General features: G+C 43.1%; 1 protein-coding gene across 1 annotated transcript; it reads right to left on the bottom strand.

The window, feature by feature from the left end:
* Positions 1-16,542: 16,542 nt before the first annotated feature.
* Positions 16,543-65,945, bottom strand: LONRF2 (LON peptidase N-terminal domain and ring finger 2). The gene is made up of 12 exons (XM_084632411.1): positions 65,064-65,945; positions 37,799-37,917; positions 36,634-36,756; positions 32,401-32,544; positions 31,393-31,615; positions 27,293-27,392; positions 26,793-26,907; positions 25,019-25,140; positions 23,933-24,091; positions 21,005-21,167; positions 19,296-19,445; positions 16,543-18,930 (listed from the first exon to the last, which is right to left on the bottom strand). The coding sequence occupies exons 1-12, from the start codon at positions 65,731-65,733 to the stop codon at positions 18,772-18,774; spliced, it is 2,247 nt and encodes a 748-aa protein (XP_084488537.1). The 5' UTR covers positions 65,734-65,945; the 3' UTR covers positions 16,543-18,771.
* Positions 65,946-72,089: the final 6,144 nt, after the last annotated feature.

Here is a 72,089-nt window from a genome sequence, read left to right as displayed (position 1 = left end):
TATTTTGTTTCTTTTGACTAATGTACAGCCAAGCTGCCACATGTGAACAGGTCCATTCAGAACAAAACTATTGTACATTTTCTTTTACTACTAAGAATTTAAGTTAATTATTTTCTGTATCAGAAGTAGACATATCACAGTCCATGATTGTTCTCCATCTATAGCTGATAAAAAATACCCACCTGTTTCTTATTAGTACAGGCAACCAAATTATTAATTTCAAATCAATTTGAGGAAATCTAGCTTCTTTTCTGTTTGTGACCTGTTCTGGTTTCTGCAAGTATATTAGTCATAATTATATTTACTGAATAGTACAGCCACATAATTAAACCCTCAGGTTGTTTGCAAACTCTACTTTAAATAGGTGGTGTTTGTGGTATGCAGTTGGTCACCAAAGTCATGGAATAATGTTAGTGGTCCCTGATTTAAAAACAACAAAAAACCTAAAAAAAGCCCCCCAAAACAAAACCAGAACACCCCCTCACACACCTTTTTCATATACAAATATGAGTAGCCATAAGAAAAACAGATAGTTGTGTGAACAGCAACCTGCTTATGACTAAGGCTACAATTTAGTCATGGGTATTTTTAATAAAAGGTCATGGGCAATAAACAAAAATTCATGGCCTGTGACCTACCCATGACTTGTACTATAAATACCCCTGACTAAATCTTAGAGTGGGGGCCCTGCTCTGGGGCACGCTGGGGGGGAGGAGGGGCAGAGGGCCGCTGCTTGGGAGGGGTGGGGGCCACTGTTGGGGGCGGGGCAGGGCTAGCAGCACCAGCTTCTGGGAGCCGCCAATCAGCGACTGCTCCTGCCAACCCCAGGACCGCTGCTTGGGTGCTCCCTGGGATCAGTCGCATCGGCCGCTGCTTGGGCAGACGCTGGGGCCAGCTGCTTGGGGCCGCCCGAGTGGCAGCCGGTGCGGCTTGCACTGGGGCAGCTCCAGCAGCAACCAGTGCAACTGTCTGTGCGGCCACCTGAGCAGCTGGCTTCAGAATGGCTCCAGCAGTAGCCGGTTTGGCTAGTCCCAGGGCCACCTGAGCAGCTGCCCTGGAGCCAGCTGCTTGGGCAGCCCTGGAGTCAGCCACACTGGCTGCTGCAGAAGTCACGGAGGTTGTGAAAAGTCATGGAATCTGTGACTTCCGCAACCTCCATGACAGACCCAGAGCCATACTTATGGCTATTCCTGAATGGCAAATAAAAAGGAGCGTACCCTGGGCTGAACTAAACAGTCATTTGGAATTTGAATCTGTGTTCATGAGCACTCTTTTGGCAGTATTCCACCAACTCTAGTTAGTAGCTGGAGGTGAACAATGTGAGATCTGTACCACAATTCAACAACCTGTAGGGCTTGGACTAGTGCATATTAGACACAAGGAGCTGGAACTTGTGGCACTGTACTCTTCTTTTTGATATTCAGTTCTGTGCTTTTCCATTAAGACTAATAACTTTACAAAATGAAGCAGAGTGATGCCACCCTCATTTAAAAAAACAAAGAGAAACAACTAATGCAATATATTAACCCAGTGATGTTGACTATTTGCTGTGGCTTACTCCAATACTTCATGGAATTGAATTGACTGGTAATAGATTTTTCACTGCTGAGTAACTTTGCAGTGAGAACAGCACGTATATATAAATGCATATTCAGTAACAGCAGATAAACTGTTTCTGATCAAGAGAAACAGCATAATTAACCAACAGCTTGCTTGTACTTGTTTTTGTGAGCACTGTACTGCAGATTGTAGAATTGGAGCATTATACTACATGTAAGAGAGCATATTACATTACTGTTTCACGTGGCTAAACACTGTTCATTTTGCTTGGTTTTCCATCACAGTGATTACCTTTTTACATTCAACACTTAATATAATTTCAAAACCTTCAGGGGTTTCAAATCTCCCAGGTATCAAAGTACAGCATTATGGCATCAAGTGTCCTGGTAAAGCCTCTTTTGCAGCTGCGGGTTTCAGGCATTGTCAAAGGTAGCATCTCTAGCTTCGCAGCCTCCGATTGTGTCTTCTTGGCACTCCTGAAATACAAAATTATTAATAATAGTAAGGCCATTACTAATTTCCCTGAGCCATTCAAGCCCCTGGCCTTCAGATATTTAAATACTTTTTTTTAAAGAAAAGGTGATTGTGACATTGGCAAAGCAAGTACCAGGTCTTGTCAAGGCTTTAGACCTCAACCCAGGACTGACAAAGGAAACCAGTCCAGCTCACCTGTGTGGTAGTAGGGTTAAGATGGGTATTGGGCTTATCGCACTGTGTTTAGACTTTATGAAATGCTTGTAAGACACTACATGTGTTAATCCTACTTATAAGATATGTATCCCATGTTATAAGGTACTAAGTTTTTGCTTTAAAATGGTGAAAAAATGTTCACCCTGTAACTGTCAACCTGTCAAAAGGGCTTGAATTCTGGAAGAAGGAAAAAGATAGTGAACAAGAAAATTTCTCATCTCTTTTGCTGTTTGGACTCTCAGAGGGCAGGAGCAATGAAACAGAAGAAGAGATTCCCCAGGGTCATAGAATGGAATCATAGGACTGGTAGGGACCTCGAGAGGTCATCTAGTCCAGTCTCCTGCAATCATGGCAAGACTATGTATTTTTGAGATCATCCCTGACAGGTGTTTGTCTAATCTGCTTCTAAAAATCTCCAATGATGGAGATTCCACAACCTTCCTAGGCAATTTATTCCAGTGCTTAACCACCCTGACAGTTAGGAAGTTTTTCCTAATGTCCAACCTAAACCATCCTTGCTGCAATTTAAGCCCATTGCTTCTTGTCCTATCCTCAGAAGTTAAGGAGAACAATTTTTCTCCCTCCGCCTTGTAACAATCTTTTATGTCCCCTCTCAGTCTTCTCTTTTCCAGACTAAACAAACCCATTTTTTTCAATCTTCCCTCACAGGTCATGTTTTCTAGACCTTTAATAATTTCTGTTACTCTTCTCTGGACTTTCTCCAATTTGTCCACATCTTCCCTGAAATGTGGCACCCAGAACTGGACACAATACTCCAGTTGAGGCCTAATCAGCGCAGAGTAGAGAGGAAGAATTACTTCTCGTGTCTTGCTTAAAACACTCCTGCTAATATCCAGAGTAACGTTTGCCTTTTTTTGCAACAGAGTTACATGGTTCACTCTTATTTAGCTTGTGATCCACTACGGCCCCAGATTCCTTTTTGCCATACCTCTTCCTAGGAAGTCATTTCAGATTTTGTATGTGTGAAACTGATTGTTCCTTCCAAAGTGAAGTACTTCACATTTGTCCTTATTGAATTTCATCTTATTTACTTTAGACCATTTCTCCAGTTTGTCCAAATCATTTTGAATTTTAATCCTATCCTCCAAAGCTACTTGCAACCTCTCCCAGCTTGGTATTGTCCACAAACTTTATAAGTGTACTCTCTATGCCATTATCTAAACGATTGATGAAGATATTGAATAGAACCAAACCAAGGACTGATTCCTTCAGGACCCCACTCATTATGCCCTTGCAGCATGACTGTGAACCACTGATAACTACTCTGTAGGAATGGTTTTCCAACCATTTATGCACCCACCTTATAGTAGCTCCAGCTAGGTTGTATTTCCCTAGTTTGTTTAGGAGAAAGTCATGCGAGGCAGTATCAAAAGCCTTACTCAAGTCAAGATATACCACACCTACCACTTCCTCTCTATCCACAAGGCTTGTTACCCAGTCAAAGAAAGCAATTAGGTTGGTTTGACATGATTTGTTCTTGACAAATCCATGCTGCCTTTTACTTATTACCTTATTATCTTCTAGGTGTTTGCAAATTGATTGTTTAATTATTTGCTCCACTATCTTTCCAGGTACTGAAGTTAAGCTGACGGGTCTGCAATTCGCCAGGTTGCCCTTACTTCCTTTTTTATAGATTGGCACTATATTTGCCCTTTTCCAGTCCTCTGGAATCTCTCCCATCTTCCGTGACTTCTCTAAGATAATCATTAATGGCTCAGATAGCTCCTCAGTCAGCTCCTTGAGTATTCTAGGATGTATTTTATCAGGCCCTGGTAACTTGAATACACCTAAAATTTGTCTAAGTAATTTTTAACTTATTCTTTCCCTTTTTTAGCCTCTGATCCTACCTCATTTTCACTAGCATTCATGAAGTTAGACACCAAATCACTACTAACCTTTTTGGTAAAAACCGAAACAAAAAAATCATTTAGCACTTCTGCTGTTTCCACATTTTCTGTTATTGTTTTTCCCCTCCTCATTGAATACTGGGCCTACCCTTACCTTGGTCTTCCTCTTGCTTCTAATGTATTTGTAGAATGTTTCCTTGTTACCCTTTATGTTTCTAGTTAATTTAATCTCATTTTGTGCCTTGGCCTTCCTAATTTTGTCCCTACATACTTGTGGTATTTGTTTATATTCATCCTTTGTAATTTTACCTACTTTCCACTTTTTGTATGACTATTTTTTGAGTTTCAGATCATTGAAGATCTCCTGGTTAGGACAGGGTGGTCTCTTACCATACTTCCTATCTTTCCTATCCAATGGGATAGTGTGATGTTATCTGATTAAAATATGACCATGTAAATCCTTGTTGCAACCACTGTTATATATTTGAAACAAATCTTGCATAAAATGTGGCATGTCAGATGTCTAGGAAAAGGTTATAATGCACTCATTGGTGGCGGTATCATAGGAAAGGGGGAAGCTGCACCTCCCTAAACAGCCTACTGTGGATCTGCCCCCAGGCCAGCGTGCCTCCTGCAGGCCTCGGGGCTGCTGAGGCAGTTGGTCCTCAGTGAGATGTCCTTCCCTTGTGTGACTCACACAAGCTTATTTAGAAAAAAAATGAAGAGCACAGTGCAGCCAAACTTACACCAGTTAACCCTTTGAAAAGTCTCCCCTCATAGTTAACGCATGCCGAAGCACCAGCAGTGCTGACGCTGGGAGTGCTAGCAGAGACCAGCATCCAGAGAATCATTTTACACACGGTGTAGATTAGAGCTGCTCTGAGCAGGGTTAGATGACCTGGTGCTAAGACCCCTGGTGGACAATCTAGCCCTGGTCTTTATCTTCACTGCTAAAAAAAAAATGGTGTGTTTAACATGCATTAGCGAAGCTGCTATAAAAGCCAAATGGAGACAAGATACTGTAGTTTTACTGCAAGGAAAACTAGGTGAGGTCAGCCATGTTGACCTCACGTAGGCACCTCAAGGTAAAAATTATAGTGCCCCATCTGTATTATGATTTTGCACTCAGATAACTATAAATTTATTATCTTGCTATACCCCCCTCCCTCCGAACCTTTGGCAGCAAAGACAGAGCAGTACAGCTCACTCTTGCCAGCACTGCTCAGCTAACCAGTAGTCACAATGGTTAGAATCCGATAGACGTTGAGAGGAATACATTGTTTCACAGGCTGATGACTCAAACCTATTATATTTTCTCCGCAGGCAAGGTATCTTATCCACCCAAAAAATAAGGCACAGGAATAAGTTTAACTGAGTGTGGCTAGCTAGAAGTACTCAGAGACCACACTCTTCTATTTACTGCAAAGTGTTTGGATATGGGTTGAGGCACACTGCAGTTTTCAGTCAAATTCTAAAGAATTCACTTTAGGCGACACAGAACTAAAATCCCTGAGGATCAGAGAAGAATGTGTACAAAAAACAAAACAAAAGCCCCTCTAAATTGATGTAGGTGTTATTTACAGACAGTAAAGAGAATCCTCTAAATAAACCAGCGTAGGATAGACACTGGCTTCCTTTCTGCCTACAGGCTTTTGCTCACAAAGTTATTTGGGTCTTTTAAACACTATTTAAAATGCTTGGTTTGTATTAAATATACTTTTTTGTCTACAAAGCAATTGTGTGGTTCATTTTGATAACGATTGGGAGCCTTTTAAATCTAAATCCAGAGTTAGGCCTGGGTTTGGCTTGGTGTAGTGCTTTCTCAGATGATTGAAACCTGGCCAGCACTTTAGTTAAAAGCTGAGGTGAAGGAAGGGGAGTATTAGCAGCTGTACACAGATTGTCCTGATCTTCTGGTTAGACAGGCACATTGATGTGTTAAATAACATTCAGCAAGAGGTGATAGGTGACCCACAGTAACCCAAACAAAGGCTTAGTAGAGTGAATAAATGTTAGTACTCCTGTTTATATACAAATGAATGACTGATGTACAGAATTTTGACATTACCTACAAGATAGCAAAACCGGAGTTTTGGCTCTGGAGCTAATTACTAAGGTGGTTTTGTACATAACCCTTCTGCCCGGTGGAATCAGCAGAAACAAGGGCAGAGTTCAATATCTAGGGGTTCTTCTTAACACCACAAAACAGAACCAGCTCAATACCCAACCAGTACTTTGGGAAAATTAACCACCACCCCGGACATCTCTAAGAGGCAATACTTCCTCTTTTCCAAGCACTGAGTCTGTGTATAGCAAAGGAAAGATTTAACAAAAAGGGTGAAGGACCCCAGAATTAATTGGGGAAAACACCACAGCCAAAAATCAAAAGCATATGACCGTGAGCAAAACACCCACCCCATAGTATGCTAGGCAGCCACCTTTGCCTCACTCTTTCAGTCTGTGGTGTGTAAAGCAACAAATGTTCCTCTAACACGCCACTCCCCCTCTCCCTCCACTGCACCCCACTCCCAGTTGCTGTTCTTGGTCAGTGAAGACCCAGAGTTCAGAGGTGTGTTCATGTGAATTCACCTCCTACGCGGGGGTGGAGGGGGACGAAGGGAGCGTTGATCAACACCTCAACTACTGCACCATCGCAACTGGCTCACACATGCTGTGTTCACTCTGCTACCACCGGCGCCATTGGCTGCGGCTGCTGCCACCATCCCCCACTGTCTCTCTGCTGCGACCTCAGGTTCTGAGGTTCCACCACTTAACCAGCTCTCAGCAATTTCAGCAAGTAGTGGGGAACCTCGCTGTTAATACAGGTTGTGCAGCATCTTTCACTGCAACACTGTCCCACACCATGTCTAAGGCTCAGCACTTGGTTATCAGTGATTTCAGCTTCAACAAAACAAGAACTCTCACTTGAGTCTAATCAGCTCTGTCTTTAAACAGTGGAGGGAGGGTCAAATGGTGTTTAGGATTTCTTAGGCAGAGTCCGCACCATCCGGGAGGAACATCTCTCCCCAGTCTCTCTCTCCTTCACTGGGATTTGGTATCCCCACTCCTGCTTAGTGAGTGCAGTTCAGTTTAGGGTGACCCCTTCAATAAGGGCAAACTAAAGGGCAGCAGAACTATGCTTACTCATATAATAAGGAGAACATTTCATTAGCTTTAATAAAATTGAATGCAGGGGTAATGTTAAAAGATTATATAATACACAGGTTAAGAAGAGAGTTGTCTGTACATCTGGGTATAGTATTTAGATGATTTACAAATACAAAGTTTGTTTTAAAAGTCATAAGATACATATGCATAATCAGCAATAATTTAGATAAATTTAACGATACAGTTTAGATATTAGAATCTGGATACTTAGGTACATCACTCATGCAAAGTTACACAGAGTTGGTAGCAGAAAGCAAATATAGGAATGAGTGTAGATTTCCCCTCAGTATTTGAGAAATTAGGGTAGGTTGCCCATTAGAAAATACAATCCATCAGGGAACAGAGTAGCAGCTGTGTTACTCTGTATTCACAAAAAGAAAAGGAGTACTTGTGGCACCTTAGAGACTAACAAATTTATTTGAGCATAAGCTTTCATGAGCTACAGCTCACTTCATTCCACTGAATGCATCCGATGAAGTGAGCTGTAGCTCACGAAAGCTTACGCTCAAATAAATTTGTTAGTCTCTAGGGTGCCACAAGTACTCCTTTTCTTTTTGCGAATCCATCAGGGAAGTATTTCAGTTACTTTCCTGACTGCGCTTCACATCGACACTCCAGCTCATTTCTCCTGGTATTGCCGATGTCCTCTAGATAGTGATTTGTAACCCAATACCAGCCAAAAGTGATCATTTCGGAAAAACAACTCCACTATACTATCCACCTAGGCAGAGTAGCACGTCTATGCAAACATGGTCTATTCCTGAGGTCTTCTCCTGCAGCTCATCACTAGATGTCAGGGGAGAGCTCATTCAGACACTGCTTACATGTATAAGGTGGTTAAGTTTGAATAAAATTAGATGCATGTCATTGAGACAATACAGAAGCTTCACTGATTCCCCTCAAAACACTTCACACCACTGTGAATCCAAAGATTTTAATTCTTTCATCTCTGCCCCTTCCTTCTCTTGAAAGGAGTGAAAGTGACCCCATTCCAGCAGAACAGCTGTTAATTTGGTTTTGAGCTGGTAGGAAAAATGTTTTTGCTAAAACATTTGGGGAAAAAATTGTTTCCCTCCCCCGTCTCTCCTTTTCCATCTTTTACCTACAGAAGAGAAGAGGGGGTGGGGAGGAGGAGGTGGGAGAGAAGGATAAAGGAGAACCCCAAAAACCCACCCACAATATTTTCATGAAAAATTCTGTGGAAATTCTCATTTCCATAAAACACTATTCTTCTCTGAAAAATGTTATCAAACAGAATAGTGTGATCAGCTGTAGTTATGACAAGCTTTCTATCTAGGTTTTTCTAGTGCACTCATGACTGTGGTATCAGAATGGACTCCAAAAAAGTCAGATAAATACTAAGTGTCTCTGTTAGTTCTCTCTCCCATGTCCACAAACATCTTTCTCACTGGCACACACCAACAGTACAGTATCTGTAGGACCAGTTGGGAATTTGACTCCAAGAAGGAGGTAATTGGCAAGAATCTGGAGCTGGCAGCAGTAAAGATTTTGAAGCCATGGGGAAAGAGAGTGAAGGAGTGGGTAAGTGGGAATGGGCATGGAGCCAAGCTTGAACTAGGGAGGTTGTGATGAAGGGGGATTGGGTGTGTTTGAGACACCTTTCCAAAGTTTCTTTGGACAAAATGGCACATAATACTTATGCATCACTGTAGTGACTGAGGGAAAGGCTACTATTGATCACTACAGTAAATAGTTCTCTACTTGTGTAAATGCATTTCCTACCTCCAGAGGTTGAGAGCTGATAATTCTCAGCTACCACCTTTCTATTATGATCTAAAAGAGTAAAGGAACTAAGAACAGCTATAATGAGTCAGACCAAATGTCCATCTAGCCCAGTATCCTGTCTTCCAACAGTGGCCAATGCCAGCTGCCTCAGAGGGAATGACCAGAACAGGTAATGATCAAGTGACCCATCCCCCCTCGCCCATTCCCATCTTCTGGCAAACAGAGGCTAGGGACACCATCTCTGCCCATCCTGGCTATTAGCCATTGATGGAGCTATCCTCCATGAATTTATCTAGTTCTTTTTTGAACCCTATTACAGAGTTGGCCTTCACAACATCCTTTGGCAAGGAGTTCCACAGGTTGACTGTGCGTTGTGTGAAAAAATACTTCCTTTTGTTTTAAACCTGCTGCCTATTAAAAAACCTGCTGCCTATTAACTCAGGTTTGGTCTGAGCAGTGTCTGTACTGCAGCCACCTCCCTAGCAGGGACTAGAAATAGATCATTTCCCACCACTTATTCTGCTCTATTCCCCATATGGTTCTGTTTTTAAAGACACCTCACAGTTCACACGGGGAGATCAAACTAGGACGAATGTAAAACCTTGCACATTGACTTGTATAGGGACTGCCTGCTCCTCCTCCTCTCTCCTTTTCTATATTGCTTGTCAATATAGTACCTAAGCATACCTGACCTTTAACACTCATAGGTACAATGTACCTAGAACTTCACCTCCACCCTTCAAAAAAGTGCAAGGGAACAAGCTGTCCTGAGATAATCCTGAATGAGTAAGCCTGTGTCCCTGTTTCTTTTTTGCAAGCAAAGGGCCCCTATGTGTTTTTATTTGCAGTAGCTGTTTCTTCATTTCTCCCTGAGCTGTGCATGTCAGACGTGAGCAGGGAGCTCCTATTCCAGGAACCACTCCAATCTAATACGTGAGGGCAAGCAGACTGACTCCCAAAGCAGGGACAAATGATTCATGCTAGAATTAAGAAATATTTAACTCCTTGGCACCAGTAGTCAGGCTTTCCAACACTAAGCAGAATGTCAGAGACAGGATAGTAGACTAGACAGACCTCTATGGCAATTCATACGGATATTGTTCAGAATCACGCCTCATCACAGACGACTCATGTCTCCCGACACTGCGGATGGGGAGGAGGAGGAAACGTGACCCCCCCACATCTCTTCTGCCCAGTGAACCCCACGCCCATCCCAGGGCCACCACACTCTCTCCACCCCATCAGAATTACATGTGAGGGGGAGGGGCTCTGTCCTTCTCCTGCTGCGTCCCCCACACAGTGGGCCTCTGTCCCTGGCAGGCGGCCATGGGCAGGACCAGGAGAGAGCTGCTTCTCACACCAGCTGAAGCTGCCTGCTCCAGGTCACTGCTCTGTGCAGTGCAAGAGCTGCCCAAGAGACAGAGCCCGGCCAGGGAGATAGTGGCAGCAGGCCATCCCCCTGCTTGGGCCCGGCTGCCAGGGACAGGGGCCCAGTGAACCAGAAATGTGGAGAGTGGACTCCGGCTCGCTCGGCCCCTGTCCCCAGCAACCGGGCCCAGGCCGGGAGCGGCCTCCCAGCGTCACCTCCCCAGTTGGGTTCTCTTTCAAGCAGACGCCACGCTGCACAGAACAGCAAGCTGGAGGGGCCTGTGAGAGAAGTGGCTGGTCCCTCCCCGTCCGCTCTCTGCCCAGGCCTGGCTGCCAGGGGGCAGGTGTAGCAGCACGATGGAGACCCTCCCCTCCCCCCAGCAGGCCAAGCAGAAATCTGGAGGGCATGTGACCTCACATATACCCCATGCGTCATCTATACACCTCACTGCCTGGTCTTGTATATGCTTAATGTGAACTTTAATATTAAGCTTTTAAAAAAAATGTTTAGGTGTCCTTAATGGTAGTGTAACTAAAAAACAAACAAAAAAGCTCTGGCAGCCAGTTGGCAATTTTTTTTTTTTGTAAATTGCACTCCCCAATATGCCTGTTCCTTGAACTATTCCACCTCACGGATTGCATGAAGAGACACTCCTACAGTTCACTGACATGGTATAAACCAATGGCTTGCCTGCTTGTGGCAGTTCTTAAAGCACCATTAATCTGCAAATGTGGATTAATGCTAAATACTAAAAAGCCGGAGTAGAATTTAGATGAAAAGCTGGGTACTTTGTGTGCGTGCTAGCCACTTTTAGCTAATTTAGACTTTTCAGAAACCTCAGATGCATCAGGTAAATAGTAAACGGCATTTCTTCCCCTGGAAATAGGCTGCATAGTCCCATGGAAAACTCCTAGAGAGAAGGTGGTCTGAGATTCTCTTGCCTTTATTGGTTTCCGGCAACTCATTCTACGGTGGTGATACGTTGCTCCTCTCTGGAATGAAGACACAGTTTGCCTCCAAAACCCAAAGCTCTCTCAGGACACATCTCCACTGCATTGGAACTTGGGCCCCAGCCTCTCAGCCAACGTAGCTCTAATAGGAAGATGTTGCTATGCATCTGAACAAATGAAGAATGAGTCACATTTAAATGTGAAGTTATTTCCCTTCTACAATGTATTCAAGTTTTATCAAGCTCATTCAGAGAGCAAAATGCCAGACCATGCTGTCAGAGAGTGAATTTTGATTTAGAGGTAACACAATCCACAGCACACAGAATAGGTCTAATAAAAAAGCCACACCCAAGCTGTTAATACTGTACAAAAAAATTGTTCCATGAATATAAAAGTGCTGCCATTGAGAGAAGTTATTCACAACTAATCTACTCAAATCGCTTTTTACTGTGCATAGATTGTAATCTTCTCTCATTTGTTATTCTAGTTTACTCACTTGTTTTTTACTCGATGGGTTCATAGTGAGCAGCAGTGAGTATTCAGCACTTCTGTTCAAAAGTGTAAGCTGTGCTGGACAGACGCAATTGCCCACTGGTAAGACATCATCATTGCTGTTCCTGACTGAGTGACGGCAACAAGCCACCACTGCAGTTTTCAGTCCAAGGGAGGTATCATGGAAGATTGACAGAATTGGAGAAGACTCCTAGCTTTTCCTTTCTAGGCCACACAACAGCCTTAGCAGAGAAAAGACTGCAAGAAAAACCTCTTGCTACGGTGCGAGATTTACTGGTTGTATACAGCTTTTTCCCCACTGCCATTAAACTCACACTAAGTAATTTTGTGTATGGTCTTAGCTGTGAAAGGTGCAGTCACAGATCCTTGTCTGGCTCAATTATTTGCCTCTGTGCCGGGACAGTAGAGAGATTTTGGAAATCTTCTTTAGTGTGTTAAAGTAGCATTGTTTTAATATACTTACATATAGATGGAATTACTTGAATAAGTGATCTTTACTTTCACTCTACATGAGTACTACCACAACTGAAGCTCAATTGCTCAAGTACTCACAGAAAACCTATATAAAGGGAGCACAAACCAGGCTGAAATCAGCCCATTTTATTAAAAAAAAAATATTATTTTCAGAATACATATTTCCATTATTAGGTCAACTATCATGCCAGACATTACCCTCCATGGCAAGAGCTACAGATATATTCTACAATCAATATCCTCCTCTAAGCCTCAAAATTGCATTTATATAATTTAACATAGCTCCTAGTCAGAAAAACAAAAGCCAGTCTGAGCAGAGAATACATTTTTGTAAGGTATATCTACTGATTATTTCAAACTAAAGAATAGGTGTGGGTAGCTATGAATGTTAAGAGCCAATAAACCAGTTCAATATTTGAGGGGGGAAAACTAGTTCGGAAATGTATTTAATTATAAACCAGTCAGGTTAGGTTTAAAAATCAGTAATCCAAGCTCCCAGTGCTGGAACTTCTGAAAAAGAGACGGTAACTATGTAGTCTCCTTCCTTATACCTACTCCATTGCTTCCCACTTTTTATTTTATGTATCCATCTCTAACTCCCCATTTCCTTCTGGTCTCATGTTCTTTACTATCCTCCCACCTCATCAGCGCAGCCTCTTCCCATTCACAAATCTCTCACTGCTAATTCCTTCTCCATAGTTGGCTACATATCTGAACCTCATCCTCTCCCAGATGCCACAACTCTTGCCCTCTCCCTGAGGCTCTGTATCAGTTATCTTTTGGCTCAATCCCATTGTAGTAAACAGCAAAACCCATTGACTTCATGGCACAGGATCTTGCCTTCTGTTCCCATTCACTACCTGCTCTCTGCAGTGAGCTCCCCCTTGCTCTCTGCAGTGAGCTCCCTACACACTGGCAACACAGTTAATGGTGGGTGGGCTGGCAGCAGAAGGCCCGAGTTTATTCTTGGCTCTGCCACGAACCTGCTGAGACCCCTTGCCACTGGACTCCTCGTTTTTGTGGATGCAGACTAATGCGGCTACCCCTCTGATACTTAGTAGATAGTCCTGCATCTTAGAAAGCTTCTGGGTTAGCCTCTCTTTAGTAAAGAGACAGCTTCACAGTGGGCATAGTTAAGGATGCGAGTCTGTCACGGAGGTCACGGATTCCGTGACTTTCCGGGACCTCCGTGATTTCTGCAGCAGCTGGTGCGGCTGGCCTGAGCTGCTCGGGCAGCCCCTGGGCCAGCTACTACTGGGGCAGTCTTGGGCCACCATGCCCCCCAAGCAGCAGCAGGAGTGAGTGTGGGAGGGGGCTCCGGGCTGAGAAAGGGGGTTGGAGTGAAGGAGGGGCTGAGGGCTCCAGGCAGTGCTTGCCTTGGGGGGGAGGGGAGCTCCCTGGAAGCGGCAACATGTTCCTTAGCTCCTAGGTGGATGCGTGGTCAGGTAGCTCTGCACACTACTTCTGCCTGCAAGTGCCGCCCCCGCAGCTCCTATTGGCCACGGTTCCTGGCCACTGGGAACTGAGGAGCCAGCGCTTGGGGTGTGGGAAGCACGCGGAGCAGCCTGGCCATGCCTCCGCCTAGGAGCAGAGGGACATGTTGCTTCTTCCAGGTAGCCATGCAGGGAGCCTGCCAGCCACCCTCCCCAACAGAAGCAGGAGTCCCCCACCTCTCCTTCCCGACAATCCGTGGGACCCCTGAGCCGGCCCCTTCCCCAGACCACCCAACTTTTAGTTAGGGCTATATAGTACAAGTCATGCACAGGTCACGGGTCATGAGTTTTTGTTTACTGCCTGTGACTTTTACTAAAAATACCCATGACTAAAACGTAGCCTTAGTCATAGCTACTGAAGAGTGTGATAGACTCCTACAGCTGTAAAGCAGATCTCATGAGGGATCAACTGGGAAAAGAGGTGCTTAAGTGCCAGAAAAGACTGCAAAGAGGAAGAGAAAAAGGAAACCTGAGTGTACCTTTTGATACAGGAACTGTAATACATTCTCCCACCATCCTCTTTCACTTGTGATCTGTAATCACCAGGACCTCTTATAAAGAGCTTTAGCCTTTAACAGTAGAGTTTGTTGACCCCAATTAATAAAAATTCCAACCCCTACTCCACATCATGTTAAAGCAGCATTCTTGGGAAAACACACGCATGTTGTCTGAGTGGTCTGCCCCAAAACAGATTTACAGAAATTAAGGCATTTAAAATTACAAGACGTGCTAACAGAAACGAATTACAAGGGCCTACAGCCCTAAATCCAAACCAACAGCAATAGATATACACATGCACACTTAAATTTAAGTTCTAATTAAGAAAACGTCCAAGTAACCTTAACATTTCACATATGATGGGTTTTTGTTAAGAGACAGACACTGCTAAATGTGATCTGTTTATTCAAAATGTCACATAAATTAAGTACATTTCCCATGAATATTGCAAATATACATGAAATGAACATTGCTATTTTTAAAAAAGTTTGGCTTTGCTTATGCAACAAGTACCAAATGTGGCTAGAACATGGACTTGTCCTGAATTTACTAAATACAAAATGGCGCAGTTTAATTTATATTTATACATATGTACATACAGTTTCATAACTAGCTTTAAAACAGTAAAAAATTGTTTCAAGTTTATCTACATTACACATACTTGTTTTAATCTGGTCACAAGCCCCAGATGAGATTTTGTTATTGATACAATCATTTCACAACTGTAAATGTAAGGCGCTACCAAATACCAATTCCACCAGTGTGAAAGGTAATATGAACCAAGTGTTTTTGAACAGTAGCTTTATATTTCAGTTTCAAAATGGACTGGAGCATGAGAAAGGGAGCAGTAAGAAACTGATCATCAGCATGTTAGAAGTCCAAAGCAATCGATGAAATGAAACACAGACTGGACATGTTAAAATACAGTCGATAACAAAGGCCTTGATGGCAAACAATTTACAGGCTTCTTGAAAGGTGACGTTAAATATTTTTTTTTAAGTCTTACAGGTGACCCATAAGGGAAAAAAAAATTCGATCTGGACATTTTTGTTTCTTTACGACGTATAAAGGATCTCACCAAAGTGGAGACTTTCCTATCACATTGCCCAGGCTAGGAAGTAAGTACGAAAAATGTAATGTGTTAAAGGGCAGCAAAACACCTGTCTTTTCCAGCTGCTTAGCTCATGGTTTCAATACCGTACCATGGGGACAAGAACGAAGTAAAGATGTAAGATAGCTGCAATATGGACATTTGCCTCTAATCCAGAGGAGAGGCAACTAGTTTCTCCATCTATTTACTATTTGCTGCTGTACAAACCAGGACAGGAGAACTTGGTAGGAATAAAGTCTCTACCCCTAGAGACTCTGTACGTGCCTATGAATAGCATTTCTCTTTAGCTTTGCTGTATGATCCAGTATTTCATGTTTTGGAAGAAACAGTGAGTTTGGGTTGTTAGTTTAACATTTGCATACAGATACTGATTATTTCATATTATGTATCCAAAATGTCAGTCACTTAAGTGTTTAAAAACAAATATTAATTATTTGTATTAATGTAACACCCAGGAGCCCCAGTCATGGACCACGACCCCATTGTACTAGAAACAGTTTAAAAACTTACCAAAAATTCTGTCACTCAGCTTTCACCCAAGCGAGGACATTTCATTAGTTATCCTGGCATCCTTAGACAGTAATGTAATTTAATGCAAAAAAGCTAATTAAAAAAAAAAAAGACACTCTTACATCTTCATTATTGCTTTCCTATGATGTATTAAAGGGAACACTTTGTTTTGTAGTGTCACTTTTAAAAGTACTTAAAGGACAGACATCTTAAATCACTGGCTTTTGCAAAGAGGAGAAATTCACATTGTCGTCAGTAATTAGAATCAAGGAAACAGCAACTAACATTTCAATTCTAAAAGGATATATATCTGTGTAAGGTTAAGCACATATGTAACATTCTGCAGGTGCAAGGCCTAGGACTGTATGATTCTGTCAATGTCCCTTTGCCGCCAAAACATTAAAACTCAATGCATGGACATGGAAAGAGTCATGGAAGAGGGGAAGGGTAAAACAAAGAGAGCAAGGACAATGATGGCAAGAGTGGCATACAGAACAAAAAACAAACAATGTGAAAGTTCACAAAGAGAATTCACAAAAAGAAAAGGAGTACTTGTGGCACCTTAGAGACTAACCAATTTATTTTAGTCTAAGGTGCCACAAGTACTCCTTTTCTTTTTGCGAATACAGACTAACACGGCTGCTACTCTGAAAAGAGAATTTATTTTCCCAACTGAAAATGAGTTGGGTTGCCAAACTGAAGCTGAACTACCTAAAGTGCTGGTAGTCTAAAATGGATTAACTGGAAAAAACACTGGGATGAAGTATGAGAGTTACTAATGCATGGATGGAGGGGGAAGTGCTCCAAAAGACTTCAAGCGGTTTTGTTTGCAGCTTTGGGGCTCTGATGCCTTCTCCACCCTCTCAGAATCTCATATAGCTTTTACTTTTAGTACTCTTATGACAGTAGCAGAACTTCCAGCAAGGCTACTGTGGAGATTACGAAATCATTCGTTGTAAGTTATGCACTTCACAATTCAAAGGATAAATTACAAATCACTATTTAACTAGAAAAGGCGTGTTCAAGGTAGAGGCAATTACAGTACATTCAGAGCAGGTTACAGAAACCACTTCTGGTAACGATTTGCTGAAAGAAAAGTTAACTAGATCACGGGTTTTCAACCTGTGGTACGTGGACCCCTGCAGGTCCACAGACTATGTCTAAGATTTCCAAAGGGGTACGCACCTCCATTTGAAGTTTTATAAATGAAAAAAGAAAAAGTTTGAAAACCACTGCACTAGATACTTTAGCTTCCCAGACCACAAAGGTTGTAATTACAGTATCCAAGAAAGCAGTCAATATGTGTTAATTCATTTGTTTATGCAGTTTTCTTCCAGGACTCATGTGCAAATTTTTAATATATATCTTCATGGACACACAAAAAAATAATAATTCAAAGCAAACTAAAAACTAGGCACTTTAAACATTTAGATAAGACACCATTTTCATCATGCCAGAGTGTTGCACATGAACAAGTGTCTCTAAAAGCATCTTGCTATACTTTGAGAGCACAGATTGTGGCTAACTTTTCAAGTTGGTAAAATTACTTCTTTTAGGAAGCTACACAATTAAATTAATTTTCTAAATAGCCACTAAAATAGTTTGACTAACCAGCAACATATTCAATAGCTATCAAAGTAAGATATTAACAAAACCAATATATTAAAAACCAAGACAAACAAATGAAGAGGACGCTTGACTTAAGCTTGCATTGAGACTTGCCTTGTTAGTGTTCAGTTTAGACCTCCTTTCATGATGTCATCACAGACCAAGGTTCCAACCACGTGCAGCACTTATGATATAAAACATAACACTAACTTTTAAACCCAAAGTTCTAACAAATATTGTTCCAATGTAACATCAGCTTGGCACATCATTTGAAGGTGAGAAGGGAAATGGAATCTTCCCCAATGCTTATCCTAGCCAAGTTTACTTTAAGAACACTCATCGGCCGAGTACCACAGCATGCTTTCCCGGAATTTGGAGTGAAATAGCTATTTCACAACAGCCTTTCATGTTTTAGGGAATATGTTTGATTTGTGTGTAGTGACATCTGACCAACTGGGATTACTTTGATTTTCTAAAAATAAATGCACACCTTTGACATTTGATATATTCATTCCATTACAACATGCAAATCACAACACAAGGGGTTACTTACGGCTACCAAATTGCTGTTCAGTAGCTACTACTCTTCCCGACACACAGCTTTGACCATGTAAATACTACGCTCCTGGACAACCTCCAAAACCTTAATCTTGAAAATTGTTTTATAGACCAATATTTCTTGAACAAGTAGATGAAAGTGCAGAGAGACTCTACCAACTCATTAAGAGAATATCCTGTCAGCTATGTACTTTGTGCATTCTTTATCTGCAGGATAGTTTGGTTTCCCTTCTGCTGACCATCTCAGGAAAATTCTAATAAATCTATCTGCAGTCTGTGATCCATTGCAGAGAACTCTTTTCCTTTCTAAGTGTAAATCCAAACTGCACATAGGCCATTTGTGGTGTTCTAATACTTTAAACTCAGTCTCTCACAGGCTAGAAACATCAACTCTTGATTATGAATAGTACTTCAAAGTAGTTATCCACAACTACCAACGACATTGTAATTGTAGCACAACTTCATAAGGGCTCAGATTTCACCAGGACAACAGGCACAGAGTGCTTATTAATTACAGAGTAGAGTGCAAAGTTTGGTGAACATCCAGAATAGCAAACGTCAGACAACCAGAAAGAACTGTTCATCTCTGCATGATGCTTTTAAAAAAACATATCTACTAACATACAGTCAGTGCCTGTTCACGAGTAAGTCCATGTCATCTGGGTCTCTTGCGTGTTACAAATATTAATACACGTCTGATGGCAATAAGACGATCTTTAAAAGAAGTCATAGCAAGTATAGCCAGCTGAGCCCTGTTTTCTAATGGTAACACTGCCAATAGCCACCAGTACCAGGCTGGACCACTGGGGTTACTCTGCAAGAGAAATAAAAGGATACATGCTTACAGATTACAGGTTAGTGTTAGCAATCTTCCCTCCCACTTTCCCTCTATTTTAGGAGTACATACAACTAATGCCCATCTATATAGTGGGGGTTTCTTGAGCGCTACACCAACTTCAAATGTTTCCTCTTTGTGCAATTAAGTAGCAATGACATCTTCAGGAGTCAAAACCACAGGGAGTAGTTGGCAATGTTTTTCCAACCTTGATTCTAGTGAACCAGAACTGGGTAATCATTAATAAGCTTGATATGTATGAGACACGAGAGACCTTTCTATCAGAGATTTGTCTAGGAGATCCATAGATCTAGGATGGTAGTGCAGGTTTAGGAAATATTTACCTGTGGCTCCGATTCCTTTCCTGGCATTGATCCAAAATGATTGAGAATTTGTGCTTTCATGTTGTCTTTAAGGGAAGTAAACCAGGCAACAGCTTGATCATAAACTGAATCATGAAGACGGACAAGTTCTTCATACTCTGCTCCCTCCACCTTATCAAGAAAAAGGAGGATACAAAAATCAGATTTATTCCATATTCTATACTATTTAAATGCCTCACAGAGAGCCAATTTCAACCCAATTATGCTTAACAGCAATGACTACTCCTTACTAAGGGATGGTTATGCCACTTAATGTGGATGTCTCCAGCTAACGAAGTGGTGCATAAGTCTGATACATCCCAAACTCGTGCCAGTTCCATTTTTTGGTCTCTCCTACAGAAGTTTTAGGTCCTTTCAGCAACCAAGTCAGAAGTATTGCTATTGGAGTCTTCAGTTGATTAGGATTTCCTCTTAATAAGGACGAGGAGCCCTCCTGCCAGGGCTTCTGCATTAAGGGAATTCTACAAAGTAGTGCTGTTTTCAAATACAGTAGAAGTGGTACTCAGGTCAAGGGAGCAGTGGAAAGATGACAGGGAGAAACAGAACAAGTAGATAAGTGAGACTGACTTCCCAGTACCAGGGATGGTATTAAAAAGGTTTCTGCCAATATACACAAATGTTTGATCTGACGATATACTTCACCTACACACAGTGAGGACCTTGAGCAATAACATGGGATATTAGACCACTTTAACCTTGAAGAGGCATTTTATCCCCATTGTCTCTTTTTCTGTGTGTTTGTTGGCAATTGACCTGCACAGCACAAATGGGGAGAACCCTCCTAGTTAACTGCAGTTAACTGTGAAAGTCTGTTTGAGAACCATGTGACCTGTCTGGACTTTTCTAATGCTATCCACTGGCCTGAACTCTGCAGTGAGTGCACTGTGAAGTGGTATCAGAGTTTTACTAAAAAGAAAAGGAGGACTTGTGGCACCTTAGAGACTAACCAATTTATTTGAGCATAAGCTTTCGTGAGCTACGGCTCACTCTGGCACTCATTTGAGATATCCAGCATAACACTAGACCATTATGCAGGCCATTCTTGTTTTGGCCAGTAAATTCCACCACAAATTCACTAAATGAGGTGTTCGCCAGATTTTAGAAAAGAAAGTTATTTTAATTGGTAGATTTCCTTAGATGCCATGCATACACAAGCATTTGAGTATTAGTACCAAGTTCTCTTCTTTAAAATGAGTTATACCTTTTTAAAAACAAAAACAAAACAGCTTTTCTATTCAGTGTGTGGTGAGGTCAGAGATCACCTCTGGGAGCTACGAACAGATACTGTGTATCAATGCAAAGCATGGAATCCTAAGCACTTGAATAAAACTTAGACGTGTGTCTTTAGAAGGGTCTTGAACCAGTGTCATTTTCACCTGCTACTTTAGCCCCGATCTAAACATGACATGGTAGGTTATATCTTTTCAAGTATCAAAGGTTTGAAAGCTACCCTGAGATTTGATGACAACAGAAGTACCACTGGTAGAGAGAGGATTAAACTGCAGAGAGCGCTAGTGAGGTAGTCAGAAGGGCAAAATCATTTATTCCATGGTTTCCGAAGTAAAGAAAATGTGCACTATGACCATGTAAATAAATAACTTCAACTTGAGATGCGACAAGGACGGAACATTTAAGCGAACCCAAAGAAACATGAATGCCCAAGAGATCACCTTTTTATCTTCAAGATATTCAATGTTCGCGGTGTTATACCCATCTCGTTGACCATGGTTCAAGACCTTAAATCGACGAACACCAACCGTATCAACAACTGAACGCCCATCAGGAAAAAACTTTACATCCCTGATCTCTAGCATGCAGCCATAATCGGCAAACCTGAAATAATAAAAGGGCACAGAAAACTAGGAAGTCACTAACAGGTATTTATAGAAGTTCAGACATTTATAAACTTACTGGACCTGATTCACCACTGCGTTACATTGGTGAAAAACGAAAGTAACTGCATAATTTTCCAACACAACGATGTTTCTGGTAACAGTCACACACACACACTTCATGATTAAAGCAACAGCTTTTTAAAATTAGAATTGTGTGTGGGGAAGGAGGGAGGGGCAGGTTTTTAAATAAACTGAGCAGATTTCATGCTCCTGGTCATCAACACCAGTTCCTGAGTGCTGGTGGCAACTTATGCAGGGTTTTGCAACTATTTATAAAGAGATAGCTCTGTTACACTGCTGAGGAAGGCAGAGAAGTACCTAGAGCAGTGGTTCCCAAACTTGTTCCGCCGCTTGTGTAGGGAAAGCCCCTGGCGGGCTGGGACGGTTTGTTTACCTGCTGCTTCCGTAGGTTCGGCCGATCGCGGCTCCCAGTGGCTGCGGTTTGCTGCTCCAGGCCAATGGGAGCTGCTGAAAGTGGCATGGGCCAAGGGACGTACTGGCCGCTGCTTCCAGCGGCTCCCATTGGCCAGGAGCAGTGAACCGCAGCCACTGGGAGCCGCGATTGGCTGAACCTGCGGATGCAACCTGCGGCGTGCCAGGGGCTTTCCCTGCACAAGTGGCGGAACAAGTTTGGGAACCACTGGCCTAGAGAATATGCTGAAGCTGTGCAAGTGAAGTGAATGTCTTTTACTGCTTTTACTCCATTTAGGCCTCTGATAAATTTTCCCATTGCTGCTACCACTGGTTCAGCTCCAATAGTGGAGACAATGGTGGGACATTTCAGCAAAAACAACCTTGGCACAAGACGTTGAAGTTAATTAACACACCACTGTAAGCAAGTTCTAATGCACTCTAAAATGATTAGTAGTAAGTTATCAACCACCATGTAGATAGTAAGTGATGCACTCTGAGGGGATTACTACTCCTCTCCCTCTCTCCTTATTTCTGATTGGGTGTGGAGGAGGAGGAGGAGGAGAGGGGAAAGAAGTTGCCTTACAGGGAACTTACAGGGGAAAGCAGAGAGAGAACAGGGGAGAGGAATCCTTAGCTGCTGATATTACTACAGCTGGTCTCTGCTGCGAGAGAGACACCAACCAGAGACTCCCCACCCACCAACTGCCAGGGCCACCTGCAACTGGAAGAGCAACCAGGAAGAGGTATTTTGTCAGGAAAGTCCTCTCCTGTTCTAAAGAAACTCCATGTAACTGGGTTACACACTGCACCCTTTTAGAAGAAGGCAACTGGAGCTAAAATCCTGCATTAAAATTCAGGGTAATTACTGCTGAGTCATGACGGAAGGTGCGTCCAGTAGCTCCAGTGTGAATACATTATTTGTAGTACGAGGGACACTGACCAAGATCAAGACCACGTTGTGCCAGGCACTGCACAAGTCAGGAGGTAAGTGCTTCAGTAAGCTTCCTAATATCAAGGTGATGGGAGTGTCTGTGCCAGAAAAAATTAAGCCAGAGGTGGTCTTACAGAGAAACCTTAAGAACAGCTACACTTGAGAAGCAGCTTAAGTTGAGGTTTACACTGTTATTTCCGAATTACTAATAAAGCCAAGCCCCCAAAAGGTGGAGGGTTTTGGAAACTAACTCTGTTCTGCATGCTCTAAGGGCAGAGCAGAGAATCCAGTTATTCTCCACTTCCTCCCTCTTTCAAAGGGATCAGCACTTCACTGTAAGATTCCACTGTACATGTTTGCAGCTACACCATGCCATCAAGGGAATTAGGACATCCATGACCTCTTTAGGATTCTTCAGTTCCTACAAATGAAAGCTCAGATCCAGCATCCTCATCCACCAAGCATGTAATTCTCATTCAAAAAGCCTAATTTTCCACTTCAAACACCTACTGTATGGTCCAGCTTTATTAACCCAGGGTATTCATAACAGTCTGATCTGAACCCAAAGCTTAGGAGACAGGAAGATGTTTCAGGGTAAATCTACACAGGGATAAAAGACCGATGGCACGGCTGTGGCTGGTCTAGGTCAGCTGACTCAGGCTCATGGGCTAAAAATTGCTGTGTAGACTTCAGGCTGGGGCTGGAGCCTGAGCTCTGGGACCCCACTCTCTGATGGTCCCAGTCCTGAACATCTACAGAGCGATTTTTCAGCCCCAGAGCCCACTCCCCACAGCCTGAGTCAGCTGACCCAGGCCAGCCATGGGTTTATCATCCCTGTGTAGACATACCCTTACAGAGCAGACAGACAGAAGAGCAACCCTCACCTTGACTTAGTCAACAGCCTATACTGGGAACCAAACCGTGGATCAGAAACTGTCATAATAGGCTCTCTGTGGTACGACTGACCCCAAACCGTTCATACATAACGTAATAGGAAATAGATGTCATATGCACTCCAGTCTTTTGACATGTTACTATTTTCTAGTTAAATGTAACATAACTATTCCAAAGCATATCCACAATGAAACACTTTCCAGGAATACGTAAAGGAGGTTGGATGGATAACTAGAGCATAAGTCAACTTTCTGGGTCTAACATTGAGATATCAGAAACTTCAGTAAAAACGGGATGTTTACAGATTATATAAAAACCTGGCAACAAAACACTTAGTAACATTTGTATCTGCTAGCATGAAACCTAAAAAGGATCCAACTGGTTGTGCAAGACCAAGAGTACTATGGTTTTCCACTGGCTTCCAAAAGTCTTACGACAGGGATTTTCTCAGCAAGATTCCATACCCTTTTAGTTCATCAGCTAAGCACATGCCGAATTGTTTGGTACCAGTTTCCATGCATCTTCTTATCATTAGCCGATACCGAGGTTCAAAGACATGAAGTGGGCAAGGGATGGTAGGGAAGGCCATGGTACACACGAAGATGGGAACATCTTCATTCAAACTGCAAAAATGCAAATATGAGAACAGTCAGTCTCCTCACGCATACTGTATTTATTCAGCACAAAACCTCATAGTTGTGGTTTGACTAGAACGGTTTCTCAGACTTGTTTCTCGTAAAATAAGGTCTTGGTCAACAAAAATTTGTTGCTTTCACAGGCACCAGAGCACCAAGGGCTCTCCCTGCTATTAATGCACTCTAGGTACTAATACCTCCATTCTTCGGTTTTAATAGAAAAAGTTTGGAAAATGCAATCGCATTCTCACGCATGTGCATGGAAAAAAGCATCTAATTTGCACATCACTGAGTCTTTTACAGCTTTTATCTGTAATTTTAAAAAAAGATATATTACTGCATACTACATATACTTTAAACATAGCTGGAAAGCAATCCTTATATTCCAAAGTGACGTGGAGTGTTTGTAGGAATTCAGTGGAAATGGGGACTCAAGGACAGAGTTAACTTTCAGCCTCTAGTTTTGTAACACACTTTCATTTTTCTGTTGTGATTTTTTAAATTCAGCTATATGGCAAGTACAAGTAATCATGGATAAAGCAGCCAATACATCTACTTATAAGGATGTGTAGAAGCATACCTGCTTACATTTTACGCTTCTTTTACTCCCAATCCCCCACTTCCTACTGTTGGGGAAGATGTTTTAATTAGTTTTAAATTATGGGTTTTTTATTCACAGAAATAAATCCACTAAAATTTATTGCCAAATAAAATTAATATTTTCCTCTGATGTTGTGCACCTCTCACATCCAAGCCTACTTTTCCTTGATTACTATCGACTACAAACATGCCAACACTGGAATAGATTAAGTGAGCCTTTGAAACCTACTTTCATAAATAAATTAAAGGTTTCTTCAGTAATCTACATCAAAATAAAAGTTTACAACATTTAGATACAACAGAAAAACAACTTACTTTGATAATTCCTTCATTTCTTCTTCATAAATTTTCTTTCTTTCTGATAACTCTTCTGGCAAGTAACGAACTATTAGTTCTTCTGTAAGGACTGTCTTTTTATAAGTTCTGCTTGCCAAAAACTATAGAGAAGAGAGTTAAAGCTTAAGTACCAATATTTAATCAGTTATGTCCAGCCTCCATTCCAAGAGCAAGATAGCTCAAGATGGTTCGCAAATAGTGACAAAACAATTAATGCAGCAGCTTCCTGATGTAAAGTTGTTCTAACCCCCCTTCTTTTCTCACTCTTTCAAAAAATTGAGATTATCTCTGATACAAGAGTGGACACACTATTCACTTCAGTGCCCATAAACTTCCAGAAGGACAAATTTATCATAGGATCTACAACATAACAATAAAAAAAAGGGTACTCTTCAGAGCTGTGAGAATAACTGACTTGCAATTCGCTGGTAGTTCCAAAGTGTTGAAAACAATTCAGTTTGACTCGAAAATTCCAGAATATTTCAGGTTTGGTTCAGCATATCAAAAGAGTTGGGAAAAACTTGTATCAGGTCATCTAAAGAAAAAACATTTTGGATAGTGATAGTCCCTTATTACCTAGCTGTTAAAGAAAGCACTGACCCAGGATGTGGAAAACCCAGGTTCAAATCCCCACTCTAGAACAGGGACTTGAAGCCGGGGTCTCCACCACTCCCAGGTGAGTGTCCCAACCACCAGGGTTAGAGAGTATTCTCAGTCTCTCCTGTTGAAGCTATTCCACTCTGTGTAAAGTGTTTAAGTATTCAGCGGACCAGAGAGAGAGTGAGCGAATGAGAATGACTATTGCCTGGTGGTTAAGGCCTCACCTGGGAGGGCAGGCAACATTCAGGTTCCAGTCCCTGCTCCAATGAATATTTAATCATGTATCCAAAGTGTTACAGCTTCAGCAGGAGAGAAGGGGGAGGGGTGTGTGCTTTAACTGGGCTAAAGGGTGTAAGTGGTTCACCACCACTTCCAGTTTTGTGAATCTAACAAACAAAAACAAAATGTTTAGCTTTCAGAAGTGGTGAAACAAAGCTGATTTGACATGTCTGAATTTCTTTTGACCCTTAACCCTCCTGCCCTCCCCAATTTTGACTGAAACAACTAACTGAAACACACAGGAGTTTGTGAAATGTTTTGATCAATGCAAATCAGCATTTTTCTGCAAACTATTTTCTGTTCCCGTTCCCACCCCCTCCCCGCCCGCATCAAAAAAACAAACACAAAACATTTTTGCCCACCTCTAGTCCTCTTTACTTAGTGTAAAGGAGATAATACCTTTTGACTCAAGCTACCAAGTTATTGCCACCTGAGGAGTCTAAATATTTGGGAATCAGATTTCCCGCAGCTGAGCATACATTCTCTACACCAGAATGGCCAGAAGCGTGCTTTGTTCACCAACCCAGTATCAGTAGAGATACTGACTGCAATGACAGTACGGCCTCTTCAGCATTTTCACAGTCTTTGTTAGAGACTGTTCACGCAAAAACTAAAACGCCTCATTTCAATGTGAGAAAGTAATACTGTACGAACAATTTTGGTCAGTACTTCCCTTCCCTCCGGCCTGCTCCAGATTATTAATACAGCTTAATAAATACTAGTGTTAGTATTCAGACTATGTCTGTGCAGAGCACAACAAGACTACTATGTTGGCCCTATAGTGTTCAGCTGTATGTATGCAAAGAGATTTTGCACAATATGCTAAGATCTTAATAAAAGCTTCTAAAAAACCCCCTCACAAATACAAACTTACTTCAGAGAGCTTTTCTTTGCAGAGCGGGCAATATGGGTTATGGTCAAGGCAACGCTCAAGGCATTTGAGACAAAATGTATGTCCACAGGGAGTGGTAACAGGCTCATAGAATAACCTAAACCAGACAGTTGGGACAAAATAAAATTGGTTCTTTAGAATTTCCATCCCACACACAAACAATACAGATAGCAATGTGTCACTAAGCTTATCATTTGAAAAGCTATTTCCTGCCCTGCATGTCAATCTTGTGAGACATTTTTATTATTTAGTCTCTATCCTAGGACGTAAAAGGGATTTCATTTTTAAAGTAAATCCATTACATTGACATGTTGCAAAAATAATTTCAGCATCTCCACTGATGTTAACATTTATTACATTTTTGCAAAGATGAAACAAAACCTTTAGTTCATGTTAGAATAGCTTCCAGTACAACCCTTTCCTCAAAACCAAATATATTTGGTCTAAAGTTTAGGAAGACTCTCAGCTCTACGCAGTCATACCTCATGCAGAGGGAACACTCGAAGTCAGATGCATCCACAAGGACTGCTGATATCTCACGTAATGCAGGGGTGTCTGAGTTTTCAAGTACAGTATCTCCATCTAAGCGAGAAGGACAGCTCTATGTCAAACATTCAGGTAAAGCAGGCACTATGTATGTACACATATTATGGAATCAGAGTAGTGACCCCATGCTAGTTTCCTATGATGAACCCAGTTTTTATATCTGTTCTCTATGAACACAAACTCCCCCCCCAAAAAACTCCTCTCCACCTAAAATATTACACATGGACCTCCTGCCAGAGCGTAACTTTTCTGAGAGGGTAAAAGCTTTTTCTGTTGGAGAGCCAAAGTTTGAGACAAGACAAAAAACCCTTCAGACTTTGAAATAGATTTTAATTTTTCAAGAGTTTTTCATGTTTCAAACAAACAAAAAACCCACCACAAAAAAGCCACAAAAACCCAACCCAAACCACCCCACCCCCAAAACAAGCTAAATTTAAGAACTCCAGGTTTGTTTTTTTAACACCCCCTTCTCCCTCTGAAATCAGGACTATTGCATTTAAAGTTTTTTTTTGGGAAGGCTGGAGATTAATTTGCTAACACATTTGAATCGGAGAACTTTGCTGTTGCAGTAATGTTTAGCGTTCTCAAGGGCAGGCACTGTTTATAAAAGAGTGAAGAGCGTTAACGAACTTCTAGCATAGCCTGCTTTGTTGGCAAGTTCTGTATAGCCGAATTCCTGATTTTCAAGAATTTTAAACTTAAAGCACAGCCCAGAGCATTAAGCTCTGACTAAACCAAGCAGGCTGAGCCTTTAAGTGCTGAAGCCAGAACAGCTGGACTAAGAGACCTTACTAAATTCACAGGTTCAGCCTAAGTCCCCCAAATCTGCAGACTCCTAAATTCTTGGGTCTTGAGAAACTTACAAATAACTCAAAACCGCGTGGACAAGTCTTGTCTCCCTGTAGACAAGATTTCTACCAGTTTGGACCTAGAAGCTCTGTAGCAGTATAAGTTCCATAATGGTTACTGGCACTTACAAGGTCTGACCCTGCAATAAGATCTCTGCAGGCAGATTCCTTCATCTGTGCACAACTCACTGCAGGATCAGCATCTTTGTCTGAGGATTTTAACACTGTAGTTCAAAAAGCCTAAGCAGCAGAAAGTCTAGAAATACTAAGCAAAAGTTCTCATACCATTGGCATCTCTGCCTCCTAACCCTCTGGTGGAGGAGTCTAACTAGATGTCACATGAAAAATTAAGTTTGTCCCCTTGCATGCAAATTACAACACTACAATTTGTTATAGGACAACCTGTACACAACCTTCTGGCATGTATCAAGTACAGGGGAAGGGTGGAGGGCGTTGAGGTCTTGTGGATGATACATTAGTGGTTTTCATAGAAAATGTTTAATCTTTAACCTATATCTTGAGTGTGGGGTCCCTGACCAATAGCAGGACCCTAAACGGGCTATTCAGCAGACAATAACATGGCATCACATCTTGTGTAAACCTTAAACTGACAGTTAAAAGTGTGAAATGGCTCTAAATCCCTTACTGTGAAGATAGGGGAAGGTTAGATTTCCCACCCCAGTGATTGGGTGGGTTTGCAGTTCACAGGCCACTCTGTAGGAGTTTTCCTATCACAGCAGGGAGGTGGACCATTTCTATTACCTGGAAGAAATGGGTTTTGAGCAGAGAGGTGGAAAACAGACAGTGGTACGTTGTGTGTAAATTTCAAGGCAGAAGTCAGATTTCTAACCCTCAAAATTTGGTGAAACAATGAATGGTAATACAGTGGAGATTTAAAAAAAACATTAATTAATTATTTCATTATACAGTACATTACTGCCTTCTAGCATTCCTTCACACTGCTAAACCCGAGATCTTTGTTAAAAAAGTTTGAAATATCTATGTAAGCAGATGTATTAAATGGCAGAATGGATAGGGGTACTTCTCTTTTAAATGGATTCTTTGTTTTCTGGGAAAAATAGATATTAACATATGACTGATTTTGATGCAAATTAGCTTCCTCCATTGGGCTTACTGTGCCTCTATTTCATGTAAAGAGACGCTGAAGTTTAGCTATACCTCAGAGGCCTAACTACTACAGCACTCCTTTCACCAGCAGTACAATAGATAAGCTATTAATGGATGAAGCATCAGAAAGGCAGCATTTGGAGAAGAGAAGTATGTATTCCTTAGACGAATCAGAGTAACAGCCGTGTTAGTCTGTATTCACAAAAAGAAAAGGAGTACTTGTGGCACCTTAGAGACTAACCAATTTATTTGAGCATAAGCTTTCGTGAGCTACAGCTCACTTCATCGGATGCATACTGTGGAAAATACAGAAGATGTTTTTATACACACAAACCATGAAAAAATGGGTGTTTATCACTACAGAAGGTTTTCTCTCCCCCCACCCCACTGTCCTGCTGGTAATAGCTTATGTAAAGTGATCACTCTCCTTACAATGTGTATGATAACCTGGATTTGTGCTGGAAATGGCACACCTTGATTATCATACACATTGTAAGGAGAGTGATCACTTTACATAAGCTATTACCAGCAGGACAGTGGGGTGGGGGGAGAGAAAACCTTCTGTAGTGATAAACACCCATTTTTTCATGGTTTGTGTGTATAAAAACATCTTCTGTATTTTCCACAGTATGCATCCGATGAAGTGAGCTGTAGCTCACGAAAGCTTATGCTCAAATAAATTGGTTAGTCTCTAAGGTGCCACAAGTACTCCTTTTCTTTTCAGATGAATCAAGACTTCTCTGGAACAATATTATTGATGTTTAGACAAGGCTTTCAACTCTGCTCATAGCAACAAACAAGAATGACGAGTTGTCTGAAGTCGTGTTGTAGCCATGTAGCCCTCTGACCACACACGCCTACTTGTCACTTACCACCCCACACTAGAACCCACATGGGGTATCAAACAATTGCAACCCATAGCCAATGAGAACCACATCCTGAAAGAAATCTTTCCTGAACTCCCCCACCTCACCACGCTCATCACCAGAAGCAAGCTCTCCACTATGATCTTGAGTGAACTCTCACAAAAAAAAAAAAAAAAAAAAAGACAAAAGGAAAAAAACAACTCAAAAATCCCCACCATATCACCTCTGGGTGAACACTTTTCACAAAGCAATCACTCTATATCTGACCTATCAGCACTCATCCTCAAAAGAAACCTGCACAACACCCTCCAAAGATGAACCTGGGAGCTTAAATTCATAACTTTGCTAGGCACTAAAAATTATGGTCTTAATAAAGAGACAGGATTTCTAGTTTATTACAACGATTTGTAACCCACTATCTCCCCATTTTTGTCCTATGACTGCAGGGGTGTTAATGGGCCACTTCAAATTGAATGGTCTCTTAGAATGTGTGTTAGCTACTTGTACTAAGGTCTGGTCTAGACTACAGACCTATAATCGGTAAAACTACGTTGCTCAGGGGTGTGAAAAATCCATCGCCCTGAATGACCAAGTTATACTGACTTAACGCCCTGTGTAGACAACGCTGTATCAGCGGGAGCGCTTCTCCTGCCGACATAGCTATGGCCTCTCGAGAAGGTGGATTAACTACACAGATGAGAGAGCTGTGCCGATGCAGCGTTTTAAGTGAAGACTTGCCCTAAACCATCTATTCTAGCTTGTATTTAGCTGTGACACTGAGGGTATGTCTACACTTAAAATGCAACAGCAACACAGCTGCACCGCTTCAGTGTAGACCCTACCTACATTGACAGGAGGGATTCTTCTGTCCGCATAGGTAATCCACCTGCCTGAGAGGCGGTGGCTAGGTTGAATTCTTCCATCAACCTAGCACAGTCTACGCTGGGGGCTAGGTCATTATTGCTATGTCTCTCAGGGTGTGGATTTTTCACACCCCAAGAGACATAACTATACTGAAGTAAATTCCTAGTGTAGACCAGGTCTGAGTACCCCCCTCCCCCCTCTGAGTTTTACCTACAAACAGTAACAAAGAACTGTTATTTTCTCATCTATTTTAAAATATAGTGCCATAACCCAACACCCTCCCGGCACCTCCCCAAACAAACAAACAAAAAACCCCACAACAGGACAGACCTTTTTTAGGAATCTTATTTAGGACATCCAAGCTTTGTAAATCCCTCAAGTCACTGGATAGCTTTCTTTTTAAACGTGCAACAGGTAAGCTGGAGAGGATTGTTCCCAATGACTTATGGTCTTCAAAATGCAAATCCAGTACATTGTGAGAGAGAGAAGAACTAGTGCTTCGAAGAACATCGGACTCTTGGGACAGGGCTTTTGTTAATTTGAATACAGTATCCTGAAAAGAGAAAAACTGCATGAAAGTCAGGCAGATTCTGTTTCCTCATTTTCTGCACTAATTCTATCCATAGAAATGATAAGATAGTAATGTTATGGGGGCAACCTGGTAACTGATCTGAGCCAATACTAATAAGAGATACTTGCTCCAATTGCTTCAGAAATAGAGGGCTATTTCTCTCATTACAATTCTCATTCTTTTCTAACCACCTCTCCTGACATATTGTAATTGTGCATTCTCAAAGCGCACACAGACTAACAAAAATAAAATGTTATTTAAAACATCACACCATACAAAAACCGCTATTTGGCTCTCTTAGAAAGTGGTACCCCAATCTAATTATATTAGGTAGTCTCAGAGTATGTCTACATAGACAAGAAAAACTCACGGCTGGCCTGTGCCATTCGACTCAGGCTCGGACTGTAGGACTATTTCCAGGTTTGGACCCGAGCTCGGAAGTCTACACAGCAATGAAACAGCCCCACAGCCCATGTCCCGCAAGCCTGAGTCAGCTGGCCTGGGCCAGCCACGGATTTTTCTTTATTATGTACACATACCCTCAGAAATGAGAGATCTAAATACAATTCACACTTCCTTCCACCTTTTTATAATATTGCACTAAAGCCAGATTCCCTCCCTAAAATCTGAGAGGGGAAAAGATGCATTAGTAATAACTAAGCTTGTATAGAAACATATGCAACAATTCAAGTCAGGTAGATCAGATATTACAAGATGCTTCAAAATTACTTTTGGTGTTAATACATTTTGAATATTTTATTCTTTACCTCAGAGCACCCAGCAGCAGAACCATCTTCAACAGCATTTAAGTTGCTTAAAAATGCAGGTTTCAACCTTGTCCGACTAGAGAAAGGTGCAGTGAGGCTGTCATGCACGTTTTCGAAGGCTGGGAAAAACATCTCACACATTATCTAGTAAATGAGAAAAAAAAATTTTTTTGAGCTGGTGTTACAGAAACAAACATATGTATAGTCTAAATGAAGGTTACTTACATGTAACCAGCGTTCTTCAAGATGTACTCTGCATAGTCACAGATGTAGCCTGCACGGTTAGAACGCTAGCTAGCAGTAGCTCTTGGAGCACTCACATGCCTTCCCCAAACCACCCCTCAGTGAACACTGAATGTTCCAGGGAGAGGGTGAAAAAGGGACATGGCAATCCAGCTGCCTCAGTTCCTTCCCCATGTGCCAAGCCCTTTGTAAGGCGGACTCCGAGGCAGTGGGGAAAAACAGGCAGGGAGTGTGACTATGCTGGTTACAGGTAAATAACTTTCATTTCTTCTTCAGGTGCCCTCAGCATATTCCCACACACAAGACGGTAGTACTCTGATGAAGGATGGTGGGGACCATGGAATCCTAATTGAATAAGGACTACAGAACAGCCATACCAAATTTGCATCAAATCTAGATTCTACTTATGCATTTGAGTAGTTGACCTGCTCAGGTGATCTACATGGGTATTTTGTTCCCCCCGATACATGAATTGTTATTGGGTGATCATCTTATTCTAGACCAATCCCAGACACCTTGCCTGTATGCACAATTGTAGGGAATGAGCCTCCCTTCATTTCTTCAGATAATACAAACACTGTCCTATTGTCTGTCATGATCTGGCATACCCTGTGTTTGACCTGAGACAGAAATGACTTGAGAGCCAACCTGACTGCTCTCAGTTTTAAGATACTGATATGTAGATTCTTTTCCATTGGTGACCAGTGAACTCTGAACAGTAGATTTTTGTTTAAATGGGCACCACCCAATCCACCATAGATGCATCAGAGGTAGGTATTACTGACGGCAAGACAGACTGAAAGGTATAACCTTCATTACATTTAGAACACATCCACCACATTAGTAATTCTACCATAGAAGTTAACGCTGATGTACAATAAACATTGTGTAAGACAAGTTTGTAATTTTTCCTAGCCAGTGCTGCAGGTCTCATCTGAAGACGAGAGTATGGGTAACTGACATGATTGATGCTAAGAGACCCAGTAACTGGGGGAAGAGAATAGCATTGACCATTGTGGGGACTGCAGAAGATGTATAGACAACATTATTTTAATAAACCTTTCTTCTGGAAGAAAGACTTTGTTACACTTGAGTCTAATATGGCCCCTATGAAAGGCATCTTTTGGGTTGTTGGATTTAGGAATAGCTTTTCCCAATTTATGCATAATCCTAGATTTACTTTTTGCCGAACATTTGATCCACATGTAACAGGATTTCTTCCCTCAATGGACACTAACTATCCAGCTGTCTAGGTAAGGATATACATAAATCCCATTTTCTCAGTTATGCTGCCATTACCGATAGGCATTTCATAAACAGCCTTGGACCTCTAGATGAGCCAAAGATGATGACTATGTACTGAAACATAGTAGGTCCTCTCCTACCATGAAATGAAGAAATTTCCAGTGATATGGTCTTACTGAAATATGAAAATGTGTCTTAAATACAGAGCTTTAAATCAATCCTGAAGGGAAAGAGGAGGAATTATAGAAATTAGAGATAACATACAGAAACTAAAACTTTTTGATGTCTCACATGCAATCCACCAATTCACAGAGCACCACCTCGCCCTCTGATGGTGATGATGCTAAAGTGTCTGACATTCTCCTCTGGAGAAGGTATCCTTTCAGAGTCTGGATCCTATTCTTGTATCTTCACTAATTCTTCCTCTTCTGGTAACAAATCTCTTACCTCTGTAGGACACCTATCAGGACTTAGACCCACCCTCGGATCTGTTCTTTTCGGATCTGATAATAGAATGTTTCCTTGGTACCAAACTGGCAAAGGTCTATTTTTATACATAGAAACATCTTGATAAGGTTAAGAAGATGGCCAGTAAGAGCACAGAACCCCAGGAGGAATTTGCCAGTCAGGCCAAAGGCCCACATTCGGTTCTGGTGGGAAAAACTTGTCTCTAGATCGGCCATCCAATTCATATCTTCTCTTAGCCAAGCCCTTTCTCATTTCAGATGCAACTGAAGACAGCACTCTCCTTGGCTGAATAAAGGAGAGCATGAGAGGATGGGGGAGTGCACGCGCACACACACAAACCAACCAACCCCTTCTTAGAGGCCTAGAAGAGGGTCTTAAACGGTGGGAGCAGAGGAGAGATCTGGTCTTCAACTCTTCCCCAGACAAGTATTTAATTGCATCTGTTACAACAAAGTGTCTGATAACTCAATTAAGCAGGTAATGGAACCAGAGCAGGATTTCATAGATGAATCTGTGCCATAACTACTAGTTGTTGAGGTGCCATGTCAGTACAGGTTATTGCATCATCCTAGTCTACCCCCCTCATTGGTTCCCGAGCTCTTGTACCCAGGATCGGTTCCTGGAAGACCCTCTGGCCAAATGGTCTCTCTCTCGAGGATTGGCTCTTTGCATAGAGACTGACAACAGTGAGAACCCAGAGCTCATGCTCACCATGACACAGCTGTGTTCTTTTGTCATGGATTGGCTCTAGAAACAGAGGCCAACACCACAGTAGTTTTAACTCGTTGGCTCCTTTAGTACCAGGTACTGAGGTGGAGGTTTTGTCCTTTCCCCCAGACTTGCTTAGAGTGGACACTAGTCTAGGAGACTTGTTCAAATCTTGTACTCTCTTGGTTCTGGACGGTTAGGCTTCCTTATCCATAAATTATCTTAAGTCTGTTCTGTCTCTCCTTTTCAGCTCATTTGTAAAATTCAAGCAAGTCGAGCATTCTGAAGGTGAATGTGCCTCACCTAAGCATGCCAGGCATGTGCACTGAATGCTAGATACACTGCCGGGCATGACATCTTTTAAAACTGGGCTTTTTATTTTTTTGTTTGGCAAAGAATCCTGAAACCAAAAGATTTACAACATAAACTAATGCTAAAATTAACTAATTCTAACTATAAAATTATTAACTAGCTAGCAAGGTGCAAATCCAGGAGCACTTCCTGATCCATTCAGCAGGCCACAGTTGGAAAGAACTGAGATGGCTGGAGTGCCACACCCCTTTTATATCTGCACTCCAATTCCATGTTCACAGAGGTTTGAGGGACAGCAGGAGAGGCAAATGAGTGCTCCAATCCGCTAGTTAGAGTTCTGCCATTCAGGAGACACCAGTTGGGGCATTCCCACGAGTGGGAAATGCAGAGGACACTTGAAGAGCTGGGATGGTGGGTGGGAGGGGGATCACACAATCTGCAGATGAACTCACTGAACACACCAGGGCCGTTGCATCCACTCATTCTCCCTGGCTCTGCCACCCACACAATGCCCTCTCTTTTAGGAACTCCCTGAAACACCCCCACCTCTCCTTCATGGCAGAGGCTGTGTCCCTCTGTCCCACACAGGTCCCTCCATATGACTATCCCCATTTCCCCATGCCAGGGTCTGTGCCCCTCCTCCTCACTCAACTCAACTCCCTCCCCCTCAGGTTCCTGCTACCCCCTATAATATACTGTATAAAACTCTCTTATAAGAGTCCAGGCTACAGACTCTCTCCCCACACAGCAAGTTATGCTGCCGCTTCTGATTTCTCTGCCTGCGGCATGGGTGACTCTGGGAGCCCTGATTTTCCTGTGTATCCTGCTTTTCCGGTGTTCTGATTTGCACCAACAAAAATTAGGCCTGTGCCCACTGATAACCTAGACTGTTTCCTGAAATTCTGGAAGTAATTATTCTATTAGACGGACACCATTAAGTTGAGGTTAGACCTCACTTCACTCAGCCTATGAGGTTAGACCTCACTTCACTCAGCCTCACTTCTGCAGCTTGCTTCCACAGGACAGTGGTAAGGCACACAGTTTAGTAAAACTCACCTACAAGCAGGACAAGAAGGTGATCAAGAAGGCAGAAGTCTCTCCCATGGCAGATGCACTAAGGTTTTATTTGATATTGTGCCAAAATGTGTGGGGTTTTTTATTAACATGGAATGTATCTGAATCCAAAGATTTTCCTTGGCTGTAGGGCACAACAGACCTGCATACAAAAAAAAGAGTGCCATGATGTAGTTACTGTACCTTTTGGGCTTCTTTCTTCATTAAGCTCCATTCAGGATTTAAGGCAACACAATAAAGAAACTCCTTCAGTGCTTCCTCAGTCCTTCCCAATCCAGAAAGAACTTGTGCTTTCACATAATGACCCTGCATGCAAACAAAAGGTATGTGAAACTGACATTTCCAAAGTGACTGACTGTAACACAAGACCAATGAACACTGCTTTTATTTTCTCAAGACATACTGCATTCTTTCAAATGGAGCAGAAGTTAGAAATAGGATGGGGAGTGGGTTGCAATGCTCTGATCTAAAAGAACAAAATGGATGCTTCCATTCCTGTTGTGGCCTTTCCATGGGTTGTAGAGACCAGGAATGGAACACAGCTGTTCCTGAAATTCTTGCACAGCTCCACAGACCCTCTGGATAATGTCAAGTGATTGCATTTGAGCAAACCAATAATCCTTTTAATTGTAATCCTTTTACTTCTGGACAGAGAGTCTGGCACCAGTCAGGGGGTTCAACTCCAGAAAGGGATAGTTGGGAGACCTGCAGATAGATCTGAGCCAAGAGTGGGTGGCTTCTGATGCTGCACTTGTTCTACCTATCACTTGCAAAGAGGCATTAGTTTTTCCCCTGATGTACTTCATGGACTGCTTCAAATTTACCATATAACTTGTATTTCTTTCCACAGTGTGTAACCGCCTTCTCCCTCCTCCCAAAAAAGTGCAGCCCTGGGTCACGTCTGAAAATTAGATACATTGTTGAACCAAATTTTAGTTTTAAAAAATTTGAAATAAACCCAGCATTTTCCTCAGAAAAGCACTGCAGCGTGGAGGGCTGATTGAGCCACTGGAGGGAATTTCAGGAGGCGGAGCATTCCCCTACTGCCAGTGACTGACAGGTCTGGTTCTGTCCCCAAGCATGCCAACGTACCCATTTTAACAGATCAGTGGACCTTAGCATGAAGGACCAATGGACGTACATGCCAAAGCAATTCCATGCACTAGCACAGATTTAAGTTTCCACCACAGACCTCGTTGTTTTATGTAGAATTTAAGCTTTCATTCAAGTTTCTAGCCCTATTGGTTGCCAAAATAGCCTTCCAAAAGCGACCTGAAAAAGTTCTGTCCTCACCACACAGAGAGACCCTGATACATATTTCTGTCTTTGAAACTTGAGTGTACCGTACCTTGGGCCAGAGGGGTTTGTTTTGGCAGAGTGCCTCTGCATCATGGAGAGCCTGTTGATAGTTTTTCATGGTTATCCACAGTTCTGCTCGTTGTGCTATTAACGAACATTTGCAGGGAGCTGGAAAACAAAAAAAGAGAAGGTTAAGAACTCCACGAAGTGAAGAATAATCATGTGCAAAACATAATATCCTAGCCTGAACTTGAGTTATCCCCAAAAAATGCTATTGCAATGAAGCATTTTATTTGTATGCTTACCTATTAGAAACAGAAAATTCCTTCTTTTCTTCCTGTAAGCTATGTATATTCCTTTCTCAGCGTGTCACTAATCAATTATTCTCACATATATAAAGTTCACGGCCAGACTCTTAAGAGAGCTTATGAATAGGGCTGGCAGAATTTGATTTTTTTTTTTCTAATTATGACAATCAATACTGATTCTTATTTAAGATATTTTCTCCTATTTTTAATTATTTGTATTTTTCACAGGTGCTGGGGGGGTCAGGTTGGGGCTGTGGGGGGGTTCCCAGCACCAACAGTGGGGCCCATTGACATCAGGGAGGCTGAGGTCTTGGCCCAGAGGAGCAGAGACCTTCTCTTCCCCCCCACCCAGGATGAGTCCTGGCCCTGGAGGCCACCACCCCGCTGCCAAATGGCTCTGTTCCTAGCCAACAGCCATTCTGCAGTGGGGTGGCCTCCTCCAGGGCCTGGGACGACTCCTCCTCGCAGTCCTGGCTGGGGAAGGTAAGGGGTTGTGATGCCAGGCCAGGACTGCAAGTCTTCCCTGCATCTTGTGCCTACAGGGATCCGGTGTCACCAAGCCTGCGGCAGCAGACGGAACCCTCTGCAACCCCACTGTCATGAACCTGCTTGCTCCTGTGACAGCAGAGCTGGAGAGGGCTCCCTGTGCTGCCCCAGGGCTGGTGCCACCCGAACCCCACAGGCTTCCCACTGATTCCGCCGCCCCCCAATCAATTTCAGTGGCTCAGCTGAAATCCACGTTTACCAACATTTATTGACTGAAAGTGAATCCTGCCAAGCCGAATTATGAATACGTAGCAAACAACATCCTCTGACTTTTCACAATTCTGTTGTATGCTTTGATTACCTGTTCCCTGGGGAAAGAGACCTAACATCAGAAGTGCCAAGCACACTTCTGGGGCAATATGTGGAAAAACTTAAATCTAAATAAACACTGCACACATTCACTGGAAAGTATAAAATGCATAGAGTAAAGGCACCCCAAACTTTATGATCCTGTTTACCACCAGGCTATGTCCCTCCCATCCTCTGTAACCTCCACGTAAAGTAGATACGAGTCTATGATAAAAGTCTTTTAGCTCGCTGACATCTTAAGCCTTGTATACTCTGGTGGCAATTCATTCATGAACCTGATGCACTATAGATTGTAAGCCACTTCAACATCATGGCTTCCCCTCCCCCGCCCCCAAGTTCCCTAAAGACTTGGGTATATAGGGTTTAAGATGCTTAGTCCTACAGCTCTGAGCTAGCACATACCTGTATCTTCCACAGAATGTTTGAACTCTTCACCCTCACACTAAAGCTCTGCACAGCACTTTCCTTACTCAACCTCAAATTTTAAAAACCACTCCATTTCATACCCATTCACAATATGGCTTGTATTTGTTTTAGCCCTTATCCCACTTCCTTACCCTTTTTTTTAATCTTATCTTTATTTTATACATGTTTCCTGGCTCCCCATTTAAAGTTCCATAGCCATTTAAGACTGTAGGTAATTAGCCAGGCACATTTCAATTTCTGTGATCATCTAAACACACAGATTGTAAGGAGGTTCGTGTCCATGGCTGCCCAACTTCAAATGCCTTGTAGAAAAATGGGGTGTGAAGAAACAGGGAAGACAACTTATGTAGCTCCTATAACTCTGCAGTGCACTTGAACCCAAGCATGGAGACTGTTCAGTGCTCATGTTTCATTTCTTTGAGAGCATCCTTAATGCATAGTTACGTAGAAATTATCTATGTTTAGCAGAAACAAAGGGCATGTTCTTGATAGAGATATTGCCCTGTACAACAAAAGTAGCATATAGGTGTGCAGTTGATAAACTTTTACAACTCACATAATATACCAGATATGAACTTTCAAAATGCCTGTACACCTCCTTCCATGACAAACTGGACTTAAGTTCTACAGCAAATTTCTACAATTCTGTCACACGCTATACCAGTACACTAGAAACTGAGGATTAAGTATAAAAATACAATCGGAACAGCTGCTGTCGTATTTTGATATTAAATCAGTGCTCATATACAGCGGATTTCCATATTAGCAGTGTAATCATGCGGCAGAAGCGGTCAGCGGTGAAGCTAGAGGTTCTGGTGATAGAACAAGCAGTTGGGGTTTGGGGAGGTGTGGAAAGCAGTTTGGGATTGTGGGTTAGGCAAGTTGGCTTGATGTTTCTGCTAATGTCATAAATTATCTCTAAGTTTCAGTATCAGTCAAGAATTCAGAGCTATTGTTTCAAACCCTCTATAGGTTCAGGTAGACTACACTGCATCACAGTTCAGTTATAAGCTTGTCTGCAGAATCACAAGAGCATTTTTCCCCTTTTAATTAAAGGAAAGCAGTAATTCTGGAACACAGCAGTTCAGGGAAGGTTGAATTCAACAGCAAATTCCCAAACAGCCAAGAACACGAGGACATGAAAATATATGAAAGGAGAAAGGGCTGGTCTTTTTCCTCCAGAAGTAGTACAAAAGTCGAGAGTTAGATCAAGGAAGACCGTGACAAGTATGACAAGCTACTTCAGGATTCCTACCTTCCTGTTACTCTAAAATGGGAGGCATGGCCAATCTTATGAGTAATGGTCTATAAATGTTAGGTCGATCAGAAATAAGACTTTCCAAAACTACTAAAGCAAAATTTACCAAGAATATAGATTGAAGAAAAACAATTTTCTCCAGAAAGATTAGTCAAGCAGCAAGACCCAAGACTAAGCAATTGGAGTTGTGTATGCACAACTCCAAATGAGCTCACCTGTGCACAAATCTTAGACTGAACTACTTAAATTTGTAATCTGTTATCATTCTCGCACAGCATACTGCATTGAGAGTTTAAATTTACTAACTATACAATTCAAGAATAATAGACAGGTTAAAGTAATTCATGCTGGATCATATCCAGATCTAACTGTCACCAGGAAGATATATTATCATAGAATAATAGGGTTGGAAGGGACCCCAGGAGGTCATCTAGTCCAACCCCCTGCTCAAAGCAGGACCAATCCCCAACTAAATCATCCTTAAAAGCTTCAAAGGAAGGAGATTCCACCACCTCCCTAGGTAATGCATTCCAGTGCTTCACCACCCTTCTAGCGAAAAAGTTTTTCCTAATATCGAACCTAAACCTCCCCCACTGCAACTTGAGATCATTACTCCTTGTTCTGTCATCTGCTACCACCGAGAACAGTCTAGATCCATCCTCTTTGGAACCCCCTTTCAGGTAGTTGAAAGCAGCTATCAAATCCCCCCTCATTCTTCTCTTCTGCAGACTAAACAATCCCAGTTCCCTCAGCCTCTCCTCATAACTCATGTGTTCCAGTCCCCTAATCATTTTTGTTGCCCTCCGCTGGACTCTTTCCAATTTTTCCACATCCTTCTTGTGGTGTGGGGCCCAAAACTGGACACAGTACTCCAGATGAGGCCTCACCAATGTCGAATAGAGGGGAATGATCACGTCCCTCGATCTGCTGGCAATGCCCCTACTTATACATCCCAAAACGCCATTGGCCTTCTTGGCAACAAGGGCACACTGTTGACTCATATCCAGCTTCTCGTCCACTGTAACCCCTAGGTCCTTTTCTGCAGAACTGCTGCCTAGCCATTCGGTCCCTAGTCTGTAGCGGTGCATGGGATTCTTCCGTCCGAAGTGCAGGACTCTGCACTTGTCCTTGTTGAACCTCATCAGATTTCTTTTGGCCCAATCCTCTAATTTGTCTAGGTCCCTCTGTATCCTATCCCTACCCTCCAGTGTATCTACCTCTCCTCCCAGTTTAGTGTCATTATGGTATACACTGCTACTGAACTCACTTTATCCGCTTTAATTTAGTGTTGTAGAATAACAGTTCTGGGTAGGGGAGGGAGGAGGGAAACAAAAACAAGAGAGTCACTCCTCAGAGCTAGAGTTTAAACTCAAATTTAGAGAATCCAGGTGGATTATTACATATCTATAAAGTACCTTAACTCCAAGTGATTGCAACCTCCTCGTACACTCATTTATAAGGGAAAATTAGACACAAAGTTACACACTCGGCTCAACAAATGTGGAATTAATGGGTTCCAAGATGCTGAACAGTAAATGATTCAATCTAAGTTTAAAAAAACAAAACTAAAAACCACACCACACTCACACTTTAACACAAGCAAACATAAGAGTCTTTCTTTCAAAGCTCTCAACTATCCAGCCCCGCTTTCTACAGTTGGCCAAATGGCCATATTTAAACTTAAACATTTGATATTTCTCTGGTTTATTTTTAAACTGACTTTTACACCGTTTCTGAGATCACTAAAATTTCTACCCCAAGGGTCTGATGGCATCCTGTTCACGCTTGAACAATAGTATCAAGTTGTTCAGTTAAAGTATTCCATGAGAGCGCCCACCTGAGTTTATTAATGAATTAGCTTCAGCTCTGCTCACATCCCCTTTGAGTTCAATTTGCAGGCATTCATCAGAATGATTTTTACGCACATAAAAAGTGAGTAAAAAGCAAGTTTTGAGTACACGTGTGCCAGCATTCACACCAAAAAGTGTTACACTGTACGTGGGTTAGAACATTGACACAGCATGCAGAATTCCTCAGAGTGCCCTGGCATAGAGACAGCTGACTGCAAATACTAAAGATAGGACCTGTACACACATTGTGTACATTCAGGATGATTAAACTTATTCTGCCAAGAATGCTTGCAGTAAATAGTTTTTCCAGGTATGTCATAAATATAAAGGGAAGGGTAAACCCCTTTAAAATCTTTCCTGCCCAGAGGAAAAATCCTCTCACCTGTAAAGGGTTTAGAAGCTAAAGGTAACCTCGCTGGCACCTGACCAAAATGACCAATGAGGAGACAAGATACTTTCAAAAGCTGGGAGGAGGGAGAAAAACAAAGGGTCTGTGTCTGTCTGTGTGATACTTTTGCTGGAGACAGAACAGGAATGGAGTCTTAGAACTTAGTAAGTAATCTAGCTAGGTATGTGTTAGATTATGATTTCTTTAAATGGCTGAAAAAATAGCTGTGCTGAATAGAATGAATATTCCTGTCTGTGTGTCTCTTTTTGTAACTTAAGGTTTTGCCTAGAGGGATTCTTTATGTTTTGAATCTGATTACCCTGTAAGGTATTCACCATCCTGATTTTACAGAGGTGATTCTTTTCTTTTTACTTCTATTAAAAAATCTTCTTGTAAGGAAACTGGATACTTTTTCATTGTTCTAAGATCCAAGGGTTTGGGTCTGTGGTTACCTATGCAAACTGGTGAGGATTTTTACCAAACCTTCCCCAGGAAGTGGGGTGCAAGGGTTGGGAGGATTTTTGGGGGAAAGACGTGTCCAAACTCAGTTTTTTCAGGAACCCAGATAAAGTTTGGTGGTGGCAGTGGAAATCCAAGGGCAAAGGGTAAAATTAATTTGTAACTTGAGGAAGTTTTAACCTAAGCTGGTAAAAGTAAGCTTAGGAGGTTTTCATGCAGGTCCCCACATCTGTACCCTAGAGTTCGGAGTGGGGAAGGAACCTTGACATGTATTAGGTGTCAGCCAAGCCATGTGTTGCTCGGAAAGGAAAAATATTTAAAGTTTCTAAAATTCTCAATCCTGCTTAGCTACCATTTCTCCCTGATATATTAGAAGCAGTTTCTTCAAGCCCTCCTCCCAATGCTAAATGGAGTTACACATCCAATCAAAACAACATAATTAACCCACATGTTCAAAATTTCAGCTTAGGAAACAGGTCTATTTCAAAGTCTCCATAATTGCCTACTGTTTGCCTGAGGACTCCAAGCTGTCAAAGACAACCTGGAACTGTATAAGAATGTCTGGGGTCCTGATCCTTTTTATCTCAGATCTGCTTGACACTTCATGCAGGCTTGATGGCACAAATGAACAGATTTGGCAGAAAGAATTACTACTGATCAAAAGATGGTGATCTCTAGTGCATGGGACTCACACACACTAGAATTGGAACACAGACACACACTTGAAGAACTGATACATTACACATACCTGGTTCAGCATACTTAGCAGTTGGTTGGCAAAAGGCAACAATATACAAAACATTTTATCCATGAGCCAGTGGAGTGGTTTTTATTTTAAAAATCTCTCCTCAAAAGATAAATGCATGTTGCATCACCATTCTCATCACAGTTTAGAATTCCAACTAGAACTTCACAGAAAAGTAAGTAAAACAATACAACTCAGACTTACAACCTACATTAAAAATACCTCCTAATCAATATAATTTGGACACTCAGCGTGCTTTTTCTACGTCAATTAATAGAAAATTAATCTGCTTCCAGGTAGCAGATGATGTATATTTAAAACTGCACTGCCATCACCACTAAATCTTGCTAATCACTGAGATAATTAGCCAAGAAACAGTATAAGAGATTCTAAATTCTGCCCAGAAGAAAATCTGACATATCAAGAGGGATTGACTAGTTTCCTCCCCTTACTTTGAGATTACACCTATAAATCTAATGAGGATGGAAGTAGTCCTGCGTTAGCTCAGCTACATAGTTTACACATAATGTCTGCAGTCTTACCCTCAAAGATTCTAGAATGAACTTTGAACAGTGTTTCTCCCCCCACCCCTTTAAATAAAAAGAAAGCCAGCATCAGAGAGATTCAAAAGCATTCTGGGGTAGACTTAGATTTGCTTAGATTTCCCCCTCCCCTATCAAATTCCTAATCACCCAGCACTTCTATTGGAAGTATATTGCTCACTCTAGGAATTGTGCGTGTGGAAACCCAGTTTCCCCCTATGTTTTCAGTTCTCAATTTACACTTCTGGACAGGGAGGGTGGTTTCTTTGTACATTTGTACAGTGCCTACCATGATGGGACCCTGATTCCCATTGTGGCCTCTAGGTACTACTAGGTTTCAGAGTAGCAGCCGTGTTAGTCTGTATCCTCAAAGAAAAGGAGTACTTGTGGCACCTTTGAGACTAACAAATTTATTGGAGCATAAACTTTCATGAGCTACAGCTCACTTCATCGGATGCATCTAGGTACTATTAGAATATTAACTATCTCTCTATGGAGAACAGTGTTTGTACAGAGCTTTGTATACTTGAGTGCTCAGCATAATTTTCAGAGTTCTGCGGATCTGTCAGTGTTACACTTTGGTTTAGGGACGCTTCAGTAGTATACCTCCATTTGTATCAATGGATACAAACACAGACTGGGGAATCAGATAGCCTTGGGCCAATTATAAGTCAGTGAAAAATTAAGAAGAAAAAAACCCCCAACAAGCTACTAAAGAACATCTTTTATTGCTAATACATGATCACACTATTTTGGCTATGTAGCCAATAGAGGGAGCAAGTTAGCAAACCCTGTTATGTAAATGTTGACAATCACTGATGCTTATGGGGGAGGGATAGCTCAGTGGTTTGAGCATTGGCCTGCTAAACCCAGGGTTGTGAGCTCAAGGGGGCCATTTAGGGCTCTGGGGCAATACTGGGGATTGGTCCTGCTTTGAGCAGGGGGTTGGACTAGATGACCTCCTGAGGTCCCTTCCAACTCTGATATTCTATGAAAGCAAATGAGGCAAACAAGAACCACCATGTTTTCCTGCTCTCATGAAACAGGGCAAGGGAATTTTAATGTTGCTAAACAAAAAAAGGACAAAGCATGCCATGACTGAAGAGTAGAGAAGTTTCCAAGATCATACTTTATCTCAAAAGAGTACAATACAAGCAGGCTTGGCAGTATCTTTCAAGGGAAGCTACTTATTCATTGACTTCCACAAACAGAACACCTGGCATCTCTTGCATAAGGAAGGTGGTTGTTTACGAGGCAATTTCAGTGGTAGAGCTGCATTCCTCAGAGAAAGGTAGCAGTGATGTCTCGAAAGGAAGTGGATGTTTTAATACCATTTCTGTCCACCTCTTCCCCCATTTGAAGTTTACTTAATGGATCCCCTATTTGTAACATCCTGAGGCCTTAATCCAGACTGGGGGCTTAATCATGCTGAGCACTGTAAAGAAATAGCAGCTATCCCTGCCCCAAAAGAGCTCTCAGTCTAGTTGTAAGACTAGACATAAGTGATTTAAAAATCAATTAAAAAGAGGCAGGGAACGTGTGTGTGGGGGGGGGGGGGGGAAGCGGGTGCCCCACAAAGGTAACAGCAGTCAAGTCAAAATTATATTAGCTAGCTAGCACTTAACTTGATTAGTCCAATACAAATCTTTAAAAATCAAAATGTTATCATTACACATATCTTTAGGCTATCGTTTTAAAGCTTTGCTTTCTTTGTTCTAAGATTATTCCCCCTTTCCTCCCGGGGGTGTGGGGGGTGTGTGGAGATACTTCTAAAAACCTCTCCCTTTTTCTGCAGCTGACTGAACATGTTCTCCAGAAATAATGCCGTACTGCTTTATTCTCTTTTGTATTAAGAGTACTTTATGCATCTGTAAAAAGCCATACCAATAAAATATTAAGTAATGCACACAGATAATGGTGAAATATGCTATTTTCATTTTTATAATTTGAATTCATCTGTATTTTTATAGCATTAGAGTCTTGTTTTCTGTGAAAACTCAAAACATTTGAACACGGAAGTGAAAAAATAGGTGTGTCCCCTGAAACGAACTTTGTACCAAAACTAAACAAAAATATAAGATAATTACAAAGTTAGAATTAGTTCAAAACTTTGCACTCCCACTCTACTTTGTCCCTTTTCCCATTATAGCAAGAGAGATTGCAGTTAACATACTAAAAATTAAAAGGTCTTAACCAATGACGTTCTTGTATTATTAGTACATCATGCATCATTTAATTGTACATATTACTCTCACATGTGCCTAGTTTAAAAAAAACAAATCAAAAACATTTAGTGTACTGCACAACCAATTCTGTATTTATTCCTCCTCAGCCTTCATCTTCCTTGGACGTTATCTGTTTTGCCACCCACTCCTGTATCTGACCAAGATTCATTTAGGTCCTGATCCTGCAATCTAATCTATACAGACTCCTACAACCAGGTGTAACACTATGGGCTTCAGAGGGACTCTGCAACCATACAGATCTGCTTGCACATGCCCAAACACAGGATCAGGTCCTTAAACTAAACGCTTTAGAGCAAATTCTCATCTGTTATTTTCAGTAAAGTACCTAGTATATTTTAGACCAACACCTGAAATAGTATTAATGCTATTCTGCAACCAAACAGATTCAATTGTTAAAACAGCAACAGAAGTCTGCAAGATTAAAAAAAAAAATAATCCAGATGTAAAGAATCCCTACCTCATAAGAATGAGTGGATGAGATCATCTCTAGGTAAGCATAACTCCCACTTTCATTTTTCTGTGCAATGCAACAGCTAAAAAGGATCAGGTTTCCGAGTCATGTTTTAAGCAAATTTGATATAGGGCACTTAAGGAGGGACATGAGATTTCCTTTTTAGCTCAAACCCTTTCCAGAAAGGGTATCATTCATTTGAAACATGTGCTAGAGAGAGACACGCACTTCATTTGTGTTTTGTTTTTTTTTAAAAAAAACAAAAACAAATCCCACATAATTTACAGTCATAAGAGTGTTTTCTTCTGTGAGAAATCTCACAAAAGGTCTAAAAATGTGTAATTGACAACGGTTATATTGTGTTCTGCAAATTAAACATTACCTTGATTAATTCTTTAAATGGCTGTAAAACATCCTCTTCCCCAACAATCAAGTTAGTTTTATTTTTTTGCTAAAGACCATTCCATTTTCAGAAATATTTTCCAACTGGAGCAAAGACAAATCAGACACTTTCTGCACAGAAACCAGGAAGCGCTTCAGAGCTAGTCAAATAAATAATAGCCATGTCCTCTTCTCTATCATAGGGAAATGAGGGCAACCTGACCTCCTTCCCCTATTACCTCCAAAAGGGAGAAGACTACCATAACCCTTGTGAACAGCTCAGGAAGTCCAACTTATTAGAGTCCCTCCTCGTTCTTCTGGGCTAGAGAAGGTTGTTGAAATGCATGGCCTTTCAGAAAGGTGGGCAGAAGGGGCAGCCATTATTATTTGCTATTATGTAAGTCAGTACTTAGACTGGAAGCTCTTTATGACAGGAATAATCTTTTCTGCCTTTGTACAGCCCCTAACCCAAGGGGGTCCTGATCTGTGTGTGATGCTATAAAACACTTATGTCATAGTCTTCCCTTAACTAGTAATGAGTTCTGGTAAATTATGTAGAAGCCCCCACTTTTGAACAGGAATTCAGTTGTTTCTTCACTTTTTAGAACCGGCTTTCTGGCTTTAGCCAACATGGATCCTTTCTCTAACCCCCTGCAGCCCTCTACTGCAGGGTGGGATGCGGACAGCTTCAAAACAGATAACTGTAGTGCCTCATATTCAGAGTTTACGTACACTTTTTCTGAAGCAGGGAGGGGAGCAGACTCCAAGGAAGAAAGATGAGTGCAATTATGATGTGAAACTTTGGACATGGCATACAATACTGCTAACATAACTGTCAGTGGAAGTAAGGATTGCCCAATTCTAGGACTGCTCTGCTGAACAATTTACCTTTGTCATACTCATCTAGAGTCAGTTTCCCAACCTGGGACTCTCATGGTAAAATCCAGGACTACATTAGCTGTGAATGTGTTCCCTGTTCATACTCCATCTCTATAAAAGTTGCTTCAAATTTGAGAAGAAAGATATGTGAACTCAAAGAAAAAGCACCTAAATATCTCACAAATAGAACCATAATTTCTTGTTTGTAAAAAACCCTGCAACTTTTATGACTTCAAGTCTCAGCCTTTCCAGTTAATTGTTTCTGATATGAAACTTGCTGGTTCTGTTCTAGGTCAGGTTTTGACAGTGAGCTATAAAACCTGGTTGAGTCCAGACCAGCTCCAATAACTGAACTCTACTGTAAAAGTTTACTTTGAAGTTAATGGGAACTCTCAAGTGCTCCACTCCTGACTCCACTCTGTGGAGGGTTCTCTGGGAAGGGGATTTGTGGTTCTTAACCTGTGGCCCAAAATGATAAAGAGGTTGAGAACCTGCTATAGCACATATGAGCTCTCATCATAGGCCAGGACCCCATTGTGGTAGGCACTGTACAAACACAGAATAAAGAAACATGCCCACGCCAAAGACCTCAAGTAGATTATAAGTTGCAGGTCCCCTGCTTCACACTTTAGTTGAATGCATCCAAAGAAGTGAGCTGTAGCTCACGAAAGCTTATGCTCTAAAAAATTTGTTAGTCTCTTAAGGTGCCAGAAGTACGCCTTTTCTTTTTACTTTAGTTGAGAAAATTCTTATGCAGGGCTCCCACCAATACCATTCCACCAAACAGATGGCTCTTGAGAGTGACCACCCCTCCTGCTGCTCCCAGACAACTAGGGGCACCGCATCACCCTCCTGCAAATTCCACACCTGGAGTCAGAGTAGAGCATCGCTGCCACCATCCTTGGAGTAGTCCGAGCGGACTTTCCCCTCCTGCCCCCAAGCTCTGTGAACGCTCCCTCATCAATTCAAAAAATTTAGGGAATGTTGCCAGCATCAACGGGCACAAGCCTAGTGAATTTGGTGCAGAATGGAATACTAGAAAAGCTTGAGTTAGTGGAAAAATGGGGGCAGCCGGGTCTAGACTTCCTAGTGCTGCATGCCCAGTAATCTCTCTGGGGGCCCACTGCTGCTACCTAATCATATCAGAAACAGCAGTTTAATTTGCTGCATGGGGCAACTGTCTGTAGCCTGGACTCTTACAGAAATGGGAGCCTTCCAGGAGGGTTTTATCAGGGGAGAAGCAGGGACCCAGAGGGCAGTGGAAGGGTGGAGCAAGAAGGCACGAGGGAATGAAGGGACAACATGGTGGAGATGAGGAAGACAATAGCTGGGGGTGGGAGAAGAGATGGTGAGGGGAAAGCAAGGACCTGGGTGGGGAGAGGAGAAAGCAAAAGCCCTGCTGTGAGGAAAGGAGGGAGAATGAGGGCAGAGACCCTGGCATAGGAGACCAAGGGTATAATGGAGAGGAACAGAGAATCTGACTTGAGGGAGAGGCATGCGATTTGCAGGGAGTGTCTGCAATAGAGAGGGATGGGAAGGTGGCACACAGGGAGCTTGTGGGGGTAATGGAGGGATGCAAAGAGCTCCTGGTATGTGCAGGGAGCTCAGTCTACACAAGCTATAGTGTGTGCAACCACCTAGAAGAATCATCCAATTTGGGATAACAGGAATGGTTCCTGTGAATGCTCACCTCACTGAAAGGACAGGTGCACTGCATCTTTTACAAACATACCCTTTATTTAAAAGGTCAGCCGGTCAAGTGTATTAAACGGGTGGATTTGATTTAAATCACTAGTCAGGAAGACTCAATTTAATCACCGATTTCTACATAAAAGTGTATTCTTGTTGGTTGTTATAACCTTAATACATATTCTTCAAAATTCAGAGTTAGATGTAGGTTTCATTTTTAGAAGGTACATGCTATACATTTTTAAACAGGGATTTATTTTGAAAACTTTTCAGATTAGTTTTACAGCTATATCAGAAAATGAATGATTGCTTGGTTATTTCATTTACCAAAAGTAATCTAAGCAGGTATTTATGGAGTCACTGAGAGGTGAACTATCTCCAATTCAACAGGTTAATCATTAATATTTGGAGGATTTTCTTGCCATGCTGTATTAGGAGATCACCACCAGACAGACACTTAAATTGTTTTATTTAACTAAAACAACCTTAAGTATTCTCGATTTTTTCTTCTGCAGCAAACATAATATTTTAACAAAACAAGCATATGTCCCTTGCTTCTCACATTTATCTCCAGACTTCTTCTCCTTGTCCAGATCTATTCTGCCCCAACAATCTTCTATTCATTGAACTTCTTGAAACTTTACACTTTTAGAGAGAGGTAAGGGATTGACTCGGTGTACACAAAGTTGCAGAGGGACAACAGAGCTGAGGTCTGTTATTTCTCACCTCTCTAGATTTATTTAAAAACATTTTTGCTGTTAACAAGCATGTTACTTCTGGAGACACAAATCCAGTCTGAGAACTGAAAAACTAAGTATTTCTGATGGTATCTCCTAGACTGAGCACTGAGTCCTATTGGGGAGACAGAAAGATTGATCTATACAGAAGCCCCTAGAACTTCATAAGATTGGGTCCCTAATCCATGAACTATTGGAACTCATTTACAAAACTTTTCTGAAACATTACATGAATATATTGTCTCATATTACAGAATTATAATCCCTATTCCATGATGAGATAGCTTTGAGCTATAATGTATCTTAATTAAAAAACTAATCTTTAGATAGGTTTTATTTGTTTTTTTAATAATTGTTTATCCACCCTGGTATTGAAAATGTGAACAGGGACTACATTTCCTTTTTCTTTGGCAAGCCTCCTTTTAAAATTAGAGACCATTCAATACAAACATTTTTTTTATTGTTTTCTGCTTCCACATGGTGCTGTACAATGAAGAGTCAGAAGGCTGGGGAAAACAAGAGGATGAAAGAAATAAGAAAAACATATTAGCAGTATCTCAGATGTGGCTGCATAATGTGACAATTCATAAGCTACAACATCTATTACAGACAATTTGTAGCATTAAGGGCTAGCAGGTAGGAAAGCACCAGACAATTTACAGAATCGCTTTTGGCCAGCTTTGTCACCTGCAACTGTGGAAGTGAGAGAAATGTCACGTACACTACCCTGACAGTGTTTAACAGGGTCCACAAACAGGATTTTAAAATTGGTTTTCTTTTTGAGAGAAAAATGCTGCTTAATTAAATTTAAGTGTCCTTTATTGTTAAAGCTCTTACTAGAAATGGTTGCTATTACATCCTCAAGTCACTGCACTTTAGACGCAGATAGCATCTAGCTCTGTTGGCCTCGTGTTAGGTAAGGTTCATGCTCATGTTCAGATATAAAGCAATTGTACAGTCTGGGTTCCAGAATGTCAATTATTGTACAAAGTCTAAGGGCCATATGCTGTCTCCAGGTAAACAAAAAGGTCTCATTAACTTCAACAGGAGCTTTGCCACACTTACCCGTGAGCAGAATTTTGCAGTGTTATTTTACAAGACGGGCAATCTGTTCAGAGTTGTATGTGCAACAGGATGAATATGCTGACAATCCTAGTGAGAGGAGGTCTGAACAGCAGTATTGTACACAAGCTCCATCCTGGGAGACCATTAAAAAACTGCAGTTGCCCAGTTGAGCATGGAGAAGGAGATCATATGACTACTGCCACAAACTACTGCTGTCTTGTTACCTTTGAGAAGAGTCTATTAGCCTTACTTAGGAGGTGCTCAGAGGCATGATAATTTGTTCTTTTGGCTTGATAGCTTAATGTTTGCTATCAAAAAAGGTTCAGAGGAACTTCTGGCAGTGGAAGGCACCAATTCCCTTTACAGTTTCCCTCCCCTGCCCTCTCCCCAGCCAGTGACTAGTCTGCTCTCACCCTAGAGTTGATCACAGCCCAGATTCCATTAGCTACAAACGAAACTTAAAGCCAACAGTGTGGTGTGGAACAAAGTACATTACCTCTCAGCCCCCACAAGAACAATGACAATATGAAACAAGAAATAACCAAGATAAGGTTATAATCTCTAAAACAGAGCATATTTCAGATACATACATGCAACTCAAACATTTCTAGTTTGTTGGCCATCATATATACATTTAAGAAGGCTACACATATACCTGGAAAACAAGCAAAAACATTTAACTGCTGGACTATATTGCCAATAATTTTTTAATGTACCTGCATACAAAGAAAGCTTATATGCCATATTTAATTCTTATTTTTTTTATAATAAGATTCTTTAATATAATTCTTCTAATTTTTATTCTCTGCAAGGAAGTTGGATGCAATCTAAGATCACAACTGGGTTTTGTACCTTTCAGTTGCACACCCCTATTCAGTCAACTTCCTTGCTGAGTAACTGCCACCTACTTCATCCAGTAATTGCACAGTTTCTTAAAAATACACAGTAGCTCAGCTTCAAAATAAATTTTTATTTCATTACAGGAGAAGAGTTTCCTGTGTTCAGAGGACACTTCCAAGTCTCTGGAAGATATACAGAAATACTGCATTATTCCTAAATCTAGTCTATCAACAGAGCACTTTCACCTCAGACTCTGGGAAGAGGAGGATGGATTTGTATGGATGCCATGGCAGGGGCCTTGGGCATTGCAGTATCTTGGTCTCCCTCACTCTCTGCCTGTGACTCATAATAGTGGAGCTAGTGGAAAAGCGGATATCCCAGATCACATTTTCTTCTTAACTTGTAGTAGTCCATGCTAACTTTTGACAGTTTTCTGGTCATGTTACTCAATACATCTGCCATTCCATTCCTCTATTCTTTGTTTATGCTATCGTCTCACTATTGCTTCAAATGAAACAAATCAGAATGAAGTAGCAGATCAGTATGAGGCAAAGTTAAATTGAACATCGGCTCTTCAATCAGCTTGAATTCTGAGAAATACATATCAGACAATCATCAACAGGGTTATTTGCCACTTCAGCCACTGGAGTTTAGATCTGCTGCTGTGAAACTCACTGAAGATCCATAACATTCCAGCCTATGGTTCTATAGTTCAACAGTAGAATACATGCAACTAAAAACTCTTGTAACAGTTTGGGTATACATCACTTTTTAAAAAATAGTTAGGAAAGTCCAAGATAACTATTAAGTAATCCAGCTACACTCGTGCAGTGAGGCAACTGCCTCCAAATCAGAACACATCAGTTACAATACTGATTGTTTTAACAGGGATAGCAACCTTATTTAAGTCCCAATATATATACACACCACCTGATTAATTTTGGTAGGTAATAGGTCCCAAGAGTGGTCTAAATATTTTATTAATGATGGAATTAGTGGATCAAAGCAAGATTTCACAACAGAGGATCAAAGTTTTTCTACACATAAAAATCCACTTCCGATACTACCCTACATCAAGTCTGTTATTTGTCCTGCTCCACTCCAGCTGTCTGGTTCTTCCCTCCTCTACATTACCATAGATTATTTTGTTGAGCTGTATGTTTGCTTTAAGATGAGACTTTAAAGCGGGAAGAACGGCCTGTCACTTCTCCACAGTTAAGAGGGGGAAGGAGACTAACAGCCAGCTTCTCTGGCCCGATCCATATTGGCCACTAACAGCATCACCTGGAAGAAGTACAAATAGTGACCTCCCCTGTCTTAATGCTTTGTCCATCACTTTGAAAAGAGGAGAAGAAAGGGAACATGTTTTCCATAGACAAGTGTCCTCCCTAGATCAAAGACACAGTGGAGGGGGAAGCAATCTTACTCAAGATAGATCAGATTCTCCATTGGTGATGAAGTATCACTGTTTTACTTTATTTTTTTTTTTGTACAGTAGGAGATACATTCACTGGCATACTGTCAGTTGGTGTGGTGCAACAGATTTAATTTACCTTCCTTTTGCCTGCTAATCGAGATTGTTTGGTCCCATCCCTTCTCCTCCCCCCCCTTATACCTCATCTAAACATTTCATTTTTGCATCTCCAGCTCCACTCCCTTTGAGTTTTTGGTCCTCATTTCACTAACTCATTTTAAAAGAAATTATACTATGCTGCCACAACAAAGTGAGCAGAGTCCACATACTGCCCATTAGAGAGATTGAAATCAATTATTTTGTTCTGAGAGACAATTCAAGATTGTCCTACAAAGTGATTGTAAAGGTGGAGCAGAAAGAAAAATGCAGGATACCCACAATTTTTGTTTAATTTCCCTGTGGAAGATGTTCCACAGAGAATGCCTTGCACGTATACTTTTTGCCTAAATAAAATTATGCACCTGTCTGGATGGAATGGTATGCAGACTCAGATAACCAACAATAGATACATAGCTCCTCTTTATGGATCAAAACCTGGTTTCATATTTAACAGTGCAAGACATGGAGCTCTTTGCTTTATTTACAGCCATGTCAACTTTTCCTAAGACAATAATGTAAACATTAAGTTATTTCTAGCAATTAATTCTTGTTGAAAGTGTAACTGCGTATGGCCAAAGGCTCACAAATCTGACCACAAACAAGTTTCTCCCATGCAACTATGAAAGAGTGAAGCAGGAGTTCCAGTATATACTTTACATGATGGACCTTTTCACCACCAGTCTGAAAGGATTTTCTAGACATGCTGCATACTGAGTCATCAACCACAGGCAGATAAGCGTTTCATTTTGAAGTCTGATGCACTGGGTACAAAATCAATAGTGAGACTAAAAATAAGAACTACCAATTTTTATTGCATTTACCAGCATTCATTCTCTAGCTTTCACACTGTGAATCATAACGGTCTCTCTCAAAACACTTTTCATACTATTAGGAATCAAAGACTGCCTCTTCTATTTGCATGAGCCCTCTATAGTAACTACAGCAATTGTAATGGGCTTCAGTGCAATAAGTCACGGATGCAGAACTGAGCACATACCAGGATTTATTCCCACACTAGCAGCCGAACACAAAAAATACCCACAAATGTTCCAAAGAGATCCTCTCAGAAGATACTATCACGGCAGGGACAGCCCTGACTAACAAGCTTCTAGAAGAAAGGCAACAGAAATGGAAGAATTGACTGAAGGAATAGACATGACCCACAGTAACAGGAAAGCATCATTGACCTTTCACAAGCTGAATAATAACCCGAAGAAAGTAGAGCACCACCACAAAAATCACAGTTAATCAGGTGGCACACCAGCTTCTGCTCAACTGGAAAGCTCTGAACAAGCAGCTTACAGTACTAATTGTAGTATTTGTACTAACTGCAAACTAATCTGGAAGAAAATCATTTCAGCCAGCTGTACACAATAAATGAACTCAATGCCGGAACAAGTCACTTGAAGAATGGAAAAGCAGCTGGACTTGACGACATATGCATGGAGCAAATTAAGCACTTTGGCCGTGCAACCATGTATGGGTATTATGCCTTTTTAACAATTGCTCATCAACCTTTAGATTACCCAAATTATGGCGACAAGCCTGTGTAACAGCTCTATTGAATCCAGGAAAGAATGCCTCCGACCCAAAGAATTTCAGGCCAATACCACTTCTATACCACCTTTATAATTGCCTCTCACTTCATATTTAACAAGATCTAATACTTCCAAATTTCGGTAAGACCTGCACTGGCCAAATACTAAACATCCCCCAGCATGCAGAAGAGGGAATCAAGAGAGGGATGATGACAGACGTGGTGTTCTTAGACCTTTCAGTTGCATATGATACAGTCAGCCAACAAAACCTGCTTGCCAAAGTCTAAGATATGATGCACGACCCCCACCTAGTGCAGCTCATCCGATCTCTTCCGGAGAAGAGACATTTTTACATAGAACTTTGTAAGAAGTGGAGCCGCTTGAGACAACAAAATTGTCTCCCACAGGACAGTGTGCTAGCATCAACTCTCTTCAACATTTTATTTTTATACTTATATATTTTGTGACAAAGATCCCCCTCTGCCTTAGTGGGTCCTGCACTTATTGGCAGATTTGCTTGCCTCAGAGATTCATGGCAGCCCTCAGTCTGGCCACTTTTGCTAGTGGCTCAAAGCTGCCGTTCACTCAGCTAACTGCATCACTGGCCAGCATGGGGAAAGGGAGGAGAACAATCCCCGCAGTCTCTGCTGACCAACCTAGTGGGTCGGGAGATAGGCCAGGGACCTTCCTCTCTGGTGGAACCCACAATCCAGGTCAACTCCTCCGGTATCAAATAGGGAGTTGAGGAGTATGGGGGGAACCTGGGCCTGCCCTCTACTCTGGGTTCCAGCCCACGGCCCTGTGGATTGCAATGGTCTGCAGTGTCTCTTGTAACAGTGCGACAGCTACAACTCCCTGGACTACTTCCCCATGGCCTCCTCCCAACACCTTCTTTACCCTCACCACAGGATCTTCCTCCTGAAGCCTGATCATGCTTGTACTCTTAAGTCCTCCTTTCTTACTCCCTGCTCCTTGCACACCCTCCCCTAACTTATGGGAGGTCCTTTTTTATGATTAAGTAGGGGTTGGGTCCCTGGGTTTTCCCTTCCACAGGGACCCCACCTTCTTCCTAATGTTGTTGTACCTTGGATCTTCGGCTTGGTCCCGTTCGAAATTTTCCCTCACGGGGCTGGTCTGCCCAAGTTCTAGAGGACGAGTCTCTATTGCTTCTGCTGGTTCAGAGGCATTAAGGTTGGGGTCTGGCTCAGGTGCTTCTCCCTCCTGGACGGCCTCCTTTCCAGCTGCCCAGGTCCACCTACCTACGAGAGAGACCCTCTGGCTTTGGGTCAGTATTCGGGTTCCCAAGGCCTTAGCTGCCCTTCTTTCCTTTTTCTGCCCTGCCTTGAGTGGAGAAAACATCTGGGGAAATTTCAGAGAAAATTGGGGGTTGATAGTTTACCATGGATGCCTCACTAGCTTCAGGGTCCTCCCCTTTCTCCAGTCCCCCTACTGGGAGTAAGTCATCAAATCCTGGGAAGTCGCTCCCTATGAGTGCCGGGTAAGGGAGTTTAGGCACTATACCTGCTGCTTCCTCTGGATTTCAATTTTTACCGGGATGGTGGGGTAATAGCTAACCGTCCCATGGATGCATGTCACCCCTGTGCGTTTCACCTGTAGATGACTATGTTTCACGAGCTTTCCTGAGATGAGCGTGATGGCGCTCCCTGAATCTATCAGTGCTGTGGTCTCTACTCCATTTAACCTCAGTGGCCTGGTATATTTGTGTGGGGTTAGTGCAACCCCCACAATGTAAATTAGGGAGTTTTGCCAGTTGCCTAGGCTACGTTGCATAGACTCCTGGGCATTGGGACACTGTGCAACTATGTTTCCTCACTCCCCGCAGGCGTAACATCTGTATGGGGCCCTAGGCATTCCCCAGTCTCTTGGTTTAGGCAGTCTAACATCACGATCCTCTTCACCCTCAGTGCTCTGACTTTTAATGGCCTCTGGTGGGCCTTCAGCCCCTCTGTTTTTCCACCTGGGCCTTCTTGGGGGCTCAGCTGCCTGAGCTCTGGGGGTTGGTGCCACTAGTTTAACTCAGGGCGCCTCTTGCTTAGCTGGTTGGGTCAGTTCCCTTGTCCTCCTACGCCTCTCTACCAGGGCACAACCTCGTTGTAGGTGGAGGGGTCGTTCTGGCTTACCCAGGCGCGAAGGTCTGGCGGATGTCCTTGCATGTACTGGTCAATGACCAGAACCTCTAGTATCTCTTCTGGACTCCAAGACTCGGTTCGTAACCACTTTTGTGCAAGATGGAGGAGGTCATATAATTGGGACCATGGGCTTTTGTTTTCCTGGTACCTCCACTCACAATACCACTGGGCCCACACTGCGATCGTTACCCCAGATCTGGCCAGGATCTCTGCTTTCAGCCAGGGGTAGTGTGCTGCAGCCTCTTCAGACAGATCATAATATGCCTTCTGGACACAGGAATGGAGTGAGGATGCCAGACCAGTGTTCTTGAGGCCAAGCCTCCCGTAGGGCTGTCCTCTCAAAGGCCAGGAGGTATGCCTCTATGTCATCCTCCCGCGTCATACTCTGCAGACAATTGCTGGGCCGTATGATCTGCGTCCCATCATGGCTGCTATTCAGCTCTGTAAGGGCCTTCACCTGGTTTACCAGTTCCCGCAACATAGCATGGTCTTGAGCAGCCTGATCTATCAACGGGTGATTGGTCTCTTGATGCAGCAGTACTGCCTCCTGTTGGGCGGCTGCCTGAACACAGATAGCCTCCTGCTGGGCAGCTGTGGCTTGTATAAGTGCCCACACTACATCCTCCATTGTGGTGCGGGGGGTTGGGGGGAACAAACCAACAAAAAAAACCCCACACCCCTCTCCCTCTTTTTTTTTTTTTTTTTAAAAACACCCTATTTCTGCTCCGCTGTGCGCCTGATCCCACTCCTGACACCAGTGTGACAAAGTTCCTCCTCTGCCTTGGTGGGTCCTGCGCTTATTGGTGGATTTGCTTGCCTCAGAGATTCACGGCAGCCCTCAGTTTGGCCACTTTTGGTAGTGGCTCAAACCTGCCATTCACTCAGTTAGCCTCATCACTGGCCAGCATAGGGAAAGGAAGACGAACAATCCCTGAAGTCTCTGCTGATCCACCTAGTGGATCGGGGAACAGGCCAGAGACCTTCCCCTCTGGTGGAACCCACAGTCCAAGTCAACTCCTCCAATATCAAGTAGGGAGTTGAGGGGTATGGGGGGAACCCGGGCCCACCCTCTACTCCAGGTTCCAGCCCAGGGCCCTGTGGATTGCAACTGTCTGCAGAGTCTCTTGTAACAGCTGCATGACAGCTACAACTCCCTGGGCTACTTCCCCATGGCCTCCTCCCAACACCTTCTTTACCCTCACCGCAGGATCTTCCTCCTGAAGCCTGATCACGCTTGTACTCCTCAGTCCTCCAGCAGCACATCCTCTCACTCCCTGCTCCTTGCACATCCGCCCGTAACTGATGGGAGGTCCTTTTTAAACCAGGTGTCCTGATTAGTCTGCATGCCATAACTGATTCTAGAATGTTCTTAATTGGCTCCAGGTGTCTTAATTAGCTTGCCTGTCTTAACTGGTTCTAGCAGGTTCTTGATTGCTCTAGTACAGCCCCTGCTCTGGGAACTCAGGGAACAGAAAACTGTTCATCCAGTGGCAAGTATATCCGCTTTCTACCAGACTCCTGTACCCATAGGCAGATGATCTATGCATCGCATCACAGGAGAAGGACTTTGCAACCGTCTAGAACAGACTATGAGCAACATCTCAACTTACTACATCAAGAATCGCTTCAAACCAAGATACAGGTGATGGTTCTTCACTTATGCCATCAAGAATCAAAGTGGAAACTAATCACCAACTAGAATGGAATACCACTGACTAATCACCTGAACGCGATCTACCTGGAGATGACCTTGGACCAAATGCTTTCCTTCAAAGCACATGAAGAGAAGGTGAAAGGGAAAGTTAGCATCTGCAACAACATTCTTCGAAAGTTGGTCACCTCAGAGTGGGGAGATAATCCAGCTACTTTGCAAACCACTGCTATTGCTGTGTGCTACTCCATAGCAGAGTATGTATGTCCAGTGTGGGAACGATCAATCCACGCTAAAAAACTAAATCCTGTCCTAAATGACAGCTGTCATGTAAAAACAGGATGTCTAAAGCCAAGATCAAAGAATAGCCTGTACTTATTGGCTGGCGTTGCACTATGTGGGATAGCTCAGTGGTTTGAGCATTGGCCTGCTAAACCCAGGGTTGTGAGTTCAATCCTTGAGGGGGCCATTTAGGGATCTGGGGCAAAAATTGGGGATTGGTCCTGCTTTGAGCAGGGGGTTGGGCTAGATGACCTCCTGAGGTCCCTTCCAACCCTGATATTCTATGATTCTAAGAGGAAGGTAGCAAGCCAAAGAGAAAGATCACAGCAGATGGCATATATTATATGGTCACTCAGGAGTAACCAAATGCCTTAAATCACAAAAGTTTTATGACCAGTGTTTTGCTTTTCGATACGACAGCTGGCAAAGCACTACTGAGGTTATGGAATGAAAGACTGCATGCAGTTGGATGCACTGAAATAGATTTGGAACCCAGGAGGGCCTTCCTGGAGGGGCTAAAGTCTGTTTAATGTGGCGAGGTCTGAACTGCCCACGTACACCAACTGGTAGATCAAAAACTAGCATGATGAAATGGGGCTACTCTAAACACTAATACATGCAAGTGTGCTGAAGTGCAGACCAGGGATCACCTGCTTGTTTGCAGACTCCTTGGGGAGACCTGTACAAAGGAGGACCTCGCTGCAGTGACGGAAACAGCCATTGCTTGTGTACAGTTCTGGAAAAACATCTAGTCTGCCACAAGGATACAAGAAGCAGTATTTTGTCCTTTTAAAAAAAAGGGGGGGGGGATCATTCTATCTCTACCTCCCACCTATTCGCCTCTTCTCTCCATTGCACATTACTACTGTACTGCTTGGTCCTCCATTCCCCCGGTCCTTTTCTCCTACCTCCACATGCTACCCTACCAATTGATTCCCTTCTCCCCTAGGGATTTCTCTACCACTGGCAGCTCCAGCCACAGAAGATAAGAACCTAAGAATGGCCCTACTGGGTCAGACCAAGGATCCATCTAGCTCAGTAGCCCGTCTTCCCACAATGGCCAGTGCCAGGTGCCCCAGAGGGTATGAACAGAACAGTTAATCATCAAGTGATCCATCCCGTCGCTCATTCTCAGCTTCTGGCAAACAGAGGTCAGGGATACCATTCCTGCCCATCCCATTAATAGCCATTGATGGATCATTCTTTTTAGGAAACAGATCTGAGGAACTGTCCCAAATTGAGGTATCATTAGAGGTGGTTTTGGAACATATTGCTAAGTTAAACAGCAATACATCACCAGGATCATATGGTATTCACCCAAGAGTTCTGAAGAAACTCAAATGTGAACCTGCAGAACTACTAACTGTAGTCATTTAAATCAGCTTTTGTACCAGATGACTAGAGAATAGCTAACATGATGCCAATTTTTAAAAAGGGCTCCAGAGGTGGTCCCAGCAATTACAGGCCTGTAAGCCTGACTTCAGTACCGGGCAAACTGGTTGAAATTATATTGAAGAACAATATTGTCAGACATATAGATGAACATAATTTGTTGAAGAAGAGTCAACATGGTTTTAGTAAAGGGAAATCATGCCTCACCAATCTACTAGAATTCTTTGAGGGGGTCAACAAGCATGTGGACCAAGGGGATCCAGTGGATATAGTATATTTAGATTTTCAGAAAGCCTTTGACATGATCCCTCACCAAAGGCTCTTATGCAAAGTAAGCTGCCACGGGATAAGAGGGAAGGTGCGCTCATGGATTGGTAACTGGTTAAAAGATAGGAAACAAAGGGTAGGTATAAACGGTCAGTTTTCAGAACTGACAGAGAGGAAAATAGTGGAGTCCCCTAGGGGTCTGTTCTGGGACCAGTTTTATTCAACATACTAATAAATGATCTGGAAATAGGAGTAAACAGTGAGGTGGCAAAATTTGCAGATACTACAAAATTACTAAAGATAGTTAAGACCCAGGCAGACTGCGAAGAGCTACAAAAGGATCTCTCAAAACTGGGTGACTGGGCAACAAAATGGCAGATGAAATTTAATGTTGATCAATGCAAAGTAATGCACACTGGAAAGCATAATCCCAACTATACATATAAAATGATGGAGTGTAAATTAGCTGTTACCACTCAAGAAAGATCAAGATGGCTCCTGTTTCCTTTCCTCTTCCTGTGAAACACTGGCTCTTTCAAAGGCAGTTTTTGGTTTGTTTTTTAAAAGCACATGCATCTATAAAAAAAGTGCTCTTAGGACAGTGTGACCTGCCAACTCTCCACAAATCATCAAGGAGTGGTCTGCAGTAAGTAAGCTATTTGCACAATTTTACAAGGCCAGAATTAATCCTTCATTTGAAATTTGTCATACTAGTGACAGTGTTACCTGGCAGTGCATTTCCAAATACAGTGCCAGGTTTGTGTTTATATCCCTGCAAATTCCAAATACCAGCCCCTTCTTTGAACAAAATTTTTTTTTAAGATATTGGGTATATTTTACTATAACTTTTGAGGCATAAAGGCTCACAAAACCATTTCAGAGAGAGAATGAAGAAGTACTCTAGGGGCTTGTCTACACAAAGTTGCACCAAAATAATTAAACTGGTAATTCACACTTTTTGATATTTCAGTGCAAGTCTGTGTGTGGACACTTATTTTGATTCAAGAGTGCCCTGTTTCAATTTTGCTTATGCAAATTAGAATCATAGAATCATAGAATATCAGGGTTGGAAGGGACCCCAGAAGGTCATCTAGTCCAACCCCCTGCTCAAAGCAGGACCAATTCCCAGTTAAATCATCCCAGCCAGGGCTTTGTCAAGCCTGACCTTAAAAACCTCTAAGGAAGGAGATTCTACCACCTCCCTAGGTAACGCATTCCAGTGTTTCACCACCCTCTTAGTGAAAAAGTTTTTCCTAATATCCAATCTAAACCTCCCCCACTGCAACTTGAGACCATTACTCCTCGTTCTGTCATCTGCTACCATTGAGAACAGTCTAGAGCCATCCTCTTTGGAACCCCCTTTCAGGTAGTTGAAAGCAGCTATCAAATCCCCCCTCATTCTTCTCTTCTGCAGGCTAAACAATCCCAGCTCCCTCAGCCTCTCCTCATAACTCATGTGTTCCAGTCCCCTAATCATTTTTGTTGCCCTTCGCTGGACTGTCTCCAATTTATCCACATCCTTCTTGAAGTGTGGGGCCCAAAACTGGACACAGTACTCCAGATGAGGCCTCACCAATGTCGAATAGAGGGGAACGATCACGTCCCTCGATCTGCTCGCTATGCCCCTACTTATACATCCCAAAATGCCATTGGCCTTCTTGGCAACAAGGGCACACTGCTGACTCATATCCAGCTTCTCGTCCACTGTAACCCCTAGGTCCTTTTCTGCAGAACTGCTGCCTAGCCATTCGGTCCCTAGTCTGTAGCTGTGCATTGGGTTCTTTCGTCCTAAGTGCAGGACCCTGCACTTATCCTTATTGAACCTCATCAGATTCCTTTTGGCCCAATCTTCCAATTGGTCTAGGTCCTTCTGTATCCTATCCCTCCCCTCCAGCGTATCTACCACTCCTCCCAGTTTAGTATCATCCGCAAATTTGCTGAGAGTGCAATCCACACCATCCTCCAGATCATTTATGAAGATATTGAATAAAATTAAACTACTTAAGCTATATCAAATAGGGCATTTTTCCGACACAGGTTTTCAAAATAAAGTTTTCACAAGTCAAGGCCAGCAGAAATATTCCATTACTACTACATTTCAATAACAGGACAGTACTGGATATATTTCCATCTCTGTTTTGCTATTCCACTATTTACCCCAAAGAACAAAACAGTCCCCCTCTATGTTTACAAGTCAATCAACTGCAGTGTTGAGCAAGCAATGAGAACCAGGGTTAACTGGACACAAATTGCAAACCTGACTACTCTGTCTCTATTGTCCCATGTAAAAAAAATGTAACAAATAGTACAAATACCCAATGAATTATATTGCTTCACTTTCGCTATTAGTTACTACAAAGGGGCGAGAATCCCCCCCCCCCCAACACACACACACGCTATTAAGGAACACAGTCAATTTTAAGAGGTGAATAATCACAATATTAAAGTAGACTAGACTGTATCTAGACTAACTAAAAAGAAGTTAGTCTCTTATTTCACGTCATTTGACAGCACCTTGAGTTTCCCCATATATACTGTTTGCATGGATCTTTTACACACCAACAGGAGAAAGTTTTTGTTGTTGTTGTTTTATTTTTAAAGAAAAATGTGATGGTAAAGCCATAGAAACCGGCAGGACAACTCAAGGCCAGATGTAGCATCCAAAATTGTGTAACTCATTTACCATGACTAGGATTTCAGATTGGTTTGCTCTATATATTTACAGTGTGGCAGAATTTGGCAAAGCAGAAAGCACCCACCTCCTTCTTTGGCTGCTGTCTAGGTGCCCCCCAAAATATACCGTGACAACAGCAGCATGTGGTGTTACAAAGGTGCTAAATAATTTAACAGTCAAAGAACCATTCTAGCCCCTTAACACATACCCCTTGTGTCCACATAAAGAACCTGTTCCAACAGGTTTGCGTGCATGCGGGTCTATAAGGGGTCATTGCACCCCCTTTTATTGACAGAGTGCACCTAGGCTAGCTAAAGCGGCTCAACCACGCCTCTCCCTGGAGTACACGGGTGGTCTTCACTAATCTCCCAGAATCCACGGCTTCGTGCCCGGCCGGTGGAAAGGGAGCCAGAGGGCACTACAAGGGAAATGGTTTAGGACAGCGGCAGTACGAACTAGAGGCTAAACTTAGAACCAGTCAGCAGCACGCGGCGCCCGAACACACTGACCCACGTGGACTCAGCACAGGGCAGTGCGGGAGGCAGCGCCCGGAGACAAAGGACACGCTGGGGGAGGCCGGGCCGGGGGCGGCGGCGGCTGCTGCTGCAGCCTAGCCGAGGGCAGGGAGCGGGGCAGGGCTCGGCCGCAGGGCCCAGCCGGACACTCACCGGTCTCCAGGGCCTGGTTGTATTTCTCCAGCGCGGCCGGCAGCTCCTGCCTGTCCCGCAGCTCGTCCCCCTCGGCGCGGAGCCGCCGCGCCCGGCTCTCCCCCTCCAGCCACTTCTCCAGCAGGTTGCCCAGCACCACGTTGACCCGGGCGCTGGCGGGGCCGTCGGCGGCGCGGCGGGGCCGGTGGCAGCAGTCGCCGGGCTCGGCGCAGCGCCGGCAGCGGGTGTGGCCGCAGTGCAGGGTCACCGGCTCGCAGAGCAGCCGCCGGCACAGGGGGCAGCCGAGCAGCTCGGGCGGGCGGCAGCAGGCGGGGTCGCCCAGCGCCTCGCCCGCCCCCTCGGGGCCGCCGCCGCCGCCGGGCCAGGGCGGCAGGCGCAGCGCCTTCTCGCGGAGGCTGAGGGCCAGGCTCTCCGCCAGCTCCCGCAGCTCCTCGGGCCGCAGGCGGCCCAGCCGGGCGGCGGCGCTGTAGGCCTCCAGGGCCTCGGCCATGCGGCCGGCGCGGGCCAGCGCGTCCCCCCGGCGCAGGCAGAGGCCCCGCTCGGGCTGCGGCAGCTCGGCCAGCTGCGAGCCGTAGATCTCGGCCGCCAGCTCGAAGTTGCCGCCGCGAAAGGCCTCCTCGGCCACCTGCAGCATCTCGGCGCAGGGCCCCGGGCTCGGGCTCGGCTCCATGCCGCCCGCTCCGCTCGCCGGCGCCTACTCCATGCCGCCGGCCCGCGCCTCCTTCCTGGCAGGCTCCGGCCCGGGGGGTGGCCCTGCCTGCTTGCCTGCCTCGCTCGCTGCCTCCCCCTGTCGCGGGCGCCTGCCCCCGCCCCTCCACCGGCTCATTTATTATGTAATGGCTGTGTAACGCGCCGCCGCCTCCCGCCCAGCCGCCGCGGTGGGGAGCGGCGGCCCGGAGATCGCACCGCCACCGCCCCCTCCCCCTCCCCCTCCACCGGCCGGCTGAGCGAGGGGAGCTCCCTGCGGGCTGGGAGCCTGCTCGGTGCCGGGCAAAGGACCGTGCTCAGCGCGGGGTGGGGGGCGCTGTCCTGCAGAGATCGCCCTGCCGCTGCAAGCCCCTCTGCGTGGATGGAAAGGGCTCGGTCCTGGCTCCTCCACGCCTTCGTAACTGGAGGGACGTCAGCCCCCTGACTTGCTCTGGTGCCTAAGGAGGCAGGCGCTAGTACACTCTTACACACGCAATTTGGGAAAGGAGCAGCTTGAAGTTCCTGGGCTGTTGCTTTTCACTCATTCCTCTTCACATTCGCTCAGCTTATATGTAAAACGATGCTTTTTCTTCACCTACCAGCCCCTGCCAACTCAGTTTGGGATCTGAAAGTCAGGCTGCTGGGTTCTTCATGGGTGGTGCAGCAGCAGCAGTAAAAGATAATGCACTCGGAGCTTAGTTAAAAGCAGTTGATGCGTGAGTCTCAATGGAAACCAGCTATTTCTGCAGGGCTAACAGGAGTAAAATGGTTTCAGAGTAGCAGCTGTGTTAGTCTGTATTCACAAAAAGAAAAGGAGGACTTGTGGCACCTTAGAGACTAACCGAAAGGAGACAAGATTTATTTTAGTCTATTGTGCATGCAGAAATTATTCTAAGGAACAAGAGCAGATAAATAAGAAAGTGCCATTTTTCATAGGTTTCAGAGTAACAGCCGTGTTAGTCTGTATTCGCAAAAAGAAAAAGAGGACTTGTGGCACCTTGGAGACTAACCAATTTATTTGAGCATAAGCTTTCATGAGCTACAGCTCACTTCATTGGATGCATACTGTGGAAAGTGTAGAAGATCTTTTATACGCACAAATACTCACCAGCAACCACATACCACACAACAGAACCACTAACCCAGGAACCTATCCTTGCAACAAAGCCCGTTGCCAACTGTGTCCACATATCTATTCAGGGGACACCATCACAGGGCCTAATAACATCAGCCACACTATCAGAGGCTCGTTCACCTGCACATCCACCAATGTGATATGTGCCAGCAATGCCCCTCTGCCATGTACATTGGTCAAACTGGACAGTCTCTACGTAAAAGAATAAATGGACACAAATCAGATGTCAAGAATTATAACATTCATAAACCAGTCGGAGAACACTTCAATCTGTCTGGTCACGCGATTACAGACATGAAAGTTGCAATTCTTCAACAAAAAAACTTCAAATCCAGACTCCAGTGAGAAACTGTTGAATTGGAATTAATTTGCAAATTGCATACAATTAACTTAGGCTTGAATAGAGACTGGGAGTGGCTAAGTCATTATGCAAGGTAACCTATTTCCCCTTGTTTTTTCCTAAACCCCCCCCCCCCACGTTCTTGTTAAACCCTGGATTTGTGCTGGAAATGGCCCACCTTGATTATCATACACATTGTAAGGAGAGTGGTCACTTTAGATAAGCTATTACCAGCAGGAGAGTGGGTTTGTGGGCGGGGGGGGGGAGAAAACCTGGATTTGTGCTGGAAATGGCCCAACTTGATTATCATACACTTTGTAAGGAGAGTGATCACTTTAGATAAGCTATTGCCAGCAGGAGAGTGGGGTGGGGGGAGGTATTTTTTCATGCTTTGTGTGTATAAAAGATCTTGTACACTTTCCACAGTATGCATCCGATGAAGTGAGCTGTAGCTCAGGAAAGCTTATGCTCAAATAAATTGGTTAGTCTCTAAGGTGCCACAAGTACTCCTTTTCCATTTTTCATAGTGACTTTTCCAAGTACAACTGCACCATAGAAGGTGTATTTGCCAATTTCCCTAAGACAAATTCCCAACCAACAGCCTTTTTGCTTGTGGCCCCACCTCTTTACTGGCCAGTAGTTATAGGGCTGATCTGTCTTCAGCTCTGTCAATTTCCTGCATTCCTGCAACTCTTGCACCATTAACATTGTCAGCAAAGTCATCCTGACCTACTAGCACTGCTCATTATCCACACCCTCACTGGCTCTAGGCTACTAGTGTCTAAAAGCTTATCTTAGTATCCTTTGAAAGTTTCATCAATCCCTTTCCTGGGATCTTTACTTGTTCTACTATGATAGGGCGTTACTTTACTTGCTCTACTGTGATAGGATGTTAATACAGGATTGAACACCATTGCGCCCATTTTGTTGAAGAGAGCAGGCTGGGCACACTCTAGTCACATTCTCCACTTCCTACGTCTTCTAGGCAGAAGGTGACGGAGCATTTTGTTCCACTATATTGTGGTGCATCTTGGCAAGGACCAGTCAGGAGATCTTGGGAGGCTGATGACGATGGGATCAACCACAAGCATCACGGTTGAGCCGTTTCTCAGAGTTATCCTCTGGCTCCTGGGATTCTGAGCTGGAGTGGCAGCACTTTTGCTGATTCTGCCTCCTGCTCCCATCCTTGGTTCCTAGCAAAGGGACCCTTTCTGACAACTCTCTTTACTATTCTGGAAAGGGGGAGGCAGGCACATCACTGATTTATCTAAATGTCTTCTAATTGCTCTGGGATGGCTATACACCTCAGCTGCAAGGCTGGTCTGTCTTGCTACAAGGTTTTTGCTACCAATACTGACCCACGTGACATTAATGAACAATAACTGTTTTACTAATTTAGATGGAAAGGTATTAACATGACCCTGTCACTCCAATTTTAAACAAGGTTCGGTATACAGAGACCTCAGCCTGCTTAGTACCATGGCAAACACATCATTACAATGTTTGACCTTTTATTAAAAGATACAAAAAAGAAGGGAACAGTTAAAGCATTTGAAATGTTAATTATTTAAATAAGGCTTTCATTTTAACAGTATACCTTGTTCTCTTTCCCTTTACCTGGAGAGAGATTTTAGAAGACACTTCCCTCTTCCCCCATCTGAAAGCGTTTTAGATGGTAATTAATAACTGTCTTTTGGGGGGAAAGAGATCAAGTTATTTGATGTGGACTGGAGCTCTTGTTGAAGTCTTCTTGTTGTTGTCTTTCCTAAAAGACAAACTAAGAGAGAAATGAACAGCAGAGATAGCTATTGCAGCTTCTGTGTCTGGTGTTGAACTCTCATTTGCAACTTAACTGCTGGAGAAACACAGGCACAGTTTATGCTCTAATCCAGTGGTTCTCAAACTTCTTTTTTCGTGGACCACTTGAAAATTGCTGAGGGTCCCGGCGGACCTCTTAATGATCTTTCCAAATGTTGTTTGTTCTGTTAGCTAACTATTGTAAATCGCTTTGGATAAAAGCAGTATATTAAAAAAAAGTAATAATAATTAACGTTTTGAGATTCTACAAATAAAGGCACACAACTCATATTTTAATATCAGTAGTCTTACCTTTCTAATGCAATGGATGTGCGCTCCCTCCCCCGCCACGGCAGCCCCTGAGGTGGGGCTGGGAAGGAGGAGGGTCTCTCTCTTTCTTCCTCAACTGCAGCAGGCACAGAGCTGAGGCTGGGACAAGGGCCATCTCTCCCCGGCAGCCACAGCCCTGGAACTGGGGAAAGTCGCCTCTTTCTCTGGCCACCACAGCCCTGCACATCCCAAATTCCCCCCACCCCCTCTTCTCATCACACTCCCTCCTCCCACCTACCCCCTATTCCTCCCAAAGCCAGCACCTCACCTTACATGTGCATCTTCTCCAGGGTCCAGGCACCTAATTAGTGAAGCCCCGCCTGCGCGGCTCCACTAATTAGGTGGGTTGCCCTTCATTCTCTTGTGTGCCGCCACCCGGCGTGCACCTTAGAGGGAGCTGTCCATGGAACACCTGAATGGAGCTCGCGGACCACTGGTGGTCAGCGGATCACAGTTTGAGAACTTCTGCTCTAATCAGCTACTCTGAGACCGGGCAAAGTTGTACCTGTGTCAAGCTGTTAAGGGCATTGCTTTTAGCTGCCTGTCTAGTCACTGGCTTACAACAGTGTTGCAAAATATACAGTCTTGACTGATTAAGATAGACTCTTATTAGACAGAAGGAGGAAAAAGAAGAGAGATAGGAAAGAGAAGAAATAAGGTGGGGAAGAAGAAGGACACACAAGGGGTGTGTGTATGAGAAAGAAAGTCTCACATCCCAAGAGGTAGTTGGGATTTAGCCAGCACAGATGGAGGTGGCATCTGGGTCCCTTGGTCTGGTCAGAGTAGCAGGATCAACGATGAAGGCCTAATGGTGTTACGGTAGATCCCAGAGTCCTAGAAGACTGTGTGGGTGGCAGTCATGATGCTAAAGCTTACTGCTGCAATTTTTGGTGGACAGCTTCTTCTGCTACTTTCCCCCCAAAAGCATTTTCTTTTTAAGAACCCCAAAACGAGTGATGAGTGGAATAATCTATTCCTTCATTATTTTGGCCACCAATAGGTTTAATTTCCAAACACGCCAATTTTGGTTCATTGATTTCAAGTCCCACACTTCTCTTGTTTACCAGACATGATCTTAACACATTCCTTGAGTTATATCAGTATGCTTTTTTGTTTGGACTATTCAGTATTTCTGTCTCCCTTTTGTACCTTTTCCCATCAACATTTATTGTTATATGTTATTGGAATATTTTGTAACTTTTTATCCACTCTCCCACATTTAGGCTTACAAGTGGGGTGAATTCCAGTCATTGAATTTGCTGCTGTTTTATGTGATGACTAACTGGAATGGCTGCAATTCTTTTCTCATCCTTACTTGCTGAGTACTCGCCAGGAGTGCCTTTCACTAAGTCCATCTTCCAAAGTCCTTTAATTAGTAACATAATCAACATTCTCCTAATTTATTCTCCTGGCATGTAACGTCTATTTTATTAAGACAGTCTCTTGCTACTTGTCAGAGAACAAAATTGTCTTTCTACGATCTAAGTGACTGCCTTATTCCTCCCTGTTTTTCCTGTACCGAGCTGAACCATTATTAACGTCGGAACACACTTGCCTTTTTCTCTCACTTTTGATACTCTGTTCTTCTCTGTTGTGGGGAAGAAATATCTTATTCTTAAATATATCTTGATGTCTAGATTCACAAACGAGATTAACGCCAGTCTTTGGTGCCTTGCCATCCAGTGGCATTCACAGATGAGAGCTAGGTCCTTAGGCCCCTCCCACCTCCCATTCATTGCATGGGGAGAGTTAGGCACCCAAGAAAGGGATCAGCAGTGACATGCTGAAGACAGGGACAGGGCTTAGGGCTCAGATCCACAGACAGCTAAATGCTTAAGTGACAGACAAGCCTCTAGAAGGAAACTATCTCCAATCAGGATTCACAGTCATAAACCCTCTCCTGGAGATGGGTGTCTAAGCCAGGGCAGCCTTTGTGAAAAAACAGAGGGAGAGAGATCTCCATCCACACACCCATTTATAGCTCAGTGGTTAGGGCACCCACTTGGGTTATGGGAGACCTGCTTTCAAATCCTTACTCTATCTGATTTAAAACAGGGACTTGAACTGAGGTCTCCCACTTCCCACCAAGGTGCTTTGGTATGGGTCTTACTTTTTCCCATTGAAGCTGTTCCACTTTGTATAAACAACTAAATATTCATTGAGAAGGAAAGAGAAAATGAGAGCTTGACTCTATAGCCCGGGAGAGTCGGGTTCAAACCCCTATTCCAGCAAATGCTGAATTATTTATACAAAGGAGAACAGCTTCAACAGGAGAGGTTGAGAAAGACCTCCCACCCCTCACTCACCTGGGATATATGAGATCAGGGTTCAAGTGTCTCTGCCAAATTAGGCAGGGTAAGGATCCCAGCTGAGTGCCCTAATCACTCTGGGTCCAATAACACACTAGCCAGCCCCCCAAATTCTCACCCCCAGATGTCAATTGTGTGGGTTATTAGCCGTGCACATAGCATGCCTACTGGATCAGGCTCTGCATTTCAGAGAGGGAGGGAAATGCCTTGTTTGTGAATCCTGCAGCAACTTAGGTGTGAGGGCGCTGAGCGGCTTGGTGGCATCAGGACTTAAGTGGTTTTGCCCATGCCCACCAGTGAAAACTTGGCATTTAGGCACCTTACAAGGTTAGGTGGCAGCTGAGCAGGGGGTCCGAGAATGATATTGGCACCTAATTTTCATATTTAGGCACCTAAAGAGACAGTTAAGTGCCCAAGTCCCTTTGCGA

This window comes from Lepidochelys olivacea (genome assembly GCF_965140295.1).
Source record: "Lepidochelys olivacea isolate rLepOli2 genome assembly, chromosome: 1".
Lineage (NCBI taxonomy): Eukaryota > Metazoa > Chordata > Testudines > Cheloniidae > Lepidochelys > Lepidochelys olivacea.
The sequence above is the reverse complement of the archived record's forward strand: the minus strand, read 5'-3'. Positions and strand labels throughout refer to the sequence as shown.

What these genes read in the sequence shown, in the direction of transcription:
- LONRF2 (XM_084632411.1), bottom strand. Translation starts at nt 65,733, where the DNA reads ATGGAGCCGAGCCCGAGCCCGGGGCCCTGCGCCGAGATGCTGCAGGTG. An exon ending in CAACCAGGCCCTGGAGACCG is followed by an intron (nt 37,918 to 65,063) that starts GTGAGTGTCCGG and finishes TTTGTTTTCCAG; the next exon opens with CTCCCTGCAAATGTTCGTTA. An exon ending in CTGCTGCTGGGTGCTCTGAG is followed by an intron (nt 31,616 to 32,400) that starts GTAAAGAATAAA and finishes TTCTCTTTTCAG; the next exon opens with GATACTGTATTCAAATTAAC.